This window comes from Oncorhynchus keta, chromosome 18, assembly GCF_023373465.1.
Source record: "Oncorhynchus keta strain PuntledgeMale-10-30-2019 chromosome 18, Oket_V2, whole genome shotgun sequence".
In the NCBI taxonomy this organism is placed as follows: domain Eukaryota; kingdom Metazoa; phylum Chordata; class Actinopteri; order Salmoniformes; family Salmonidae; genus Oncorhynchus; species Oncorhynchus keta.
This window is the reverse complement of record NC_068438.1, coordinates 21823672-21895760: the sequence shown is the minus strand read 5'-3', so window position 1 is coordinate 21895760 and position 72089 is coordinate 21823672. Positions and strand designations below refer to the sequence as shown.

The following is a 72089-nucleotide window of genomic DNA, read 5'->3' as shown; positions in this document are numbered from 1 at the left end:
TCTTGTGGCTGAATGGACGCAAGTCCCCAACATCTAGTGGAAAGCCTTCCGAGAAGACTGGAGGCTGTTATTGCAGCACAGGGGGGACCAACTCCATGTTAATGGACATGATTTTGGGATGAGATTTTCAACGAGCATCGTCATGTTTCTCACTTCCCACATACTTGAAAACTTCACAAGAAAAAAGAAGCAAGAAAACATGAATTGTGTGTCTGAATGCTGACAGATAACCACCCTTTCTTTATCCGTTCTTCCCTCCAGGTATGTAACTGATGCCACAGTGGCAGTGTTCATCGCTGTCCTTCTCTTCGTCCTGCCTTCCAAGCCCCCACGCTTCTGCTGCAGGAGGTCCCGAAGCTTTGACACTGGTAAACCATGTTTTTAAACCACACATAAAATTTAACAAGCACGGTACCTGATATTCAGTATGTTACTTTAATATCTAAGGATATGAAGACTTGAAGACCATTACAATGGCATGTCTGTAACAGGGATTTGGTAACCCCTCTACAGAGCTTCAGTACCCGGCTGGCCCCACACCAGCTCTGCTGACCTGGAAGGTGGCCCAGAAGAAGTTACCCTGGAGCATCGTTTTCCTCTTGGGGGGAGGGTTCGCCCTGGCCAAGGGCAGCGAGGTGAGAGACAAGGGCCAGTATGTACATACAAATGTAGGATCTCCCTCTCGCAGGAGAACTTTCCTGACATGCAGGACATTTCAAACTTTGAGGTTAAAAAAGGTTTCTGAAGTTTGTACGAAAAATGTAGCAACCCCTTCTAAAATGACCATTAATTATAATCCACATAATAATTCATTTCCTTTTGCTGCAGGATTATTTCTATGCTGTAGCAAACTGGCTCAAATTAAGATTCTAGATCTGTACGGTGTAATCCTTGTTTGCTTTCCAGAGAAACATTTTAACCAAAAAAGTCAGATCCCCAATGAGAACTGAATCATTCTACATTTCATCAGGATCTTTGTAACAAAGGGCCATGTTTGATTAGCTAACACATCTCCACCCTGTACACTTCCCAAATACGATGACACATATGGCATATCATGTGGGATCACACAGGTGACATATCAGCTGCTTACTTAGTCACTTCAGTGGAAACGAGTACACTAAAATCCACCTTTCTGTCTTTGCATACTGTACACAGTATGTACAGGTAACTGCCAAAATAAAGGAAACACCAACATAAAGTGTCTTAATAGGGCGTTGGGTCACCATGAGCATATTGCATTGCTTGTTAACTCAGGAACCAAACCTGTGTGGAAGCACCTGCCTTCAATGTACTTTATATCCCTCATTTACTCAAATTTCCTTTGTTTTGGCAGTTACCTGTACATATGTAGATGTATGTGGGCCTGGTAATGTATCCGACAGCATAAGAAGAGTGCCATGGTTGTTTGACTCATTGTATGGTTATGTATGTGCCCCTGCAGGAGTCAGGTCTGTCTATGTGGTTGGGGGACCAGATGACTCCCCTCCACACCATCCCACCCTGGGCCATCGCTGTCACCCTGTGTCTGCTGATCGCCATCTTCACCGAGTGCACCAGTAATGTGGCCACTGCCACTCTCTTCCTACCTGTCCTCGCCTCAATGGTAAGACTCAACACAAAACTCTGTATTAATAACATAATACTAAGCCCTACTACACAATATTACACAATACTACACTACTACACAATACTACACTACTGCACAATACTAATATACAATACTACACAATACTACACCACCACACAATACTCCACTACTACACAATACTACACTACAATAATACTACACAATACTACAATACTGCACTGCTACATTACTACACAATACTACAATACTACAAAGTGCTACACTACTACACAATACTACCGCATTACACAACTGTAAGCAGGAATACAATAGCTGTCCAGTCTGGTAAACTGCTCTGACACTCAGACATGTAGAGTACATGCAGAAGCAGTAGTAGTAGACTACTTGCAATGGGCTGCAATACTGTACAGCTCCTTGATGTGAAGTACAGTAGTTACCAGTCTCCCCTATAGGAGTGCAGCATTGAAACTACTCCCAGTGGAAGCTGGCCTACATGTCCTTGTTTGGCTGCCCTGGCCGGTATTTGTTTGGGTTTAATACATTTGGTCCCCTTCCCTGGGCCCCTTCCTTCTATAGCCACCCTACCAAACACACCAATTAAACTCTGTGGCTTGTACTGGTGCCCACCCCCATCCACACTGACGAATGCTATCACTGTGCCCAGTGACCAAGCACTAAGAGAGGACCCAAGCTGGGCCATGCCGGAATGCTCCAAGCTGGGGTATAGAGAGAGGGATTTATTGAGGTCAAAGCCAACAGGAGAGCATGAAGATGACATAAGTGTGGAAAAGGGTGAGTGAAAGAGGGAGAAGAATACTGTAGGAAGACAAATGGGGTTAGTGAACCAACTACTACTTACAGAGAAGTCTGGGAAAGAGAGGTTACTAGGACGTGTGCTTTTGGGTCCAGCTGCTTGTTTTATGTGTCTGTAACAGACTAATACAAAAATGAATCCAACTATATAATATAACATCCATTATATCCATTGAGGAAGAGCATGACAGAGGGATGAGAATTATGACATGAAAAATGATCTCAGCCAGTATTCATTTTCAAAAGAATTACTGTCGTGTTAATTTTTTGGGGGAGACTAAACAACTCTTTAGAGGCTCACATTCTGATCTATGTTCTACTATGACATTGTGATTCTATACCGTTCTGGAGAAATCTGTGGTGCGTTTCCATTCTGCCTGCCATGACTCAGATCCCAAACAACATAGCATGCATCTTAATTGCATCTTTATTGCACACGCCTAATGGACGATTTTGAACCCTAGAATTACAAACACTAAAATCAGATACTTATGAGCCAGTGATTACGGTGCAGAAAAGCAGCACAGAAGACTAGAGTGTTGTCATTAGGTATGCACTCCAAATGGAACCCTATTCCCTATATAGTGCACTACTTTTGACTAGGGCGCATGGCCTCTGATCAAAAATAGTGTTCTATGTAGGGAAACGAGTGCCATTTGGGACTCACACTTAGCCCAGGCTCAGACAGCTGAAAATGTGTGTCTGTGTCTATGTGTTTATTTCAGTCCCAGTCCATTGGAATGAATCCTCTGTACGTCATGGTTCCTTGTACTCTCAGTGCCTCCTTTGCCTTCATGCTACCTGTGGCCACACCGCCCAATGCTATCGTCTTCTCATTTGGCTACCTCAAGGTTTCTGACATGGTGAGTTAGAGTACACCATTTTACAAAGATAATATTATCTACTGCATTGTCAATCTTTTTTTATTAATTAACAAAAATAATAATAGCAAACAAATCCTAATCAATTTAGGAAACTTCTTATATTGCCATTTACTAATAAGTTGGGGACAGTTGTCCAGTCCTATAGTTCATTTGATTTCAGTATGAATGATGAATGATTGCTAACAGACCCTGAAATCACACCCAGTTGTGCCTCCCCTCTCTAGCTCCCAGGCTAGGACAGGTATAGTGATGAACATCATCGGCATCCTGTGCATCACTCTGGCCATCAATAGCTGGGGCAGGGCCATGTTCCACCTAGACACCTTCCCTACCTGGGCCAACACTACTGGGGTGTGAGGGCCCCGAGGGTCCCCGGGCCAGGCCATGAGGAACACATGGAGGGCCCCTTATGTGCTAGAGACCTCTACCGAGAAAGGAATTAACGTGACTGGTCGTGTTAGTGTGTTGGGTGTTGGGAGAAAAGCCACTTAGCTTCCATTACGAAGGACACTAGAATCACCCTGTGGAAAGAACGATGGATGGATGGGTTTAACTGGAGAGAAGAATGATGAAGGGTGGAGAGTATCACTACTGTACTTTTAATGCTGTAATGTGTGATACAGAATGTCCAGTCCTATTCAAAATGCCCAAGCATGATCTCTATCAAATCAATCAAATGTATTTATAAAGCCCTTTTTACATCAGCCAATGTCACAAAGTGCTATACAGAAACTCAGCCTAAAACCCCAAACAGCAAGCAATGCAGATGTAGAAGCACTGTGGCTAAGAAAAACTCCCTAGAAAGGCAGGAACCGAGGAAGAAACCTAGAGAGGAACCAGGCTCTGAGGGGTGGCCAGTCCTCTTCTGGCTCTGCCGGGTGGAGATTATAACAGTACATGGCCAAGATGTTGAAACATTCATAGATGACCAGCATGGTCAAGTAATAATAATAATCACAGTAGTTGTAGAGGGTGCAACAGGTCAGCACCTCAAGAGTAAATGTCAGTGAACATGTTCTCCCGCTCAGCCCAGTCAAAACTGTTCGCTGCTCTGGCCCCCCAATGGTGGAACAAACCCCCTCACGACGCCAGGACAGCGGAGTCAATCACCACCTTCCGGAGACACCTGAAACCCCACCTCTTTAAGGAATACCTAGGATAGGATAAGTAATCCTTCTCACTCCCCCCTAAAAGATTTAGATGCACTATTGTAAAGTGGCTGTTCCACTGGATGTCATAAGGTGAATGCACCAATTTGTAAGTCGCTCTGGATAAGAGCGTCTGCTAAATGACTTAAATGTAATGTAAATGTAATGTTCTCAACTTCTCACTCTCAGACATAGTTTCTGTTTCATATTAGTTGATCTGTTTATATCTCAAGACTCAGAGTTGCTTAAAATCCATTTGTGGTTTACTGTTTTTGATTAACTTTTCCTTTGCACAAAATAGCTTCTGAACTACACTACATGCCCAAAAGTATGTGAACACCTGAACACACCGCCTGGCTCGCAGTAGGCGTTCCAATTCATTCCAAAAGTGTTAGATGGGATTGAGGTCAGGGTTCTGTACGGACCAGTGAAGTTTTTCAACACCGATCTTGACAAACCATTTCTGGGGCATTGTCATGCTGAAACACGAAAGGTCCTTCCCCAAACTTTTGCCAAAGTTGGAAGCACAGAATCAACTAGAATATCATTGTATGCTGGTGCGTTAATAGTTCCCTTGACTGGAACTAAGGGGCCTATCCCAAACCATGAAAAACAGCCCCAGACCATTATTCCTCCTCCGCCAAACATTACAGTTGGCACTATGCATTTGGGCAGGTAGCGTTCTCCTGGCATCGGCCAAACCCAGATTTGTCCGTCAGTCTGCCAGATGGTGAAGAATGATTCATCACTCCAGAAATGTGTTTTCACTGCTCCAGAGTCCAATGGCGGTGAGCTTTTCAACACTCCAGCCTACGCTTGGTATAGCACATCTTAGGTTTGTGTGCGGCTGCTCGGCCATGGAAACTCATTTCGTTAAGTCTCCCGACGAACAGTTATTGTGCTGACATTGCTTCTAGAGGCAGTTTGGAACTCGGTAGTGAGTGTTGCAACCGAGGACAGACAATTTGTACTCACTACACTCTTCAGTACTCGGCGGTCCCGTTCTGTGAGCTTGTGTGGCCAACCACTTTGTGTCTGAGCTGTTGTTGCTCCTAGACGTTTCCATGGGGAGGCAGGTAGCCTAGTGGTTAGAGTTAGAGTGTTGGACTTGTAACCGAAAGGCCTGTCGTTCTGCCCCTGAACAAGGCAGTTAACCCACTGTTCCTAGGCTGTCATTGAAAATAAGAATTTGTTCTTATCTGACTTGGCTAGTTAAAAAAGGTAAAATACATTTTAAAAACTTCACAATAAAAGCACTTACAGTTGACTGGGGCAGCTCTAGCGGCGCAGACATTTGACTGACTTGCTGGAAAGGTGGCATCCGACGGTGTCACGTCGAAAGCCTCTGAGCTCTTCAGTACAGCCATTCTACTGCCAATGTTTGTCTATGGAGATTGCATGACTGTGTGCTCGAGGTTATACACCTGTCACCAACAGGTGTGACTGAAATAGCCAAATCCACTAATTTGAAGGGGTGTCCACATACCTTTGCATATATAGTGTATGTTTCCATGACCAAACAATGTATGTTATCTTCTCTTTTTGTTAATGTATAGTCTTAGATGAACTTGTTTTGATTTTGCTAGTACTCAATGGTGAAATGTGGTGCATTGTACTTGAACTTTGAATACTGTATGACTGTACAACTTGAGATGCCTCTGTACATACTTTATCTCAACTTTAACCGTTGGGGCTGGAAAATGCAAACATATTGAAAACTCAGATACATGAATACACTGTACAATGGTTATTTACTGTGTGTGACGCGTTGATGTTTATCCTTTGTTATAACAGTAATATAATGTGTATTTCAATACTTTATTTAATTGTTCTAGTATTATCTTGATCAAAAGTCGTATATTCATGAGATGTAATATAGTTTATAGTGTTTTGTATATGGAGTTTGCTACTGTACACTCTGAAATGGCCAAAATGGAAAGGAAATGTCTGGGCTGCTTGCATGTACGGTCAGAGATGGGCAACAATTACAAGATACAATTACAAAATATCATAAAGATCAAAATATCAAAAATAAACTACAAAATACTTGTATTTTGAAATGTTTTTAATTAAAATATATTTATTTTATATTTTAAAATACAGAAATACATTTGTAAGTAGCCAGCCCGAACAGCAACAACATTCTCAGCAATGGTTACAAAAACATTTTCCTTGCTATGACTGTGATGAGTTGTGGTTTATCTTAGTTGAATGCACTGACTGTATATGTGAAAATGCACATACCAAAATGAACTGCAAAGCACACTGGGTATTGTTATTGGCCTTGTTTCAGGGTTATGTCTAGATGGGATACAGCTTCACCTAATTCTCCTAACCTGCTATGTAAGTTCTCCTAAACCTGCTACCATAAGTCTGTTCATGTAGTTCATTTAGCAGACGCTTTTATCACACCATATTTCTATCAGACTTCTGATACCAATGCAAGGTGAAAGGGAGCCACAAAATGGTGAACCGCTATAAAAAAGGAAAACACAATACAGTTCTTGAAAGTATCTTGTTACAGAATACATTGGAGTGTAGTTCAGCCCATTGTAATACAAATGACAAAGTACATCTGTGTACAGTGCCTTATAGGTTCATGCAATCCTGTATACAGATTTCACTGGTTTGATACACTGTTGCAAACTGATCGTGTGAAATAAATACAACTAAGAGGAAGATAAAATATGTATTCATCTTAACGGACCAAATATGTATGTTTTCATTCATAATTGTTACGTGTATATCTCTTTCACTTAAAAGAACAGTACATTTAGTAAGTGTTGCCTGGGAAGCATAATGTTACTTAACCTCAGTTGCTACTAATAACTTAATTCAGCCGTGTGCCATTAGTTACATAATGAAATGTGAAATTGTTGGTTGTCTTGGAAAATGAATCACTAACCCAGGATAAATTCTTTCAAGATGAATGGCACATGAAATGCTGTCCTTCCTGGAACATTGTGAAAATATTTTGTACCTTGTCCACATTTCAGTCTGGACAGAAGCGTTGTTAAATGCAGTCAAGAACACTGTGTACCTTTCTTATATATAAAGGAATGACCTATTCTCATACAAATAGATGAAAGACATTGCTTATCCCTAAAGAGTGTGACTTACAGTACAGTTTGAAATACAGTATATAGATGGAAGGGAGCTGTGCCAGCATTAATGTCAGAGGTTGTTTTTGTATTCTTTTGTTGGCTTGAGTTATGTTCTTCCCAGCAGGTCCTGGAATGTAAAGAAACCCCTTGTAAACTTACATTCATTACAGTTGAAGTGGGAAGTTTACATACACCTTAGCCAAATACATTTAAACTTAGTTTTTCACAATTCCTGACATTTAATCCTAGTAAAAAATCCCTGTTTTAGGTCAGTTGGGATCACCACTTTATTTTAAGAATGTGAGTGGGTCAGAAGTGTACATACACTCAATTAGTATTTGGTAGCATTGCCTTTAAATTGTTTCACTTGGGTCAAACGTTTTGGGTAGCCTTCCACAAGCTTCCCACAATAAGTTGGGTGAATTTTGGCCCATTCCTCCTGACAGAGCTGGTGTAACTGAGTCAGGTTTGTAGGCCTCCTTGCTCGCACACGGTTTTTCAGTTCTGCCCACTCAATTTCTAGAGGTAATTTCTAGAGGTCAGGGCTTTGTGATGGCCACTCCAATACATTGACTTTGTTGTCCTTAAGCCATTTTGCCACAACTTTGGAAGTATGCTTGGGGTCATTGTCCATTTGGAAGACCCATTTGCAACCAAGCTTTAACTTCCTGACTGATGTCTTGAGATGTTGCTTCAATATATCCACATAATGCTGCTAAAGCCACTTTCTACCACTCTAAATTCCAAGCATCTGCCTCTAACCCTAGGAAGCTCTTTGCCACCTTCTCCTCCCTCCTGAATCCTCCTCCCCCTCCCCCCCCCTCCTCCCTCTCTGCAGATGACTTCGTCAACCATTTTGAAAAGAAGGTCGACGACATCCGATCCTCGTTTGCTAAGTCAAACAACACCGCTGGTTCTGCTCACACTGCCCTACCCTGTGCTCTGACCTCTTTCTCCCCTCTCTCTCCAGATGAAATCTTGCGTCTTGTGACGGCCGGCCGCCCAACAACCTGCCCGCTCGACCCTATCCCCTCCTCTCTTCTCCAGACCATTTCCGGAGACCTTCTCCCTTACCTCACCTCGCTCATCAACTCATCCCTGACCGCTGGCTACGTCCCTTCCGTCTTCAAGAGAGCGAGAGTTGCACCCCTTCTGAAAAAACCTACACTCGATCCCTCCGATGTCAACAACTACAGACCAGTATCCCTTCTTTCTTTTCTCTCCAAAACTCTTGGCCAGCTCTTGGCCAGCTCTCCCGCTATCTCTCTCAGAATGACCTTCTTGATCCAAATCAGTCAGGTTTCAAGACTAGTCATTCAACTGAGACTGCTCTTCTCTGTATCACGGAGGCGCTCCGCACTGCTAAAGCTAACTCTCTCTCCTCTGCTCTCATCCTTCTAGACCTATCGGCTGCCTTCGATACTGTGAACCATCAGATCCTCCTCTCCACCCTCTCCGAGTTGGGCATCTCCGGCGCGGCCCACGCTTGGATTGCGTCCTATCTGACAGGTCGCTCCTACCAGGTGGCGTGGCGAGAATCTGTCTCCTCACCACGCGCTCACCACTGGTGTCCCCCAGGGCTCTGTTCTAGGCCCTCTCCTATTCTCGCTATACACCAAGTCACTTGGCTCTGTCATAACCTCACATGGTCTCTCCTATCATTGCTATGCAGACGACACACAATTAATCTTCTCCTTTCCCCCTTCTGATGACCAGGTGGCGAATCGCATCTCTGCATGTCTGGCAGACATATCAGTGTGGATGACGGATCACCACCTCAAGCTGAACCTCGGCAAGACGGAGCTGCTCTTCCTCCCGGGGAAGGACTGCCCGTTCCATGATCTCGCCATCACGGTTGACAACTCCATTGTGTCCTCCTCCCAGAGCGCTAAGAACCTTGGCGTGATCCTGGACAACACCCTGTCGTTCTCAACTAACATCAAGGCGGTGGCCCGTTCCTGTAGGTTCATGCTCTACAACATCCGCAGAGTACGACCCTGCCTCACACAGGAAGCGGCGCAGGTCCTAATCCAGGCACTTGTCATCTCCCGTCTGGATTACTGCAACTCGCTGTTGGCTGGGCTCCCTGCCTGTGCCATTAAACCCCTACAACTCATCCAGAACGCCGCAGCCCGTCTGGTGTTCAACCTTCCCAAGTTCTCTCACGTCACCCCGCTCCTCCGCTCTCTCCACTGGCTTCCAGTTGAAGCTCGCATCCGCTACAAGACCATGGTGCTTGCCTACGGAGCTGTGAGGGGAACGGCACCTCAGTACCTCCAGGCTCTGATCAGGCCCTACACCCAAACAATGGCACTGCGTTCATCCACCTCTGGCCTGCTCGCCTCCCTACCACTGAGGAAGTACAGTTCCCGCTCAGCCCAGTCAAAACTGTTCGCTGCTCTGGCTCCCCAATGGTGGCACACACTCCCTCACGACGCCAGGACAGCGGAGTCAATCACCACCTTCCGGAGACACCTGAAACCCCACCTCTTTAAGGAATACCTAGGATAGGATAAAGTAATCCTTCTCACCCCCCTTAAAAGATTTAGATGCACTATTGTAAAGTGGCTGTTCCACTGGATGTCATAAGGTGAATGCACCAATTTGTAAGTCGCTCTGGATAAGAGCGTCTGCTAAATGACTTAAATGTAAATGTAAATGTAATTTCCCTCTCTCATGATGCCATCTATTTTGTGAAGCTCACCAGTCCCTCCTGCAGCAAAGCACCCCCACAACATGATGCTGCCAACCCCGTGCTTCACGGATGGGATGGTGTTCTTCGGCTTGCAAGCCTCCCCCTTTTTCCTCCAAACATAGCAATGGTCATTATGGCCAAACAGTTCCATTTTTGTTTCATCAGACTAGAGGACATTTCTCCATGATCTTTGTCCCCATGTGTAGTTGCAAACCGTAGTCTGGCTTTTCTATGGCGGTTTTGGAGCAGTGGCTTCTTCCTTGCTGAAGGTTATGTCGATATAGGACTCACTTTACTGTGGATATAGATACTTTTGTACCTGTTTTGTACCATCTTCACAAGGTCCTTTGCTGTTCTTCTGGTATTGATTTGCACTTTTCACACCAAAATATGTTCATCTCTAGGAGACAGAACGCGTCTCCTTCTTGAGCGGTTATTGATGGCTGCGTGGTCCCATGATGTTTAAACTTGCGTACTATTGTTTGTACAGATGGTACCTTCAGGCATTTGGAAATTGCTCCCAAGGATGAACCAGACTTGTGGAGGTCTGCAATTTATAGATTTTTTCTGAGGTCTCTGCTGATTTCTTTGGATTTTTCCATGATGTCAAGCAAATGGACACTGAGTTTGAAGGTACTCCAATTGACTCAAATTATGTCAATTAGCCTATCAGAAGCTTCTAAAGCCATGACATAATTTTCTGAAATTTTCCAAGCTGTTTGAAGGCACAGTCAACTTAGTGTATGTAACCTTCTGACCCACTGGAATTGTGATACAGTGAATTATAAGTGAAATAATCTGTCTGTAAACAATTGTTTGAAAAATGACTTGTGTCGTGCACAAATTTCCAAAACTACAGTTTGTTAACAAGAAATTTGTGGAGTGGTTGAAAAATGAGTTTTAATGACTCCAACCTAAGTGGATGTAAACTTCTGAATTCAACTGTATAGAATAAATCGTTTTATTTGTGACCTATAAACAACTATCATAGGAATGAATGTTGACAGTTATGGTCAAAGTAAGCCCTTTGTAAGAAATGCTGTACATTTAATCAAATTCCTGACTAAATGTGGGGGAGATTCCAGGTTTCTTGATTTCCTGGTGCCTCCCTGTATGCAGATTATTTGACAGATATTATTTCAAAATAATATGAATTTATTTATTTTAAGACAATTATTGATGACATAAGTCAATGGTGCCACCTGTCAATGATTTTACATAGCGGTATAATGATGATTTATATGGTTTGACCATTCATATCTGTTTACACTTGATTGATATCCAGATACAATGAGTGCCTGACTTCCTTCAGAGGTGTTCAGGAAGATCTGATTACAATCACAATGAGTCTTTTAATAGTCTACACCTGTATAAAGATGTGGACACAATCAGAATGTGGACAATATCAAGACAAGGATGCATGTTAGAAGCAGGTATCAACGGGGCTCTAGAGAACGTTTTTGAACAGCAAACAGGAGATGACAAAGTTTCAGTAGCAGTCCTCTTTGGCTACTCCTTAGCTATTTCTCAACTTAATGACTAAAACATGCAGACTTCAACAGCTGACTCTGACAGTACTATTGTTTTCGTATGCTCCTTTTCTAAGTAATTTGTGGTTTGGTGCATAGGCCCACATGATCCATAAACTTAGTACACAGTACACACACACACACAGCACAGGCTTTGGCTGAATGGCTCTGCCGGGGGAGAGAGAACAGAATGTGTCACTGTCCCATCACAGAGAGATTGCATGAACCTGGCGAGGTCAGGAGATTCACTAGAAACCCTATATTGTTGTACAGACAAAATAGTAAATTTCACAACTTCCTATTGATAGTCTCTAAGGCCATAGATCCAATTCATTACAACACACAGTAGAGACATAGTGAGAATATTCCAACAACATGGGAGAATCGTATAGAGATGGTTTGTTTCACAATCTAGACAAGAAGGCAGACAGTTCACAGACACTACAGGTGTTAAATGGTTGAATCCTACAAGACGATATGGCCTTTGACAGCTAAAAACATCCCAAAACTGCACTTTATTGTTGAATATGGAGGAGGATAGAAACCTCAAGAGGCCGAGAGGAGAAAAAAAAGAAAGGAAGGAAGTGTCACGCCCTGGTCTTAGTATTTTGTGTTTTCTTTATTATTTTGGTCAGGCCAGGGTGTGACATGGGTTATTTATGTGGTGTGTTTTGTCTAAGTTTTTTTTGTAGGTTATGAGATTGTGGTTAGTGGGGTTGTCTAGAAAGGTCTATGGTTACCTAGAGTGGTTCTCAATCAGAGGCAGGTGTTTATCGTTGTCTCTGATTGGGAACCATATTTAGGCAGCCATATTCTTTGAGTGTTTCATGGGGTGATTGTTCCTGTCTCTGTGTTTGTTTGCACCAGAATAGGCTGTTTAGGTTTTTCACGGTTATTGTTTTGTATTGTTTTGTATTGTTTGTGTTTCTTTTATTAAAGATGTATCGAAATAACTACGCTGCATTTTGGTCCTCTCATTCACCGGAAGAAAACCTTAACAGAAAGAAATATAATATCTTAGCTAAGCCCTGATCTTGACCACAGAGTCTCGGGCATTTAAAATGTTAAGGAGTATTTGGGTGTATTGTACAGCTCAGATCACTATGATCTAACGTCCTAAGGGGGGAAAAGCCTATGCAATTACAGTTCCGTTCTCCCTCTTTGCTGCCTCTACAACACCCACTCATTATCCAATTGAAACAAGTCATTGTGTACCATAGCCTCTATTATTACCTGTATATAAATTTCAGTAAGAAAGGGAGAATGGCATCTGTATTCTTTGCTGAAGTTGTTTGTAAAGCCCTTTGGTAAAGTTACCGGCACGGCAGAACTTGTTAGCCATGCGTGTGCTACACAGAGTTTTGAACACTATGAACTTCTAATTTTGTACTATTTTTTTCTACATTGTAGAACAATAGTGAAGACATCAAAACTATGAAATAACACATATTGAATCATATAGTAACCAAAAAAGTGTCAAACAAATATACATATTTTAAATGTCAGATTCTTCATAGTAGCCATCCTTTGCTTTGACAGCTTTGCACACTTGGCATTCTTTCAACCAGCTTCACCTGGAATGCTTTTCCAACGGTCTTGAAGGAGTTCCCACATACAGTGGGGCAAAAAAGTATTTAGTCAGCCACCAATTGTGCAAGTTCTCCCACTTAAAAAGATGAGAGGCCTGTAATTCTCATCATAGGTACACTTCAACTATGACAGACAAAATGTCTTCCATTTCCTAATAATTGCTCCCACAGTTGATTTCTTCAAACCAAGCTGCTTACCTATTGCAGATTCAGTCTTCCCAGCCTGGTGCAGGTCTACAATTTTGTTTCTGGTGTCCTTTGACGGCTCTTTGGTCTTGGCCATAGTGGAGTTTGGAGTGTGACTGTTTGAGGTTGTGGACAGGTGTCTTTTATACTGATTACAAGTTCAAACAGGTGCCATTAATACAGGTAACGAGTGGAGGACAGAGGAGCCTCTTAAAGAAGAAGTTACAGGTCTGTGAGAGCCAGAAATCTTGCATGTTTGTAGGTGACCAAATACTTATTTTCCACCATAATTTGCAAATAAATTAATTAAAAATCCTACAATGTGATTTTCTGGATTTTTTTCCCTCATTTTGTCTGTCATAGTTGAAGTGTACCTATGATGAAAATTACAGGCCTCTCTTATCTTTTTAAGTAGGAGAACTTGCACAATTGGTGGCTGACTAAATACTTTTTTGGGAAATACACATGCGAAGATCATCCATTCACCCACACCGCGTCTCACAAAGACAAGGCGGTTGGGACAAAAAATCTCTAATTTGGACTCATCAGACAGAATGACAAATTTGCACCGGTCTAATGTACATTGCTCGTGTTTCTTGGCCCAAGCAAGTCTCTTCTTCTTATTGGTGTCCTTTAGTAGTGGTTTCTTTGCAGCAATCTAACATGAAGGCCTGATTCACACAGTCTCCTCTGAACGGTTGATGTTGAGATATGTCTGTTACTTGAACTCTGTGAAGCATTTATTTGGGCTGCAATTTCTGAGGCTGGTACCTCTAACTTATCCTCTGCTTCAGAGGTAACTCTGGGTCTTCCATTCCTGTGGTGGTCTTCATGAGAGCCAGTTTCATCATAGCGCTTGTTGGATTTTGCGACTGCACTTGAAGAAAGTGTTTGAAATTGTCCGTATTAACTGACCTTCATGTCATAAAGTAATGGTCGACTGTCGCTTCTCTTTGCTTATTTGAGTTGATCTTGCCATAATATGTACTTGGTATTTTACCAAATAGGTCTATCTTCTGTATACCTCTCCTACCTTGTCACAACACAACTGATTGGCTCAAAAGCAACTTTTTCCAGGTGACTACCTCATGAAGCTGGTTGAGAGAATGCCAAGAGTGTGCAAAGCTGTCATCAAGGCAAAGGGTGGCTATTTGAAGAATCTTAAATATAAAATATATTTGGATTGTTTAACACTTTTTTGGTTACTACGTGATTCCATAGATGTAGAAAACAGTAAAAATAAAGAAAAACCCTTGAATGAGTAGGTGTGTCTAAACCTAAAAATTAGAGTAATTAAGGTGACAGACATTGACACATTCAATACTGCCTTGCACGCTTTAGCTTACATCTAGCTGATCTAGGGTGTAATCATTAGTCCAACAGTTGCAAATGAGAGTTTCTATTGGACAAATTCAGTTATGTTCATCCCTGTTTCGTTCCGTTTGCTTCTGTTTAAGAAACTTTCTTCAAAATAATTTGTGGAATGAATACACCCCTGATCACACGCAAACACAGTTCACTTTCATAGCAGCCACATAAAAAAAGCATTGTTGTATTCCTTCCCACATCTACACACTCTCCTCTCACCTTTTCCCTTCGCTTGTGGACTTCAGTGCACAACACATCAGCTTTCTGTTACCAGGCAAAAAACATTTCCAAGCCAAACCATATCATAACCGCTAACCGCTACACACAGCCAACATTGTTGTCACCATAATAACGTTATAGTCAACATAGCTACGACAACTAACATGTTAGTAAACCCGCTACAATCATGCAGTACAGTGTACAAATCAAATCAAATCAAATTTTATTTGTCACATACACATGGTTAGCAGATGTTAATGCGAGTGTAGCCAAATGCTTGTGCTTCTAGTTCCGACAATGCAGTAATAACCAACAAGTAATCTAACTAACAATTCCAAAACTACTGTCTTATACACAGTGTAAGGGGATAAAGAATATGTACATAAAGATATATGAATGAGTGATGGTACAGAGCAGCATAGGCAAGATACAGTAGATGGTATCGAGTACAGTATATACATATGAGATGAGTATGTAAACAAAGTGGCATAGTTAAAGTGGCTAGTGATACATGTATTACATAAGGATGCAGTAGATGATATAGAGTACAGTATATATGTATGCATATGAGATGAATAATGTAGGGTATGTAACATTATATTAGGTAGCATTGTTTAAAGTGGCTAGTGATATATTTTACATAATTTCCCATCAATTCCCATTATTAAAGTGGCTGGAGTTGAGTCAGTGTCAGTGTGTTGGCAGCAGCCACTCAATGTTAGTGGTGGCTGTTTAACAGTCTGATGGCCTTGATATAGAAGCTGTTTTTCAGTCTCTCGGTCCCTGCTTTAATGCACCTGTACTGACCTCGCCTTCTGGATGATAGCGGGGTGAACAGGCAGTGGCTCGGGTGGTTGTTGTCCTTGATGATCTTTATGGCCTTCCTGTAACATCGGGTGGTGTAGGTGTCTTGGAGGGCAGGTAGTTTGCCCCCGGTGATGCGTTGTGCAGACCTCACTACCCTCTGGAGAGCCTTACGGTTGTGGGCGGAGCAGTTGCCGTACCAGGCGGTGATACAGCCCGCCCGGATGCTCTCGATTGTGCATCTGTAGAAGTTTGTGAGTGCTTTTGGTGACAAGCCAAATTTCTTCAGCCTCCTGAGGTTGAAGAGGCGCTGCTGCACCTTCTTCACTAAGCTGTCTGTGTGAGTGGACCAATTCAGTCTGTCTGTGATGTGTATGCCGAGGAACTTAAAACTTACTACCCTCTCCACTACTGTTCCATCGATGTGGATAGGGGGGTGTTCCCTCTGCTGTTTCCTGAAGTCCACAATCATCTCCTTAGTTTTGTTGACGTTGAGTGTGAGGTTATTTTCCTGACACCACACTCTGAGGGCCCTCACCTCCTCCCTGTAGGCCGTCTCGTCGTTGTTGGTAATCAAGCCTACCACTGTTGTGTCGTCCGCAAACTTGATAATTGAGTTGGTGGCGTGCGTGGCCACACAGTCGTGGGTGAACAGGGAGTACAGGAGAGGGCTCAGAACGCACCCTTGTGGGGCCACAGTGTTGAGGATCAGCGGGGTGGAGATGTTGTTGCCTATCCTCACCACCTGGGGGCGGCCCGTCAGGAAGTCCAGTACCCAGTTGCACAGGGCGGGGTCGAGACCCAGGGTCTCAATCTTGATGACGAGCTTGGAGGGTACTATGGTGTTGAATGCCGAGCTGTAGTCGATGAACAGCATTCTCACATAGGTATTCCTCTTGTCCAGATGGGTTAGGGCAGTGTGCAGTGTGGTTGAGATTGCATCGTCTGTGGACCTATTTGGGCGGTAAGCAAATTGGAGTGGGTCTAGGGTGTCAGGTAGGGTGGAGGTGATATGGTCCTTGACTAGTCTCTCAAAGCACTTCATGATGACGGAAGTGAGTGCTACGGGGCGGTAGTCGTTTAGCTCAGTTACCTTAGCTTTCTTGGGAACAGGAACAATGGTGGCCCTCTTGAAGCATGTGGGAACAGCAGACTGGTATAGGGATTGATTGAATATGTCCGTAAACACACCGGCCAGCTGGTCTGCGCATGCTCTGAGGGCGCGGCTGAGGATGCCGTCTGGGCCTGCAGCCTTGCGAGGGTTAACACGTTTTAATGTCTTACTCACCTCGGCTGCAGTGAAGGAGAGTCCGCATGTTTTCGTTGCAGGCCGTGTCAGTGGCACTGTATTGTCCTCAAAGCGGGCAAAAAAGTTATTTAGTCTGCCTGGGAGCAAGACATCCTGGTCCGTGACTGGGCTGGTTTTCTTCTTGTAGTCCATGATTGACTGTAGACCCTGCCACATACCTCTTGTGTCTGAGCCGTTGAATTGAGATTCTACTTTGTCTCTATACTGACGCTTAGCTTGTTTGATAGCCTTGCGGAGGAATAGCTGCACTGTTTGTATTCGGTCATGTTACCAGTCACCTTGCCCTGATTAAAAGCAGTGGTTCGCGCTTTCAGTTTCACGCGAATGCTGCCATCAATCCACGGTTTCTGGTTAGGGAATGTTTTAATCGTTGCTATGGGAACGACATCTTCAACGCACGTTCTAATGAACTCGCACACCGAATCAGCGTATTCGTCAATGTTGTTATCTGACGCAATACGAAACATATCCCAGTCCACGTGATGGAAGCAGTCTTGGAGTGTGGAATCAGCTTGTTCGGACCAGCGTTGGACAGACCTCAGCGTGGGAGCTTCTTGTTTTAGTTTCTGTCTGTAGGCAGGGATCAACAAAATGGAGTCGTGGTCAGCTTTTCCGAAAAGAGGGCGGGACAGGGCCTTATATGCGTCGCGGAAGTTAGAGTAACAATGATCCAAGGTTTTTCCACCCCTGGTTGCGCAATCAATATGCTGATCAAATTTAGGGAGTCAGCAGCAAGCAGTTTAGCAGTTACACCTGCGGGTCCTGGTGACAATAAATTAATAAAACCAAAAGCTTACCTTGACTTGGAAGAGTTCCAGTTTTGGATAGCTATAGCCAGTTAGTTAAATTAGCATTCCTCTCTGTTTGAGCCGGGGTGTTGAATAAGCTAAACTAGCTTGCTGCATTCACTAGCTAAGTAAGTGAAAGTGAAAAAAGACACAACAAAATATATCAAAATCTCTCTCCCTCTCTTTTTCTCCTGCTTCTTCATTTTTGAAGAAATTACTTTGTTCAAAACTATTCAAATTTTGTCTTTCTCTCTCTTTTAGTCAACTACTCACCATTTGTTAGGCACGGCAGTGCTAGCTAGTTGTAACTTATGCTTTCAGTACTAGATTCATTCTCTGATCCTGTGATCAGAGAATATTGCAAGAGCTCTGATAGGTTGGAGGACGTCCTCCGGAAGTTGTCATAATTACTGTGTAAGTCTATGGAAGTGGGTGAGAACCACGAGCCTCCTAGATTTTGTATTGAAGTCAATGTATCCAGAGGACAGAAGCTAGCTGTCCACTGGCTACACCATGGTGCTACCCTACAGAGTGCAGTTGAGGCTACTGTAGACCTCCATTCCAGTGTTTTAATCAATTATTTGGTGATGTGAATATATTTAGTACAGTTTTATCTAAAAAGGATAACTTTTTAAATGTTTCACTATTTTTATTTGTATGAAATTCACTGAGGAGGATGGTCCTCCCCTTCCTCCTCTGAAGAGCCTCCACTGTGGTACGCATAGTTTCAAACAAAATGTAGGCCTACAGTATACACTCTTAGAAAAAAGGGTTCCATAAAGGTTCCGTAGCTGTCCCGTAGGAGAACCTTTTTGGTTCCAGGTAGAACCCATTTTGGTTTCAGGTAGAACTCTTTTGGGTTCCATGTATGGTCCTACAAGGAAATGGTCCTATAAGGAAACCAAAAGGTTTCTACCTCGAACCAAAGGGGTTCATCCTGGAACCAAAAGAGGCTCTTCAAAGGATTCTCCGATGGGGACAGTCGAAGAACCTGTGTTCATTGTAGATAGCACCTTTTTTTGTATGATAGATATTGTTCATAGTTTAAGTGTGTTTTAAGCATATTTGAAATTGTCTTAGAGGTCAATTAGGCTGCCAGGTCTTGTGTTACTTTTAGACAAACCCTATTATCTACACTACTGTGTTCACTGGGCCATACTCTGAGTCTACAGTAATGTAGCCAGAGGAAGTGTCATCCCTCTAGTGCCCCTCTGTTTGGTCTTTCAACTGATGGGACTGTCACCTACCATCGACTTTCAGAGGCTTTTACAGCTTTAGACCTTTGTAAATGTCATTGTTAAAAGTGCCTAGTCGTGTTTGAAATCGACTACATTGCAGTCGGTGACAAAATACTTACTGATCTACAAATCATCTTAAATGACTACTCATTATTAGTAGATGTGCCACTCTGCTCAGTCATTTATCAGCTACTAAGAAAACGGCCTCAGAGAGCACGGCCGCTGAGAAAGGAAAGAGCTCCATCATCTGGTGCAGTTGCAGAATTGACAAAACACTGTGAACTTTGTCCATCAGTGGTTTGGCAGTCATGTTTAACAATGCTAGTTGAGATTGCTTGTGTACAGCTAAATCAGAGATAGGAAGTGACATAGTCCGTCATCAGATCGGAAGTCTCACTCTGGCAGCTGGTAGCTAGAATACCACCTTGTTCTTACTTGACCATACAGACTTTTCTGAGTGACAGTCTTTAGAAATGGATACTAATGTAAATGTGGAGAGTAGGACGAATGGGAATGAAAGCTCTTCATATTCATTGACAATATTTGGGAACTGTTTGAGATGTATTCGCAGGTTGATTCCTGTTGACTTCAAAAAAGAAATGATTGAATTATCAACATTGGCTGGGCCTGTGGTAAGAAACATCTTCATTACATTTTACGTGTCCACAATTAATTCAGAGTTATATGAAACAGTACATTTCTAGATTCAATTATTATTGTTATTTAGCAGTGTTTCTTATATTATATTGAATTCACTTAAAGGCCACTGGCACACTGGCTAATTATAGATTACTGGCATCTGGCACACTATAGATGTTTTTTCATCGCTTCATCTATCACCTTGCCTGTTCAACCTGAATTACTTTGAATGACCTCAAACCATACATTTGATGCATGTACAACACTTCAGTGTTAGGCCTATTCACTACACAGATTCCTGATAGTATACACAACTACATCAACTGATTTATCAAATGTTGTGGTTGTATCGGCACCAGGTTATGGCTCAGCTCATGGTCTTTTTAGTGAGTTTCGTCAGTACAGTTTTCTGTGGTCATTTGGGGAAGACAGAACTGGCAGGGGTGGCTCTCGCCATAGCTGTAAGTATTCATTGACTTATGAGTTTAAATCACTTTTTTATTACAACAATTGTGGGTAATATTATACTGGGTACCAGTATGTTTGTGCCATAATGTGACTTCTGCCACTTCGTGTCATGCTAAACATGATGGCACAAACAGACTGGTACCTAGCTGTGGTAATATTGCATAACTGTTGAAATTACAGCACACTATGAAATGTACAGTTTCAACCAATTTCAACATTTCTCAAAATTTCTGTTCTGGTCTTCCAGGTGATTAATGTTACAGGTATCTCCATTGGGTCTGGTTTATCATCAGCGTGTGACACACTCATATCTCAGGTAGGTATGAAACCTAGTCTGTTTCCTCCTCCTAACACAGAACACTGTCCCAAAAATGTTACCAATAGCATCGTCGTCATAGCTCTGGTCCAGGGGGTCCTACACAGCTTGTTATTGCTCAATATCAGTAAGCTGCATGTAATCACCACTGGGATTATTATTTGACCCTGTTGGTCATCTATGAACGTTTGAACATCTTGGCCATGTACTGTTATAATCTCGACCCGGCACAGCCAGAAGAGGACTGGCCACCCCTCCGAGCCTGGTTCCTCTCTAGGTTTCTTCCTAGGTTCCTGCCTTTCTAGGGAGTTTTTCCTAGCCAACTTGCTTCTACATCTGCATTGATTCCTGTTTGGGGTTTTAGGTTGGGTTTCTGTACAGCACTTTGTGACATTGACTGATGTAAAAGGGCTTTATAAATACATTTGATTGATTGATGTAGCACCCTGGACCATAGCTACAGTATCCTGCCATTCCACTCAAAGATGAACATGATTATTTCTCCCTGCAGACCTTTGGGAGCCGCAACCTCCTGAAAGTTGGGGTCATTCTACAGAGAGCCATCCTCATTCAACTTCTGGCCTGTTTTCCATGCTGGGCTATTCTCATCAACACAGAACCCATCCTCCTGGCTGTCAAACAGAGCCCAGAGGTCGCCAGGTAGGTCAGACTCTTCCAGTCACTGCACACAGTTACCCCAGATCTAATAGACATCTAAAATGACACCCTATTCCTTACATAGTGCGGTACTTTTGACCAGGGCCCATAGGGAATAGAATGATATTTGGGACACAGGCTATGTCTGTGAATGTGTCTGTTTTCTGTGATTCACAAGTGACATGTAGAGATTGGTTTGTAGAATGTGATTACTGTTTTGGATCATTCTGATAGAGCTCTCTTATGTCACTTTAGGTTGTCTCAGATCTATGTGAAGATTTTTATGCCAGCACTCCCAGTGAGTACATCTATCTACCCAGACACACGTGAACACAGTCGATTAAGCAGTAGTGTAAAATAAATAAAAGTACTACTTAAGTAGTTTTTGGGGTATCTGTATGTTACTTTACTATTACTATTTTTGACAACTTTTACTTCTTTAAGTAAATAATGTACTTTCTACTCCATACATTTTCCCTGACACGAAAAAGTACTTGCTACACTAAGGCTTAGCAGGTCAGGAAAATGGTCAAATTCACGTACTTATCAAGAGAACATCCCTGGTCATCCCTACTGCCGCTGATCTGGCAGAATCACGAAACACAAATGTTTAATTTGTAAATCATTTCTTAGTGTTGCAGTGTGCCCCCGGTAATCTGGACCCTTTCTTTCTAAAACTATCTGCCGAAAATGTTGCAACCCCTATTACGAGCCTGTTCAACCTCTCTTTCGTGTCATCTGAGATCCCCAAAGATTCAAAGCAGCTGCGGTCATCCCCCTCTTCAAAGGGGGAGACACTCTAGACCCAAAGCGCTACAGACCTATATCTATCCTCCCTGCCTTTCTAAGGTCTTCGAAAGCCAACTCAACAAACAGATTACCGACCATTTCGAATCCCACCGCACCTTCTCCGCTATGCAATCTGGTTTCAGAGCTGGTCATGGGTGCACCTCAGCCACGCTCAAGGTCCTAAACGATATCTTAACCGCCATCGATAAGAAACAATACTGTGCAGCCGTATTCATTGACCTGGCCAAGGCTTTCGACTCTGTCAATCACCACATCCTCATCAGCAGACTCGATAGCCTTGGTTTCTCAAATGATTGCCTCGCCTGGTTCACCAGCTACTTCTCTGATAGAGTTCAGTGTGTCAAATCGGAGGGCCTGTTGTCCGGGCCTCTGGCAGTCTCTATGGGGGTGCCACAGTGTTCCATTCTTGGGCCGACTCTCTTCTCTGTATACATCAATGATGTCCTTCTTAGGCTTCCTATTTCGCAAGAAAGCATCCTTCATTCATGCTACCAAACATACCCTCGTAAAACTGACCATTCTACCAATCCTCGACTTCGGCGATGTTATTTACAAAATAGCCTCCAATACCCTACTCAATAAATTGGATGCAGTCTATCACAATGTCATCCGCTTTGTTGCCAAAGCCCCATATACTACCCACCATTGAGACCTGTACGCTCTCGTTGGCTGGCCCTCGCTTCATACTCGTCGCCAAACCCACTGGCTCCAGGTCATCTACAAGACCCTGCTAGGTAAAGTCCCCCCTTATCTCAGCTCGCTGGTCACCATAGCAGCACCCACCTGTAGCATGCGCTCCAGCAGGTACAGTATATCTCTCTGGTCACCCCCAAAACCAATTCCTACTTTGGCCGCCTCTCCTTCCAGTTCTCTGCTGCCAATAACTGGAACGAACTACAAAAATCTCTGAAACTGGAAACACTTATCTCCCTCACTAGCTGTAAGCACCAGCTGTCAGAGCAGCTCACAGATCACTGCACCTGTACATAGCCCATCTATAATTTAGCCCAAACAACTACCTCTTCCCCTACTGTATTTATTTATTTAGCTTCCTTGCACCCCATTATTTCCATTTCTACTTTGCACATTCTTCCACTACAAATCTACCATTAGATTTATACTGAAGTATATTTAAAACCAAATACTTCTAGACTTTTACTCAAGTAATATTTTACTGGGTGACTTTCACTTTTACTTGAGTAATTTTCTATTAAGGTATCTTTACTTTTACTCAAGTGTGACAATTTGATACTTTTTCCACCACTGCAATTAAGATAATAATGAATTTATCATGTCAATAACTTACTGAAACATGTTCATCATACATTTTTTAACAGGCCACTTTTATTTACCAGCTGGAGGCCAGATATCTACAGAATCAGGTTAGAGCTAACCTAGACCTCAGTCAGTTGCCCTGCAAAGAAAATAATCACCTGACCATTTGATCTGAATGAGACTTTATTGTCCTTCAGGGAATCATATGGCCGCAGGTCATCATAGGTGTGGTGGCTAACCTACTGAATGCCCTCATCAACTACATCTTCCTCTATGTTCTGGGCCTGGGTGTAGTGTGAGTGTCATCCCCAAACAGTGATTATTCTCTCACCACCATTACCATTGAGGGCTATAGGATGGGATGGTAATTGTTAGCATTGAGGGCTATAGGATGTAATGTATGTTGTGAATTGTTTTCGGGTGACAGTGGGTCTGCGTGGGCCAACACCATCTCTCAGCTCTCTCTTGCTGTTATGCTCTATAGCTACATCATATGGAAGGGACTACACAAGGCCACCTGGGCAGGTGAGACATGATTACACTAAAGTAGATATTATACCACCAAATCCACAAACTCTTTGAACTGTCTGTGACTTGAATGGACCCCATACAAAGGGATGCATAATATGCATTTATTACAGTTTTTTCCAACTGCTTACACACGTTTTCAAAACTGTCTCATTTTTTCAAAACTCTACACACAATTCCCAAAACAATCCAGGAATTTGGAGGGGGGGTGGGTGGGGTGCTAAGCTACGCTCCATCTCTTCTCCGGCCTGGGTCTGGCTACAATACTATACTATGTCCACATCACAAGATACGTTTTCTCTTGCCAAACATGGAGGGAAGTATCTCCTAGCGTGGCGTATCCAACCTTGGACAGAGGCAACCTCTATGTCCCCACATGGAGGGAAGTATCTCCTAGCATGGCGTATCCAACCTTGGACAGAGGCAACCTCTATGTCCCCACATGGAGGGAAGTATCTCCTAGCATGGCGTATCCAACCTTGGACAGAGGCAACCTCTATGTCCCCACATGGAGGGAAGTATCTCCTAGCATGGCGTATCCAACCTTGGACAGAGGCAACCTCTAAGTCCCCACATGGAGGGAAGTATCTCCTAGCATGGCGTATCCAACCTTGGACAGAGGCAACCTCTATGTCCCCACATGCGTCCTCCATTGCCTGGAGAAGCGGCATGCGGGCATAGGGTTGACGATCATACACTTTCCAGCGCCAGGCTGAGAAGAATTCCTCTATGGGCTTTAGAAAAGGTGAGTATGGGGGTAGGTACAAAACTACAAATTGTGGATGGGTGGCAAACCAGTTTTGGGCCAGAACAGCCCGGTGAAAACTATCATTGTCCCATAAAACCACAAATCTAGCAGGCTCCTGATCTGGATCAGGGACATGCATTGTGTAAATTGCATCCAGAAAAGTGAGCATATGGCCGGTGTTGTACGGACCCAGTGTGACATTGTGATGGAGGACCCCGTTTTGAGTGATGGCAGCACACATAGTTATATTACCCCCACGCTGTCCAGGGACACTGGTAATTGCCCTCTGTCCTATTACATTTCTTCTGCAGCGCCTGGTTTTGGTGAGGTTGAAGCCAACCTCATCCACATAAATATATTCATGGCGAATTACATGAGCATCCAGCTCCAATACTCTGTAACAGACAAAAGGATATACAGATTAGTAAATATGGTATGTCTGAAGTACTGGAAGTAGTGTTGCATACATACCTCTACAAAGTTATGTCGCATATTCTTGACTCTGTCAGAGTTTCTCTCAAATGGCACCTTGTAAAGTTGTTTCATCGTCACTCGGTGCCGTTGGAGGATGCGTTGTATGGTCGACAGGCTTACAGCATTGATGTTGTTAAATATGGTGTCATTATTCAAGATATGCTCTCTTATCTCTCGAATCCTAATTGCATTGTTGGCCAAAACCATATTTATAATTACAGTCTCTTGTACATCTGTAAACAAGCGTCCTCGTCCTCCATGATGCCTTTGCCTTTCCACTCTGTACAGAATTCAAACACAGTATGTGTTCAGCATAGGAACTGTAAACAATGTACAAAAAAATGTAGTACAGCCTGATAACCAACCTCATTCATTCAATGCAGTGCAGTAAATGGATGGCTTAGAGTTACAAATGTTTATGCAATACTATGCAGTCATACATATTTTACAGTACATTATTGTAATGCTAAAATAGTCATTAGATAGTTGCATACCTGTTTTCATTTCTGAAGGTTCGAATTATGGACGCCGCTGTAAATCGACTCAAGTTGGTCAAACCGTGGTTGATCACATGATCAACAAGTGTTGCCCTAATCTCATCAGAGATGGCTCTCCTTCCTTCTCTTCTTTGCCCTAATCCTCTTCTTCCCCTTCCTCTCCCTCCTACTCCTCTTGCTCTCTGTCCATTGTTGGCATCCATTGTTCGAAACAGGTAATCTGACCTTTGACCTATTTATAGGCCTATACTACAGTAAAGCAGTGATTGGTTAGTGATCAGTTAAGCTATTAGTGTTTGCACAAGTGTGTGTGTGTGACCTGGTGAGTAAGTGTAGCATTTTGATTGGTTGTGTTTGGAAAAGGAAAGCAAGTCACTTCCTGTTAGATTTTTGTGTTTTAGGTAGAGAATTGTGTGTAGTGTTTTGAAAAAAGTGTTTTATACAATTGACAACTGAGTCAAAGGCTGAGAAATAGCTTATGGTTTTAGATATTTGGTGTGTAGTTTTGCACTTTGAGTGAGAGATTTCAAATATCGTGTGACATGAAAATATTTTGTGTGTAAGCAGTTGGAAAAAACTGTAATATGCATTTATTGAGGGACAGCAGTGCAATGTCAAACCAAGTGTGCTGTTTTTGGCTTCCTAATGCATTAACACAGCATGGTTTTGGTTCAGACCCAAACACCTTCTGTGAGAACATGAGCATTAACCTTTCAGTGAGGTTCCCAGTGTCTGAGCCTTGTGTTCCTTGTAGGCTGGTCTTGGGAGTGCCTGGAAGACTGGGACACATACGTCCACCTGGCTATTCCTAGCATGATCATGCTGTGTGTGGAGTGGTGGACCTATGAGATTGGAGGTTTTCTAGCAGGTACGGCAACAGATGGAAGCAGGTCTATTTGGTGTCTGGTTATTTAGTTATTTAGCTATCTGGTTGTTTTGCATTGAAGTCTATGAATATCATTGAATGTCTCTCTATTGTTATTTGTTTTATGTGAAATGGTGTTCTAGATTTGACTGTTTGCTTGTGGGTATTTCTACACATTACACACTGTTTAGATGTTACAGTGTTTCTGCTTTGGTTTGATATCCTGTCTCACTACCTCTCAATGGCAGGTCTGATAAGTGAGGTGGAGCTTGGAGCACAATCAGTCGTATATGAACTGGCAAACATTTGCTACATGGTAAATATATAGTTAAGATAAAAAAAAAAACGTTTTGGCAAATGTTCATCCATCATACCATATTTTACACTAGTCACATAGAGAGTAAGCCGTGTGTGTGTGTGTGTGTGTGTGTGTGTGTGTGTGTGTGTGTGTGTGTGTGTGTGTGTGTGTGTGTGTGTGTGTGTGTGTGTGTGTGTGTGTGTGTGTGTGTGTGTGTGTGTGTGTGTGTGTGTGTGTGTGTGCGTGTGTGTGTGTGTGCGTGTGTGTGTGTGCGTGCATGTCTGTGTTGTTAGTTCCCTCTAGGGTTCAGTGTGGCAGGCAGTGTGAGGGTGGGCAATGCTCTGGGGGCTGGAGATACAGAGCAGGCCAAGCTGTCTGCCAAGCTGGCCATGTTCTGTGCTGGTACGTGTGGAGACCTCAAATAATATTTCAAAGATTGACAAGAGAAAATAAAGCATTAATACGATAACTAAATGATGATCAGTCTATGGATGACCTTTTGTCTCTGTCCAGGGTCAGTTTCTGTGTGCTTGTCGGTTCTTGTTGGGATACTGAAGGACAAAATCTCCTATGTCTTTACATATGATGAGTGAGTAAAGTAGTCTGTGGTAATTTACCACTACAGATTTGCTTCTGTGGCTTTTGGAACTGTTGTTCATCGCCATGACTTTGCAGTTTGTTGTGTTTTAATCCAACCCTGGTGTGTTGTAATGTATCTGTGTATGAGCGTGAACATCGATGACCTTTTTTTATGACATAGCTAAGTCACTCACTGTAACACAGAAGTACACAGTCATGAACTTTGCTTACATATTCCTTCACACTTTAACTAGGGTGAGATGCCTCTGTCATTGATTTACATAACTGAATGTATTTCTTCCCCCTGAATTTCTACCAACAGGCAGATCAGAGAGAGGGTTGCTCAAGTTATGGCTTTCTACGCCCCTTTTCTTCTGTTAGATGCAATATCGGTAAGGAGTCAATGCTGCTACTGTATCACAACTTATAGCTCCCTTTACTCATCACATCACAGATCCACTCTGTATAATATCAAAGGTACTATTATAACAGGTACAGTGCATTAAGGAAAGACTTCTTCCACATATGTTACATTACAGCCTTATTCTAAAATGTATTACATTATTTCCCCCCTCATCAAACTATACACAATACCCCATAATGACAGAGCAAAACCAGGATTACATATATATATATATATATATATATATATATATATACATTTACATAAGTATTCAGACCCTTTACTCAGTACTTTGTTGAAGCACCTTTTGGCAGCGATTACAGGCTTGAGTCTTCTTGGGTATGATGCTACAAGCTTGGCACAACTGTATTTGGGGAGTTTCTCCCATTCTTCTCTGCAGATCCTCTCAAGCTCTGTCAGGTTGGATGAGGAGCGTCACTGCACAGCTATTTTCAGGTCTCTCAAGAGATGTTCGATTGTGTTCAAGTCTGGGCTCTCGCTGGGCCACTCAAGGACATTCAGAGACTTGCATAATCTTGGCTGTGTGCTTAAGGTCATTGTCCTGTTGAAGATGAACCTCACCCCAGTTTGAGGTCCTGAGCACTCTGGAGGAGGTTTTCATTAAGGATCTCTCTGTAATTTGCTCTGTTCATCTTTCCCTCAATCCTGACTAGTCTCCCAGTCCCTGCCACTAAAAACCATCCCCACAGCATGATTCTGCCACCACCATGCTTCATCTTAGAGATGGTGCCAGGTTTTGTCAAAGGTTATGGTGCCAGGTTATGTCAAAAATTCAGTTTTTCGCTTTGTGATTATGGGGTATTATATGTAGCTTGATGTGGATTTTATTTGATACATTTTAAAATAAGGCTGTAACATCAAGAGGTCTGAATACTTTCCGAAGGCACTGTATGTTTGTAGTACAACAGTAACTGGGTCTCTGTTTCTCCTGGTTCCCCAGGCTGCCTCAGGTAGTATTATAAGGGGTGCAGGTAAGCAGAAGGTTGGGGCGATATGCAACATCCTGGGTTACTATGGGGTTGGCTTTCCTATTGGAGTGTCCCTGATGTTTGCTGCCAAACTAGGAATCATGGGTAAGAACATCTATAAATGTGTTTCACATTTTGTCCTTTGAATTTATGGAGTAATATTTCATTCCTTTTTCAGTCTTTTGATTGCTCCCGTATTGCACCTGGGCGCCTGACTGTTTCGTAATTTAACAACATTACATTGTTGGTTTGTGTGGAAAGGTGACAAGTTGGCTAAAGCAAAGACAAACTGGTGCCAATCTCCCTACTGCTTCCTTCAGGTGTCTTCACTTCTTTGACTGTTACCGTTATGCTTTGTCTCCACCCCCAGGCCTGTGGACCGGTCTGTTTACCTGTGTGTTCCTACAGTCCTCCTTCCTCATCGTCTATCTATCCAGAATGAACTGGAAGAAAGCCACTGTAGAGGTGAGGGAACAAAGGCACAACACTCAAGTCTTTATTTCATTTCATGCAAATGCCTTGGAGAGGATATTCATGGTCATGTGTTGGGTTGTTTATAGGCCCAGATCAGAGCTGAGGTACAGGGGAACTCTACAGACATGGGTACGAAAGTCTCAGTTTAATCATTGACCCTTCACTTTACTCATTCATCATCATATTTACATGGCATTACAAATGTATAATTTTATTATTGTTTATGGAAGAATCAATGCTCTGTCTAATAGGTGTGTTTCTGTGTGACAGACATGGCCCCAGAGGCCCAATCAAATGATATAGCTCCCTGTGAGGGCCACACAGACAGAAATGCCCTGGCTGAGGATGGGGCTGAGGCTAACGGTGAGGTTGGGGACAGGGTGGCCCTTAGCAAGGTGGAGGCCCTTCTGGCCCACAGGGCCCTGGTTATGCGGAGGGGCCTGGCTCTGTGTGTCATGCTCTTCATCCTGGCCCTGGGAATCATCATCAACCTACTGCTCACCAACCTCACTTGAAGAACACAGAGTGAGTTCCAGAGATAGCTCCACTCAACCAGAGTGGTCAGAGGACCACCTAAGCAATGATACAGAGAAGATAGGACTGGATAGGAGCTGGCCAAACTATGGTGCCAAATTGTTCCAGTACTGTTGGTCTGTGAGGAGCCAACGGATTATATATTCTGGATCTTTTCATTTCTCATCTGAATGAAATTGTATCACATTGTCTGAGCTGATTACACAAACCAATCGAACCTAATGTTTTCTCATGGTAATAATATAGTGCAAACCAAAAAGTAAGACAGACTCACACTGTACCATCCAAAATGTTTGTATTCCATTCTATTAATTAATTCCAAAAACAGTGGTGTCATACCCATAGGGGGCCCAAAGGCACATACCCCCTTATAATAAAACATGTAAATGAACTACTTAACTTTTCTAAGCCAACGTTTTATCCTAATTATTTATAACAAGATCTGTCAGCGGTATTTTGCGGTGGGGGCACACCGACTGAACCAATACCCCCCTCATTCTTCCTCATAAGTGTTTCCTTCCAAGGTGCACAGAGGAAAGATATACTTAGGCAGGAAGCTAGAAACTCTAGTGTGTGCAATATCATCAGTGTAGGATGAGAGAGAGAGTGTAGAGTGACACACACAGCATTTGATTTGATTATAGCTGCCAGTGATGGGCAGAATGGTATGTTTGTAAATTAATTTAATCAAACTGTGTAGCCTATTTATTCCTTCTTCAAGTTGGCTTTAGCTAGCCAGCTAGATAGAGTTTAGTTATGAGGTTGGGAACCTAAGAAAAATGCGTTCCAAAGGGGTTCTGCGGCTGTCCGCCTAGGATAAGGTAGAACCCTTTTTGGTTCCAGGTAGAACCCTGGGTTATCCTAGGGGGACAGCCGCAGAACCCTTTTGGAACCCATTTTTTTAGAAAAGCAAGCAATTAGTAAATGTGCATCATTAATTAAAATTACAATTGAACAGGTATGCTTAGATAACCTATGCAGAAAAATATACTTTAAAAAATGTTTTGTTTTACACAGAATTAGGCAAAATGACTATGGCTCTAGATTGAAGAAAAGGGCTGTTTCAGGTGTAATAATTGGTGATATAACAGATTCACTGACACAGCATGTCTATGACAGCACCTCTATTGTCTTGTTCCAGGGTCTGTTTGTCCCCCAGGTATGTCTCCTAGATGAGAACTGTTGACGGGGTGAGTTCAGGGGGGGAGGTAGTGGTAAAGGTAGTGTTGCTCCAGTCTACACTCAGATTGCTCCATGAGCTGATTGGTAGAGGCAGGAGAAGGTGTACACTGGTCCCCACAGCCAGGATGACAATGGCAGCCAGTACAGTGAGACCTCTCCTCAGGACCAGCTGGGTGGTGGAGAGCAGTCCACGGGGGCTCCTATCCTCCCTCTTCACCTCTGGGGTCCCATTGCTTCCCCTGAGGTCTTCCTGGCCCTCAGTACTCACTGAAATGTATCCATTCACTGTCTGGGTGTGGAAGCAGGCACAATCTGGGTTAGAACAATGTTATTCGCGAGAGTATAGTATAAATAATATAGAACATAGGACTGAGCAACATGTTTCTACTCACACTTCCACTGTTCTCTGTGTGGTCAGGTGCAACTATATTCCTCACTATATGTCCAGCCTTTCCAGCTCGTTTCACAGCCTGTCACAAACAGATCAACTCCATGATGCTCTCAACTGACAGCAAACCATTTCCTTCACCCGCCCCAAGCCACTACTATGCTTCACAGAAACCATAAAGATAGAGGTATGGGCTGTCAGTCTTTCAATCACCTAAGCCATTATATGTTCCAGATACGGAAGTGAAAAGCCACTGGTGACGTACCTTCTCTGTCATTCTCTTCCAGTTGAGCCTGAAGATGACAGTGATGAAGAAAGTGGACTGTAGAATTACACAGATGAACAGGCCTAACCAGAACCCTGTGTAGAGGAAAGGGGAAAGGGAGAGGAGAGGAGAGGAGAGGAGAGGAGATGAGAGGAGATGAGATGAGAGGAGAGGAGAGGAGAGGAGAGGAGAGGAGAGGAGAGGAGAGGAGAGGAGAGGAGAGGAGAGGAGAGAGAGGAGAGGAGAGGAGAGGAGAGGAGAGGAGAGGAGAGGAGAGGAGAGGAGGTTATACCGGCTTTGACCAAAGACACAGAACATTGTGTCATCTTCAATAAAGAATACTCCCGCAATTCATGATTCTTGATTACTAGTGAAAGCAAAATATTTTCCTGAATTTGATCATGACCATACTTCTGTTGCAAGTATGTGGCAAGGCAGTAAGCATGAGCAAAGAACTCTGGTCTTGAAAAGGAATTGTGTTCGGTTTTCATCAAATTCAGAAATGAGTAAATACCTAGGACCTTGAGGCCAGCTGTGAACATCAAAGAGATGCCCAGTGGAAGACCCACACAGTAGTAGGTGATAAGATTAGCCATCGCTGCTATCTTCTGTTTGCCCGTGCCCAGGATGATGCCCATGCACACACACTGGAACAGACAGACAAATCTGAGATTAGTGGGTGTTCACAGAGAGAGACACACACTGTTAGCTGGCGGTCAACAGGTTTCATGTCTCATCACTCATTCAACAAGTATTCCAGGATCCTGGAAAATTACATAGACGATCCCTCTTATTCCAACATACAGTACCAGTCAAAAGATTGGACACAGCTACTCATTAAAGGGTTTTTCTTTATTTTTGTACTATTTTCTACATTGTAGAATAATAGTGAAGACATTCATACTATGAAATAACACATATGGAATCATGTAGTAACCAAAATAGTGTTAAACAAATCAAAATATATTTTATATTTGAGATTCTTCAAAGTAGCCACCCTTTGCCTTGATGACAGCTTTGCACACTCTTGACATTCTCTCAACCAGCTTCACCTGAAATGTTTTTCCAACAGTCTTGGAGGAGCTTCATGAGGTGGAATGGAATGCATTTCAATTAACAGGTTTGCCTGTTACTTAAAAGTTCATTTGTGGAATGTCTTTCCTTCTTAATGCATTTGAGCCAATCAGTTGTGTTGTGACAAGGTAGGGGTGGTATACAGAAGTTAGTCCTGTTTGGTAAAAGACCAAGTCCATATTATGGCAAGAACAGCTCAAATAAGCAAAGAGAAACGACAGTCCATCATTACTTTAAGATGTGAAGGTCAGTTAATCCGGGAACATTTCAAGAACTTTGATAGTTTCTTCACGTGACAGTGTCGCCATCAAAGCACCCCCACACCATCATACCTCCTCCTCCGCTTCACCGTAGGAACCACACATCCGTTCACCTACTCTGCGTCTCACAAAGACACGGCGGTTGGAACCAAAAATCTCAAATTTTGACTCATCAGACCAAAGGACAGATTTCCACCGGTCTAATGTCTAGTGGTTTCTTTGCAGCAATTTGACCATGAAGGTCTGATTCACGCAGTCTCCTCTGAACAGTTGATGTTGAGATATGTCTGTTACTTGAACTCTGTGAAGCATTTATTTGGGCTGCAATCTGAGGTGCAGTTAATTGCCGATTTCTGAGGCTGGTAACTCTAATGAACTTATCCTCTGCAGCAGAGGTAACTCTGGGTCTTCCTTTCCTGTGGCGGTCCTCATGAGAGCCAAATTGTCAAAGACCCCAGCCACCCCAGTCAAAGACGGTTCTCTCTACTACCGCATGGCAAGCGGTACCGGAGTGCTAAGTCGAGGACAAAAAGGCTTCTCAACAGTTTTTACCCCCAAGCCATAAGACTCCTGAACAGGTAATCAAATGGCTACCCGGACTATTTGTATAATATTTTTTCTGCTGCTGCTGCTACTCTCTGTTTATCATATATGCATAGTCACTTTAACTATACATTCATGTACATACTACCTCAATTGGGCCGAGAAACCAGTGCTCCCGCACATTGGCTAACCGGGCTATCTGCATTGTGAACAGGCAGTGGCTCGGGTGGTTGTTGTCCTTGATGATCTTTATGGCCTTCCTGTAACATCGGGTGGTGTAGGTGTCCTGGGGGGCAGGTAGTTTGCCCCCGGTGATGCGTTGTGCAGACCTCACTACCCTCTGGAGAGCCTTACGGTTGTGGGCGGAGCAGTTGCCGTACCAGGCGGTGATACAGCCCACCAGGATGCTCTTGATTGTGCATCTGTAGAAGTTTGTGAGTGCTTTTGGTGACAAGCCAAATTTCTTCAGCCTCCTGAGGCTGAAGAGGCGCTGCTGCGCCTTCTTCACAATGCTGTCTGTGTGAGTGGACCAATTCAGTTTGTCTGTGATGTGTATGCCGAGGAACTTAAAACTTGCTACCCTCTCCACTACTGTTCCATCGATGTGGATAGGGGGGTGTTCCCTCTACTGTTTCCTGAAGTCCACAATCATCTCCTTAGTTTTGTTGACGTTGAGTGTGAGGTTATTTTCCTGACACCACACTCCGAGGGCCCTCACCTCCTCCCTGTAGGCCGTCTTGTCGTTGTTGGTAATCAAGCCTACCACTGTTGTGTCATCCGCAAACTTGATGATTGAGTTGGTGGCGTGCGTGGCCACGCAGTCGTGGGTGAACAGGGAGTACAGGAGAGGGCTCAGAACGCACCCTTGTGGGGCCCCAGTGTTGAGGATCAGCGGGGTGGAGATGTTGTTGCCTACCCTCACCACCTGGGGGCGGCCCGTCAGGAAGTCCAGTACCCAGTTGCACAGGGCGGGGTCGAGACCCAGGGGCTTGGAGGGTACTATGGTGTTGAATGCCGAGCTGTAGTCGATGAACAGTAGCCTCGCTACTGTATATAGCCTGTCTTTTTACTGTTGTTTTATTTCTTTACTTACCTATTGTTCACCTAACACCTTTTTTGCACTATTGGTTAGAGCCAGTAAGTAAGCATTTCACGGTAAGGTCTACACCTGTTGTATTCGGCGCATGTGACAGATAAACTTAGATTTGATTTGATTTCATCATAGCGCTTGATGGTTTTTACGACTGCTCTTGAAGAAACTTTCAAAGTTCTTGAAATTTTCCCGGATTAACTGACCTTCACATCTTAAAGTAATGATGGACTGTCGTTTCTCTTTGCTTATTTGAGCTGTTCTTGCCATAATATGGACTTGGTCTTTTACCAAACAGGGCTATCTTGTGTATACCATACCTACCTTGTCACAACACAACCGATTGGCTCAAACGGATTAAGAAGGAAAGAAATTCCACAAAATAACTTTTAACAAGGCACACCTGTTAATTGAAATGGATTCCAGGTGACTACCTCATGAAGCTTCATGACTGTTGGAAAAGCATTTCAGGTGAAGCTGGTTGAGAGAATGCCAAGAATGTGCAAAGCTGTCATCAGGGTGGCTACTTTGAAGAATCTGAAATATAAAAAATATTTTCATTTGATTAACACTTTTTTGGTTACTACATGATTCCATATGTGTTATTTAATTGTTTTGATGTCTTCACTACTATTTGTCATGATGTTGACCTGGGGGTAGGTTTATGACAGTCATAAATACCTCTTACCCCCCTTTTCCCTCTCTCTACCCTACTGATGTTACATTTGCAAAATCCTTGGTTAACAGAGATTCTGGGAACATCAGAAGGTGGAGGGAAATGAACTATATTCTGGTAATCTGACCATTGGAACATATGCGGTGGTACTTAATGAATATGATGTCAGTTCGGTTGTCATCTGAGACATTCTTATCAATGATAAGAGTGGAAAGTCTCCACATCAGAGTTATCGGATACACATGCAATTGTTGTTCTATTTAAATGTTTGAATATTAAATTATTCGTGATGGGATGAAATGTGATTTTAGCTTCTAAAATGTGAGATTTGGGTTTTCATAAGATAGGGCTCTGCTCAATCAGTGGCCTGCCCCTGTGAAGGGACAAACCTTTTCAAACACGCCCTCCTCTCCCTTCCTATATAAGCCCTTGACGACAATGTAACCTCCTGTTCCGAGGACGTGAGGACGACGGTCCGATGTCAGAATGGTTCAGATAATAACTACAGAACGAAGCCAACATCAGCGTGAGCTTTGGTTGCAAATGGTATGAACTTTGAAATCTTATTCACTACAGAAGTGATACCTCCTAGCCGTTGAGTTAGCACCAGCCGCTGCAAACGAGGGTTAGGAAGGAACAGATAGAGTATCCCGTCTACCACACAACAACGTTACTACAACGTATTCAATTTACCAGCAGACATTCTTCAAAGGACAAAGGACTCGGTTGGGCAACACGGCTTTCCATCTACCACCAACCTACCGAAGCACAGCTCAGAGTAAATATTTATTGCATTTTCCTTTTCCAAATGGGCGGTAATTTAGAATGCATGAGATACTGTATTTACGATAGCACAGCTTTGCCCTTTGTTCCTCAGTCTTCCCGCTCTTTCACTCAAACCCAGCCCCCTTTCTTTCGTGTAACAAGCTGTCATATCTGTTACGCCTGCTAGGGACGTTTTCCTATATGACGTAATTTGTAATCAAGTTATGATTTAATTATGTGTATGTGTAACCGATGTGAAATGGCTAGCTAGTTAGCGGTGGTGCGCACTAATAGCATTTCAATCGGTGACATCACTCGCTTTGAGACCTGAAAGTAGTGGTTCCCCTTGCTCTGCAAGGACCGCGGTTTTTGTGGAGCGATGGGTAACGACGCTTTGTGGGTGTCAGTTGTTGATGTGTGCAGATGGTCCCTGGTTCGAGCCCGGGTATGGGCGAGGGGACGGAATAAAGTTATACTGTTACATTGATGCTGTTGACCCGGATCACTGGTTGCTGCGGAAAAGGAGGAGGTCAAAAGGGGGGTGAGTGTAACCGATGTAAAAAGGCTAGCTAGTTAGCGGTGGTGCTCGCTAATAGCGTTTCAATCGGTGACGTCACTTGCTTTGAGACCTTGAGGTAGTGGTTCCCCTTGCTCTGCAAGGACCGCGGCTTTTGTGGAGCGATGGGTAACGATGCTTCATGGGTGTCAGTTGTTGATGTGTGCAGAGGAGCCCGGGTATGGGCGAGGGGACGGACTAAAGTTATACTGTTACATATGTGTAATTCTGTGTGATTAGTTAGGTATTTAGTAAATAAATAATTAAACCCAATTTTGTATTACTGGTTCAACTTGTTAGCCAGGGTTCGTGCAGATAACCAAGAATGTACAACTTTCAGATGAAACTGAATTAAGATTACGATTAATATTGACTGCTATTGATGTAAAATATTACTAGGTCTTTAAGAGTTTATTCGGAAGATAACAGCTCTATAGATATTATTTTGTGGTGCCCGACTCGCTAGTTAATTCCATTTACATGATTAGCTCAATCAGGTAATCAGAAATAATTTTATAGAATAGCATGTCATATCACTTAATCCGGCATAGCCAAAGACACGACATATTCTACAATGTTGAAAATAGTACAAAAATAAAGGAAAACCCTGGAATGAGTAGGTGTGTCCAAACTTATGACTGGTACTGTATATTCATGATTTCTAATTATAGCAGTACTATTGTATAAAATGTTATTAATTTATTCAATGGTTACAAACCACTTGAGTGCACTTACCACTAGCCCATCAAAGAACTGAAGGACACAGTACACGTTGAGAAGTTGAGAGACCAGATCTATGATCTGTCTGAAAAGGAATTAAATAATCGTTATTGGGATGGTCAGGTTACAATTTGGGATGGTCTTGATTTGAATCATTATGTTGACTATATGTACACCCTACTTACTCATCAGAAGTAAACATGAAGGCTATCACTGTTTTAGTAGAGATCAGCACAATTCCCTGAATTACTGCCATTGAACCTAGGACGTGGAATGGAGGAAAAAGACATGCACTACTGCAAAAAAACAACTAGTTTGTCAAAGTAATTATTATCATTTTAGTTCACCATAGTTCATCGTAGTTGTGATGGTTGAAATAAGGGCCATATGAGCTAGAGTAAGTGTGTGACTGACCTGAGAGGGCGAGGGACACCTTGCTGGTGAGGATGGCCCCAGCTGTGTCTCCGGCCCCAAGAGCATTCCCCACACGAACACATGCTGCAGCCTGGATCCCCATGGGGAACTTTACCCGCACAACACAAGACAACACATTATCTAGACGCCTCATAAACAGCTTGCTGTCTTAGTCTAACCATGCCTCAAACAAAGATAATGTTTGCTTTTAACTCAGATTTGATCTTGATCTGTAGCACACATGTACAGTACATTTTGGATTATTCTTCAGTTTATTTGGACTGGATGGCCAGTGCATTGGGCTTCATTTGGTTTCCATGATAGGTTTTCGAGTAGGTGTGTAAAGAGTTCTGTACACATTACCATGTAGTTGATGAAAGCCAGCATTATGACCACATGTTGAGCAGCCAGGTCCACTTCACTCAGCATGCCTGAGAACGAGAGGGAAGAATGCAGAGGTGGATGTTACATTGATATGGGTGTTTTGGCCTTTTTTAATGTGACTGTTCATTGGTTCATTGGTGTTAATCTTAAGAGCTGAAATGTACCTGCAAGGAATCCCCCAAGCTCATAGATCCACCATTCAAAACATAGCATCAGTGTACTGGGGATGGCGAGTTTCATATAAGAGCCCCACTCCTGTAGCGCTTCTGTGGTCCAACCTGTAGGGGGAGACAAAGGCCTGTTTATCCCAACACAAACTGGTCTATTTCAATAGGTCACATTCATTTGGCACAGTCAGAGAGATGGACTTTCTCTTACCTCCCCATGTTTTCACATGTAGCTTCTTCCAACAAATGTAAGCAAACAAGAAGGAACATATGTAGAGCTGGGAGAGTGTATTAGCTGCTGCCGACCCTCTAGAAAACAAACACACAAACAAAAACACACACTCCATGAAATGATAATGAACATTGCATAATTACAGTAGTTGGTACATAATTGATACTCTGGCTATGTTACTGACTGTTAAGAATATGTTAAGAATATGGCACTGTTATCAATGTGTGAGCACACCTACATAACTCCCAGGTCCATCCAGTAGAGCAGGATATAGTTTGTCACCACGTTGGCGATGTTGGCCGCTGCTGCTGTGTACATCTGAGGCAGAAATATCCCCTGAGCACAGAAACACACTAATTGATATGATCATCCGATTCACACCTAACCTGGGTTACTGAACTCCTAGATGACTGTTTTCCTCTGAAACAGTCAGAGGTCACCAAGTGCAACACAGCTTCAGTGTGTATATCAGCGAGAAAGATGTGTCGGCATCAAGTAATTGTCTCTGGCCCCCTCCCAGTTAGGGGGAGTGATGAGCTCTACAGTCTCACAACTCAATCGCTAGTTGAAAACTGTTTTCTGCCCTTCCCAAGAGATAGAATTTGTAGATAATTGGCCCTCTTTCTGGGACTCACCCACAAACAGGACCGTGCCTGGCCTGCTGAGGAGTGACGGAATCCATCCTAGCTGGAGGGGTGCTCTCATCTTATCTATGAACATAGACAGGGCTCTAACTCCTCTAGCTCCACTCACTTCTAGATTAGACTACTGCAATGCTACTTTCTGGCTATAAAGCACTAAATTAACTTCAGCTAGTGCTAAACACAGCTGCTAGAATTTTCACTAGAACTCAAAAATGTGATCATATTACTCCAGTAATAGCCTCTCTACACTGGTTTCCTGTTAAGGCTAGTGGTGATTTCAAGGTTTTACTGCTAACCTACAAATCATTACATGGGCTTGCTCCTACCTATCTTTCCGATTCGGTCCTGCCATACATACCTACACGTACGCTACGGTCACAAGACGCAGGCCTCCTAATTGTCCCTAGAATTTCTAAGCAAACAGCTGGAGGCAGGGCTTTCTCTGGTGGTCTGCCTACCCATGTGAGAGACGCAGACCCGGTCTCGACCTTTAAGTCTTTATTGAAGACTCATCTCTTCAGTAGGTCCTATGATTGAGTGTAGACTGGCTCAGGGGTGTGAAGGTGAACGGGCCACAGTATCTCCCGACCCCACCTGTCTCAGCCTCCAGTATTTATGCTGCAATAGTTTATGTGTTGGGGTTCTAGGATCAGTCTGTTATATCTGGAGTATTTCTTGTGCTCCTATGCTGAACATAATACATGGCACTCTATCCACCGGATGTGTACCAAACACACTAAAAGTGGCAGTAACAAAGCCTCTCTTGAAAAAGTCAAACCTTGACCCAGAAAATATAAAAAACTATCGGGCTATATCGAATCTTCCATTCCTCTCTCTTTTAGAAAAGGCTGTTGCGCAGCAACTCACTGCCTTCCTGAAGACAAACAATGTATACGAAATGCTTCAGTCTGGTTTTAGACCCCATCATAGCACTGAGACTGCACTTGTGAAGGTGGTAAATTACATTTTAATGGCATCGGACCGAGGCTCTGCATCTGTCCTCGTGCTCCTAGACCTTAGTGCTGCTTTTGATACCATCGATCACCACATTCTTTTGGAGAGATTGCAAACCCAAATTGGTCTACACGGACAAGTTCTGGCCTGGTTTAGATCTTATCTGTCAGAAAGATATCAGTTTGTCTCTGTGAATGGTTTGTCCTCTGACAAATCAACTGTAAATTTCAGTGTTCCTCAAGGTTCCATTTTAGGACCACTATTGTTTTCACTATATATTTTACCTCTTGGGGATGTTATTCGAAAACATAATGTTAACTTTCACTGCTATGCGGATGACACACAGCTGTACATTTCAATGAAACATGGTGAAGCCCCAAAATTGCCCTTGCTAGAAGCATGTATTTCAGACATAAGGAAGTGGATGGCTGCAAACTTTCTACTTTTAAACTCGGACAAAACAGAGATGCTTGTTCTAGGTCCCAAGAAACAAAGAGATCTTCTGTTGAATCTGACAATTAATCTTAATGGTTGTACAGTCGTCTCAAATAAAACTGTGAAGGACCTTGGCGTTACTCTGGACCCTGATCTCTCTTTTGAAGAACATATCAAGACCATTTCAAGGACAACTTTTTTCCATCTACGTAACATTGCAAAAATCAGAAACTTTCTGTCCAAAAATGATGCAGAAAAATTAATCCATGCTTTTGTCACTTCTAGGTTAGACTACTGCAATGCTCTACTTTCCGGCTACCTGGATAAAGCACTAAATACACTTCAGTTAGAAAAATTTAACTTCAGTTAAAAATTTGATCATATTACTCCAGTGCTAGCCTCCCTACACTGGCTTCCTGTCAAAGCAAGGGCTGATTTCAAGGTTTTACTGCTAACCTACAAAGCATTACATGGGCTTGCTCCTACCTATCTCTCTGATTTGGTCCTGCCGTACATACCTACACGTACGCTACGGTCACAAGATGCAGGCCTTCTAATTGTCCCTAGAATTTCTAAGCAAACAGCTGGAGGCAGGGCTTTCTCCTATAGAGCTCAATTTTTATGGAACAGTCTGCCTACCCATGTCAGAGACGCAAACTCGGTCTCAACCTTTAAGTCTTTACTGAAGACTCATCTCTTCAGTGGGTCATATGATTGAGTGTAGTCTGGCCCAGGAGTGTGAAGGTGAACGGAAAGGCTCTGAAGCAACGAACCGCCCTTGCTGTCTCTGCCTGGCCGGTTACCCTCTTTCCACTGGGATTCTCTGCCTCTAACCCTATTACAGGGGCTGAGTCACTGGCTTACTGGGGCTCTCTCATGCCTTCCCTGGAAGGGGTGCGTTACCTGAGTGGGTTGATTCACTGATGTGGTCATCCTGTCTGGGTTGGCGCCCCCCCCCCCCCCCTTGGGTTGTGCCATGGCGGAGATCTTTGTGGGCTATACTCAGCCTTGTCTCAGGATGGTAAGTTGGTGGTTGAAGATATCCCTCTAGTGGTGTGGGGGCTGTGCTTTGGCAAAGTGGGTGGGGTTATATCCTTCCTGTTTGGCCCTGTCCGGGGGTGTCCTCGGATGGGGCCACAGTGTCTCCTGACCCCTCCTGTCTCAGCCTCCAGTATTTATGCTGCAGTAGTTTATGTGTTGGGGGGGCTAGGGTCAGTTTGTTATATCTGGAGTACTTCTCCTGTCCTATTTGGTGTCCTGTGTGAATCTAAGTGTGCGTTCTCTAATTCTCTCCTTCTCTCTTTCTTTCTCTCTCTCGGAGGACCTGAGCCCTAGGACCATGCCCCAGGACTACCTGACATGATGACTCCTTGCTGTCCCCAGTCCACCTGGCCGTGCTGCTGCTCCAGTTTCAACTGTTCTGCCTTATTATTATTCGACCATGCTGGTCATTTATGAACATTTGAACATAACATCTTGGCCATGTTCTGTTATAATCTCCACCCGGCACAGCCAGAAGAGGACTGGCCACCCCACATAGCCTGGTTCCTCTCTAGGTTTCTTCCTAGGTTTTGGCCTTTCTAGGGAGTTTTTCCTAGCCACCGTGCTTCTACACCTGCATTGCTTGCTGTTTGGGGTTTTAGGCTGGGTTTCTGTACGGCAATTTGAGATATCAGATGATGTACGAAGTGCTGTATAAATAAATGTGATTTGATTTGATTTGTGTCTTATCCAGCGTCCTGTGTTAACTTAAGTATGCTCTCTCTCTCTCTCTCTCTCTCTCTCTCTCTCTCTCTCTCTCTCTCTCTCTCTCTCTCTCTCTCTCTCTCTCTCTCTCTTTCTTTCTTTCTTTCTTTCTTTCTTTCTTTCTTTTCTCGGGGGACCTGAGCCCTAGGACCATGCCTCAAGACTACCTGGCCTGATGACTCCTTGCTGTCCCCAGTCCACCTGGTCGTGCTGCTGGCACCTACATGCTACCTTGTCCCGGACCTGTTGTTTTCGACTCTCTCTCTCTACTGCACCTGCTGTCTCTAACTCTGAATGATCGGCTATGAAAAGCCAACATTTACTCTTGAGGTGCTGACCTGTTGCACCCTCTACAGCCACTGTGATTATTTTTATTATTTGATCCTGCTTGTCATCTATGAACGTTTGAACATCTTGGCCATGTACTGTTATAATCTCCACCCGGCAGAGCCAGAAGAGGACTGGCCACCCCTCAGAGCCTAGTTCCTCTCTAGGTTTCTTCCTCGGTTCCTGCCTTTCTAGGGAGTTTTTCCTAGCCAACCTGCTTCTACATCTGCATTGCTTGCTGTTTGGGGTTTTAGGCTGAGTTTCTGTATAGCACTTTGTGACATTGGCTGTTGTAAAAAGGGCTTTATAAATACATTTGATTGATTTGATAGAGATCATGCTTGGGCATTTTGAATAGGACTGGACATTCTGTATAACACATTACAGCATTAAAAGTACAGTAGTGATACTCTCCACCCTTCATCATTCTTCTCTCCAGTTAAACCCATCCATCCATCCATCGTTCTTTCCACAGGGTGATTCAAGTGTCCTTCGTAATGGAAGCTACGTGGCTTTTCTCCCAACACCCAACACACTAAAATCACAAAGTGTACCCTTCAATCTATGCTGGGATTTGTTGAGTCAACTCAACTGACCTTACAAAAAATACATTCCATTGCATGAGCCACATCAGTTGGCATCATTTGAATGAATATTCTTCATTACCATGGTAATCCAGCATCACTTGGTAGAACATTCCCAAATACCATGAAAATGATTGCATCACAATACCAGGCAGCCATTGCGAGTGTACCTAGGAGTTTACCAGTCAATTGTAAGGGATAAAGCATCCAAAGCCCCTCTATTCATTCTTATATCTATAGACGTGATGAGGTGTGAGGAACAAAACAAGTCATTTGTAGCCCAGCAGCATGGTCAGTGTACCTGGTTCTGGAGATAAGAAGCCTGAAGTTGATGCAGGAAAATAGCCTGAAAGAAAGAGATGCAGAGTACATTATAAACACAGGGAGGAGAGGATGTTTAATGCAATTAAATGAAAAGACACAAAATGTACTATTCATCTGATAAGAATAGGTTAATGGAGCCATCTAGTTGAAAACTCAGACACAATTGAGGCCACTCTAAAGAAGTGGGTGTTTGATAAAACAGATGACTCACTGGTACTGCAGGTAGGTAGGCGATGACATACAGCTGTGCTATTCTGAAAGACAGAGCATGTATTACCTGTTAAATCACACACCATTACTACACCTGTTTCCATGTATTTACCCTATACACACCACGTACTGCTAAACTCTATCAATTTACCATTATGTTGTCCGTGAAAATCACCTATTCAGGCAGCAGTGACAGAATGTTTATTGCATCTAGAAACTAACAGCAATCTGTACATCTCATTGAGTAGGTCAATTGGCTGTGAAAACATTGCTGTCATTTCCACTGAATGGAGTGTTTGGGGAATTGCCAGGGGCCACATTTGATGGCGAGAGCAGTCAGAGATGGTGTTATTGCAGCTAAGAAAATGAGGAGTTCTGTTCTCCCTCAATTAGCATACAAACAAGCACATTATCTTTATCCAGCATCAGAGGCACAATACCATTCATTGGCTGTATCTGTGATGTGCTCAGGTCTGAGTCATACAGTGTGAGTAGGGCCTCATATTTTTCCCGACCATGTGACCGTGGAGTTAGTCATAGGGTATAACCAGGGTCAGGAACAACTCTGAAGCTAGTCATAGGGTATGACCAGGGTCAGGAACAACTCTGAAGCTAGTCATAGGGTATAACCAGGGTCAGGAACAACTCTGAAGCTAGTTATAGGGTATAACCAGGGTCAGGAACAACTCTGAAGCTAGTTATAGGGTATAACCAGGGTCAGGAACAACTCTGAAGCTAGTCATAGGGTATAACCAGGGTCAGGAACAACTCTGAAGCTAGTCATAGGGTATAACCAGGGTCAGGAACAACTCTGAAGCTAGTCATAGGGTATAACCAGGGTCAGGAACAACTCTGAAGCTAGTCATAGGGTATAACCAGGGTCAATAACAACTCTGGAGCTAGTCATAGGGTATAACCAGGGTCAATAACAACTCTGAAGCTAGTCATAGGGTATAACCAGGGTCAGGAACAACTCTGAAGCTAGTCATAGGGTATAACCAGGGTCAATAACAACTCTGAAGCTAGTCATAGGGTATAACCAGGGTCAGGAAAAACTCTGAAGCTAGTCATAGGGTATAACCAGGGTCAATAATCAACTCTGAAGCTAGTCATAGAGTATTACCAGGGTCAATAATCAACTCTGAAGCTAGTCATAGGGTATGACCAGGGTCAATAACAACTCTGAAGCTAGTCATAGGGTATAACCAGGGTCAATAACAACTCTGAAGCTAGTCATAGGGTATGACCAGGGTCAATAATCAACTCTGGAGCTAGTCATAGGGTATAACCAGGGTCAATAATCAACTCTGGAGCTAGTCATAGGGTATAACCAGGGTCAATAACAACTCTGAAGCTAGTCATAGGGTATAACCAGGGTCAATAACAACTCTGAAGTTAGTCATAGGGTATGACCAGGGTCAATAATCAACTCTGGAGCTAGTCGTAGGGTATGACCAGGGTCAATAACAACTCTGAAGCTAGTCATAGGGTATGACCAGGGTCAATAATCAACTCTGGAGCTAGTCATAGGGAATAACCAGGGTCAATAATCAACTCTGGAACTAGTCATAGGGTATAACCAGGGTCAATAATACATTCTGGAGCTAGTCATAGGGTATAACCAGGGTCAATAATCAACTCTGGAGCTTGTCATAGGGTATTAACAGGGTCAATAATCAACTCTGGAGCTAGTCATAGGGTATAACCAGGGTCAATAATCAATTCTGGAGCTAGTCATAGGGTATAACCAGGGTCAATAATCAACTCTGGAGCTAGTCATAGGGTATAACCAGGGTCAATAATCAACTCTGGAGCTTGTCATAGGGTATAACCAGGGTCAATAATCAACTCTGGAGCTAGTCATAGGGTATAACCAGGGTCAATAATCAACTCTGGAGCTAGTCATAGGGTATAACCAGGGTCAATAATCAACTCTGAAGCTAGTCGTAGGGGATGACCAGGGTCAGGAACAACTCTGGAGCTAGTCATAGGGTATAACCAGGGTCAATAATCAACTCTGGAGCTAGTCATAGGGTATAACCAGGGTCAATAATCAAATCTGGAGCTAGTCATAGGGTATAACCAGGGTCAATAATCAACTCTGGAGCTTGTCATAGGGTATTAACAGGGTCAATAATCAACTCTGGAGCTAGTCATAGGGTATAACCAGGGTCAATAATCAATTCTGGAGCTAGTCATAGGGTATAACCAGGGTCAATAATCAACTCTGGAGCTAGTCATAGGGTATAACCAGGGTCAATAATCAACTCTGGAGCTAGTCATAGAGTATAACCAGGGTCAATAATCAACTCTGGAGCTAGTCATAGGGTATAACCAGGGTCAATAATCAACTCTGGAGCTAGTCATAGGATATAACCAGGGTCAATAATCAACTCTGAAGCTAGTCGTAGGGTATGATCAGGGTCAGGAACAACTCTGGAGCTAGTCATAGGGTATAACCAGGGTCAATAATCAACTCTGGAGCTAGTCATAGGGTATAACCAGGGTCAATAATCAACTCTGGAGCTAGTCATAGGGTATAACCAGGGTCAATAATCAACTCTGGAGCTAGTCATAGGGTATAACCAGGGTCAATAATCAACTCTGGAGCTAGTCATAGGGTATAACCAGGGTCAATAATCAACTCTGGAGTTAGTCATAGGGTATAACCAGGGTCAATAATCAACTCTGGAGCTAGTCATAGGGTATAACCAGGGTCAGGAACAACTCGGGAGCTAGTAATATTGTATAACTAGGGTCAATAACAATAACAGCTTGTCACATGGTATAACCAGGACCCAGAGTTTTCGCTGGTCACGAAAAACTCCTGGCCCTAATATAAGTGGTTGTGTACTATAGTGTGAGTCAGACTCCAGGCCATCTGACTGTAATAGTCACCACTAACCAGCCTCCACCCAATACCCTGCGCTGATCTTAGTCACTGTTACTAGCCGGCTACCACCCAGTACCCTGCCCTGAACTTAGTCACTGTTACTAGCCAGCTTCCACCCAGTACCCTGCCCTGAACTTAGTCACTGTTACTAGCCGGCTACCACCCAGTACCCTGCCCTGAACTTAGTCCCTGTTACTAGCCGGCTACCACCCAGTACCCTACCCTGAATTTAGTCACTGTTACTAGCCGGCTACCACCCAATACCCTGCCCTGAACTTAGTCACTGTTACTGGCCGGCTACCACCCAGTACCCTGCCCTGAACTTAGTCACTGTTACTAGCCGGCTACCACCCAGTACCCTACCCTGAATTTAGTCAGTTACTAGCCGGCTACCACCCAGTACCCTGCCCTGAACTTAGTCACTGTTACTAGCCGGCTACCACCCAGTACCCTGCCCTGAACTTAGTCACTGTTACTAGCCGGCTACCACCCAGTACCCTGCCCTGAACTTAGTCACTGTTACTAGCCGGCTACCACCCAATACCCTGCCCTGAACTTAGTCACTGTTACTAGCCGGCTACCACCCAATACCCTGCCCTGAACTTAGTCACTGTTACTAGCCGGCTTCCACCCAGTACCCTGCCCTGAACTTAGTCACTGTTACTAGCCGGCTACCACCCAATACCCTGCCCTGAACTTAGTCACTGTTACTAGCCGGCTTCCACCCAGTACCCTGCCCTGAACTTAGTCACTGTTACTAGCCGGCTTCCACCCAGTACCTTGCCCTGAACTTAGTCACTGTTACTAGCCGGCTACCACCCGGTACTCTACCCTTGACATTACAGACTGCTGCCCTATGTAGCCTACATAGTCATTGAACACTGGTCAATAATGATTGCATACAGTACTGTTTTACCCACTTCATATGTATATAGTGTATTCTAGTCAAGGCTCATCCTATATAACTACTGCTCTGCAGATGTTTTCTTTTCATATACTGTCCATACAGTCTATACACACCATCATATTCTTACAGTACCAGTCAATGTCAGAGTCCGGAATATAAATATATACAGTACCAGTCAATGTCAGAGTCCGGAATATAAATATATACAGTACCAGTCAATGTCAGAGTCCGGAATATAAATATATACAGTACCAGTCAATGTCAGAGTCCGGAATATAAATATATACAGTACCAGTCAATGTCAGAGTCCGGAATATAAATATATACAGTACCAGTCAATGTCAGAGTCCGGAATATAAATATATACAGAACCAGTCAAAAGTTGGGACACACCTACTCATTAAAGGGTTTTTCTTTATTTTTAGTATTTTCTACATTGTAGAATAAAAGTGAAGACATCAAAATATGAAATAACACAGCAAAAAAGTGTTAAACAAATCTAAATATATTTTATATTTCAGATTCTTCAAAGTAGCCACCCTTTGCCTTGATGACAGCTTTGCACACTCTTGGCATTCACTCAACCAGCTTCACCTGAAATGCTTTTCCAACAGTCTTGATGGAGTTCCCACATATGCTGAGCACTTGTTGTCTGCTCTTCCTTTACAATGCGGTCCAACTCATCCCAAACCATCTCAATTGGGTTGAGGTCGGGTGATTCTCTCCTTCTTGGTCAAATAGCCCTTACACAGCCTGGAGGTGTGTTGAGTCATTTTCCGATTGAAAAACAAATGATAGCTAGACTAAGCCCAAACGAGATGGGATGGCGAATCGCTGCAGAATTCTGTGGTAGCCATGCTGGTTAAGTGTGCCTTGATTTTAAATAAATCACAGACAGTGTCACCTGCAAAGCACCCCCACACCATCACACCTCCACGCTTCACGGTAGAAACCACACAGAGATCATCCGTTCACCTGCTCTGCGTCTCACAAAAACATGGCGGTTGGAACCAAAATCTCCAATTTGGACTCATCAGACCAAAGGACAGATTTCCACCGGTCTAATGTCTATTGCTTATATTTATTGGCACAAGCAAGCCTCTTCTTTTTATTGGTGTCCTTTAGTAGTGGTTTCTTTGCAGAAATTCGACCATGAAAGTCTGATTCACGCAGTCTCCTCTAAACAGTTGATGGTAAGATGTGTCTGTTACCAGTGGTGTAAAGTACTTAAGAAAAAATACCTTCAAGTACTCCTTAATTAGTTTTTTGGGGTATTTGTAGTTTACTATTTATATTTTTGACTACTCTTACTTTTACTTCACTACATTCCTTAAGAAAATATTGTACTTTTTACTGCATACATTTTCCTTGACACCCAAAGGTACTTGTTACATTTTGAATGCTTAGCAGGACAAGAAAATAGTGAAATTCACGCACCTATCAACTGAACATCCCGGGTCATCCCTACTACCTCTGATTTGGCGGACTCACTAAACACAAATGCTTCATTTGTAAATGATGTCTGAATGTTGGAGTGTGCCCGTGGCTTTCCATAAATAAAGAAAACAAGAAAATGGTGCCTTCTGGTTTGCTTAATATAAGGAATTTGAAATGATTTATACTTTTACTTTTGATACTTAAGTATATTTTAAACCAAACACCTTTATACACTGGATGACTTTCACTTTTACTTGAGTCATTTTCTATTAAGGTATCTTTATTTTGACTCAAGTATGGTTGTTGGGTACTTTTCCCACCACTGTCTGTTACTTGAACTCTGTGAAGCATTTATTTGTACTAGAATTTCTGAGGCTGGTAACTCTAATGAACTTATCCTCTGCAGCAGAGGTAACTCTGGGTCTTCCTTTTCTGTGGCTGTCCTCATGAGAGCCAGTTTCATCATAGCACTTGATGTTTTTTTCAACTGCACTTTTTTCCGGATAGACTGACCTTTATTTCTTAAAGTAATGATGGACTGTCGTTTCTCTTTGCTCAGTTGAGCTGATCTTGCCATAATATGGACTTGGTATTTTACCAAATAGGGCTATGTTCTGTATACCACCCCTATCTTGTCACAACACAACTGATATGCTCAAACGCATTAAGGAAATAAATTCCACAAATTAACTTTTAACAAGGGGTGGCTACTTTGAAGAATCTCAAATATCAAATATATTTGGATTTGTTTAACACTTTTTTGGTTACTACTTGATTCCAAATGTGTTATGTCATAGTTTTGATGTCTTAACCCATTTAATCCCACATTTTCCCCAGACATGAAAATATCCAAATCAAGTCTCATTAGTAACCCTTTGAAGTAATCAATCATTATTTTTTGAAATTTTAATGGAAAAGTAGGTGAAAAAGCGTGTTTTATGGTCGGTCACAATTGTGACCGGTGGGATAATGTTACGTATACTGAAATAACATTTTTCTCCTATGCAGTTATCAAAGTTCTTATATATCCCAACCCAGTTATTAACACATTTAAAACTATGTAGTCCCCAGCATTGCCACTAGAATGCCCCGTCACATTCTAGTGTGACTATTTTACACATCAAAAACCCTTATACAACACGATATGAATACTGAGAGCAAAGACAAAAAGACAAAAACCATCAATGTATTTCAACATTGTTACTTCAGTGCAACATGTTCTGAAACATTAATATTGTAACTTTATCGTAACATTTGAACTTGTACTTTAGTGCAATATTCATTGTAACATTGTCATTGTGACAATTTAGTGCAACAACCACGAACAACTGTATAGCAGTCATGTGATTCATTCCCACTGAACATAAAGGTAACATTTAGGATAGAGGTAGCAGGATGTCTTGAATCAATTGACCTTCTTTTCCAAAAACATTTCAGTCATTTTGATTGTCTTTTTCGTCTACATTTCTTTTCTTCCTAGAGTCTGTTGTTCTGCTTCTCCTAACCCTTTATCCACTTTTCTATTTTGATTTTATTGTCTTTTTCAGCTCCTTTCATTCGATCTCCTTTTCTACTATCCATGGTATGTCTTGAAGCCCTCAATAGGCAGTGGCGCTTTGCATTTCTCACATGCATAGGTAGTACGTTTGTCCCAATGACGACTTCTCTGGAACCGGTGCATCGTGTTGATTGGCCAGTGAGAAGCTTTGTCATATCTTGCCTGATCTTCAACAGTAGCAGCCAGTAAAGATCTCCTTCCGTGGCTCAGTGGTTTCGTGCCAAACGTTTGCATATTTGGGCTGTATACTATGTGTTTTGGAATCACATCAGTGACAGGCCTTTTCGATCGTTTGAACGCTCAATCTTTATCTTTGACCACCTGCAGCTTTTCCCTTGGCTCTTCTGGCTGACCCCTATGGCTTGTAGAGGCCCTTGGCTCTTCTGGCTGACCCCTATGGCTTGTAGAGGCCCTTGGCTCTTCTGACTGGACCCTCTGGCGGGTAGAGGCCCTTGGCTCTTCATTATCAGCAATGGAGGAGGGTGGGGGAGGTTGTGGATGGGGGGTGGTGAGGGGTAGGTCATCATCACTGATAACGTTGCTCCTGTCATGATCTGTTTGCATAGGTTCAGCATATGAATTCAACAGCCTGGCTGGCAAATGGCCTGTCCATAGTCCATATCTGACCCATCACTACCACAATCACTCAGGACAGCATCTTGCTCATTTTGAGGGATAACTGCAATGTTGCATGCCTTGTCTGGGCAGTCACCTAGACCCAACATATCCAGAACTTGACTCAAAGTGAAACTAAAAGAAAGAACAGAGTAGAAGGTTAGGTAAAACAAGAACTATGTATGTGTATAAGTGTGTGTATACCTAGATGCAGTGTGTTATCCTGCCGGTCACTATTGTTACCGTCAACATGTTTACTCATTCTATGACCACACTGAACAAAGTTGAGTAATTGCAAATGCATATATCAAAACTAGACACCTTAAAGATGATGTGTACCAAAAAGCTTTGTCCTAACTTTATTTTAACAAACTTTACTAACCTTTTGTTTGGGAGCTTTGATGCAGCCATCCTCTTCTCATGGTGCAACCAGGAAGTAAACAGCTCTGGTCATGTGACAATTAACACTAAACATGTGACACTGCATATCATTCATTGAGACCCTTTATTATTTAAATATTTGCTGGAAATGCATTGATAGATCATTCAGTAACATTTTTAGAGCCTTATAACTGAAAACATGTATTTTTACGGTCACTATTGTGACCGATGGGATTATATAGGGTAACTATTATTCTACAATGTAGAAAATAGTAAAAAATAAAGATAAACTGTTGAATAAGTAGGTGTGTCCCAACTTTTTACTGGTACTATATTCCCGACTCTGACATTGCTTGTTCTGAAATTTCTTAATTTGTTTCTTTAAATTTTGTGGATTGATGTGTATTGTTTGTATAGTTAGGTATTACTAAACTGTTGGAGCTAGAAGCATAAGCATTTCGCTGCACCTGCAATAACATTAGCGAAATATGTGTATGCGACCAGTAACATTTGATTTGGACAGTGTAGTTGTTACCTGGCCACTTCAGGCTCCTGGCCCAGAGCCAGCAGGATAGACTGGGTGTTGAGGAGCATGGCCCAGCAGGGGAGACAGAAGAGCAGCAGGATCAACACACTCCTCTGGAGAATCACCCCCACACGCTGCAGGTTCTTACCACCAAATGTCTGCTCAGACACACACACACACACACACACACACACACACACACACACACACACACACACACACACACACACACACACACACACACACACACACACACACACACACACACACACACACACACACACACACACAGCAGCATGAATGACATGAGACATTATCGTTGGGGTCACAGTCTGTGACTGTTGCATATATTTGAACTGGAACGTATACTTCAACTACTGCATTCAAATATATTTACATACCTGAGATACCAAAGTGTCACATGCTAAGGCAAGTCCACCTCCTGTTGCTGCAGTCGTAACATTAATAGTCTGAAGAAGATGATCATCAAACACATTTACAGCACACAGTTACACACAGATTTACATTCTTACGTAACATTTAAAAGAAAAAGATAATTGATTATATCATTGCTATCCCCTCCCTTGTGGTTCTTCAAATGAACACCAGAATCTGTGAAGACCTTAGGTGATGTTGTAATCCTTCTTACCATTTTCCCGCTCTTCTCTAATCACATGCAGAGGAGCCATTTTCTTATCTAAGCTGATAGACCCCAGCAGTTTACACAACATAGCTAGAGGATTGACTCACTGCGCAGGCCAGGCCATAGCCAGCTAACACCGCATTCCCCAGGCGACCACAGAACATAGTGATGACAAACGGAAGCAGGTAGTTTAGGATTCGAGACAGCAGCTAGGGGAAAAAGACATGCATAAACAATAACAAACACCCCATTGGGAAAAACTGGTTGAATCAACGCTGTTTCCACATCATTTCAACCCAAACAATCTATGTGATGATGTTGAATCAACGTTGAAAACTTATTGGATTTGTAAAAAGTAATCAATGTAAGGACATTTCACCTCACTTTGAACCTAAGCCCAATGACATAGTGACATTTTTTGTTGATTTCACACTGAATTCACAATAGTTGACAACTCAACCAAATGTAAATCCAAACTAGATGCTGAACTGACGTCTCTGCCCAGTGGGACAGACATTACTTCTAAGTTAATCAAGAGAAATCTACTTGAAATACTAGTTCTGATGGGCTTCAGTGTCCCTCGGAGTGTACTTTTAATAAATCATAGAGCCATTAGTATGCACGGCACAGTTTATCCTGTAGCCTAGTATTTCATTCTCACAGAGTAGTCTACCTATAACCCTAGCAACAGAGCTATCCACTTCCAAATAGGGCCACACAATAGTTGTGTCCCAAATGGTAACCTATATTCCCTATATAAGGCACTACCTGTTAAAAAAGTAGTGTTCTATATAGGGAGTATATGGTGCCATTTGGGAAATCCCCAATTACACACAACAGGCTAGGTGGGCAGTGCCAGTCCTTACCAAGGGTCCAGTCATCCGGAGAATGTGGTATAGCTCCTCTCTATGTGCCAGGGGGATTCTGTGCCTTACCCAGCGGCAGCAGAACAGTTTGGCACTAGACTCCTCCATTATAGGTAAATTAGAATTAGAAGTGGGCCCAGATGCCAGTGTAGGCCCAAAGTCTTCCATCCCTGCCTCTGTGTCTGTGTGTGTCCCCTCTCAGTCCTATGTAGTGTTACTGTTGGTACTGTGCTGTAACTCCCCTGTCACTGTCAGACAGACTGCTCCTCTGCAGCTGTGTAAGCACTGCTCTGGTCAGCAGGTCACCAATGCAAAGTTTCAACATCCCAAAAGGCTTACTCATTGAATAAAAGTGTGAGACATCTCAAGTGCCTTGGCATTGCATAATAGAAGGAATCAGATAATTAGATAGGTAGAACAAAAATTCTGCCCAAAAGACATCAACAAGGACCAAGAGATACAGACCAATAAATACCACTATTTATTTTATATTAACAGGTATTTTACCTGAATGGCTAATACTTATTGGGTATTTATGCTTTGTTTGCATCTCAGGGATGGGGGTGGAGTTGAGTGAATCATTATGCGTGTGACAACAGAGAGAAACTTAATGAGTTACAATGTGGCATAGATGTAATTAACCTTATCCTCTTCCTCTGTACTCAATGTGAATAGAAATTAGATAGGTGATTAAGAGCATACAATGGTTGTGGATAGTATTTTTATGACAACAAACTTAGCTTATGACCAAGCAATCAACCTCAAACCCAAAGTCAATTTCAGACTATTCAACTAGATGTGTGTTGATCATTAGGAAGGATGTAGCATCAAACATAAATGTGGCTGACAATCTCCCTCGTCAGAGCAGCAAAGATGGCCTATTGCAACAGAAGATGCAGCCTGTGGTATTGGCAGGGGAAAGCTTAATTTACCTGGCCATCTGTAACACTGCGACAGCAGATGGTATGCAAATGGGAAAAATATACTGTATCTTATGGATGGAATACATCCTTATTATATTTTTACCTTTATTTAACTAGCCAAGTCAGTTAAGAACAAATTCTTATTTACAATGACGGCCTACTTGTAAAGCCCCCCTTCTCCCAGCCGGTTGAGATACAGCCCGGGATCAAACCCGGGTCTGTAGAGACGCCTCTAGCACTGCGATGCAGTGCCTTAAACAGCTGTGCCACACTATGTATTCTCATAAAAACCTTATGGAAAGGTGCTGTTGTCTGAAGTACGTTTATGGAGGAGAATTACAAACCAAAACCAGTCGACACACTCAAAAACTACAAAGACACCTATCAGGTAGAGAGAACTGATGACAGTGACAGGGAGATGTGGTATCTATCTGCACACCCACTCTCTCAGCACAGGAGGGGGCAACAGGGCTGTAAATACTTGGAGGGATGAAAGCTGTCTTAGATCTCAATAGCTATCAAAATGTTCCAAAAGGGTTCTTTGGCTGTCCCCATAGGTGAACCCTTTTTGGTTGCAGGTAGAACCATTTTGGGTTCCATTTAAAAGTGTTCTACATGGAACCCAAAAGGGATTCTTCAAAGGGTTCTTCTATGGGGACAGCCAAAGAACCCTTTGGTTCTAGAAAGCACCTTTTTTTTCTAAGAATGCACTGTGTCAGTCACTGGACTGTCCCAGGCTCTAGCCTGACTGAAATCAGGCCACATCAGACATCATGTGCCATGTCACTTGAATTCTTGTCATCTTGTTGCTTCCCCTCTGATGCCCGTCTGTTATCGTGTTATTCACATTCTCCTGGACTGATGATGGCACTTCATATCCCTGCTCGCCTTGCCTCTCTCGCTCTGCCTCTCTTGTTTTTACAGCTTAGAAACACAGGGACATGTGAAGAGGAGACACAGTGGGAAAATTGGATACAGAGTAGGGATTGAACCCTCTGGTCTCAGTGGTTGTTATATAAATGATGTGCTAAGAGCTGGCAGTGTTACCACTTGACCACAGGCACTGCAGAGGGAAGCTTTTTCTGTGAGCTATAACATATTATTGTCCCTTGGCTTCCTCCTCTAGGTCTCCAGCCTTTAGGATGAAAATGAACCTCCTGATAAAAGCCTTACCCCGCTTCTCTTCCTGCGCTGCTTGTAATCAGCTCGCAGCAGGTCAATAAAAATAACCCTTCTTTATTCCAGAAATACTCTACCGATATCTACATCTCTGCCATGACAACTATCCCCTTTCATCACTAAGATAATGTTTATCCAGCACAGTGAGTACCAGTGCTTGGTGTATAATTAATTGACCCTATTATAGATGGGTATGTGTCATGTCTGAGGTGTGTGTATATAGAGTGTGAAACAGGAAACATTTCAATAAAAGAGACCAGAAGAAGAAAAGCCATGGAGGAAATCCAAAACGAGTCACACAACCTAATTTCACACGCGGTATCAGTCAGTCAGATTACATAAATTACATACATACAGAAATAGCTACTGTAAGTACATTACAAAGATGTATTGTAATCATGTCTGGTGTTTTTATAATGGTACCATAACTAATCCTATTGTTCACATCTTGGATGTGCTGTAGGGGCCCGATTCCAACTTAAAAAATGTTGTTGGTATTCAGACTTACCTTATAGAGGTGCATAGTGGCATAGCCATGGGAAGATGTTTGGGGGTGGGGGTGCTGCGATTTCTTCTAAGAGGGGATGCAGAATAGTGTTAATTTTTTCAGCTACATCGGTCTGCTATTACCTGTATTAACTGCACCTGTTTGAACTCGTTACCTGTATAAAAGACACCTGTCCACACACTCAATCAAACAGACTCCAACCTCTCCACAATGGCCAAGACCAGAGAGCTGTGTAAGGACATCAGGGATAAATTTGTAGACCTGCACAAGGCTGGGATGGGCTACAGGACAATAGGCAAGCAGCTTGGTGAGAAGGCAACAACTGTTGGCACAATGGTCAATCACCCTTGGTCTGGGGCTCCATGCAAGATCTCACCTTGTGGGGCATCAATGATCATGAGGAAGGTGAGGGATCAGACCAGAACTACACGGCAGGACCTGGTCAATGACCTGAAGAGAGCTGGGACCACAGTCTCAAAGAAAACCATTAGTAACACACTACGCCGTCATGGATTAAAATCCTGCAGCGCACGCAAGGTCCCCCTGCTCAAGCCAGCGCATGTCCAGGCCCGTCTGAAGTTTGCCAATGACCATCTGGATGATCCAGAGGAGGAATGGGAGAAGGTCATGTGGTCTGATGAGACAAAAATAGAGCTTTTTGGTCTAAACTCCACTCGCCGTGTTTGGAGGAAGAAGATGGATGAGTACAACCCCAAGAACACCATCCCAGCCGTGAAGCATGGAGGTGGAAACGTCATTCTTTGGGGATGCTTTTCAGCAAAGGGGACAGGACGATTGCACCATATTGAGGGGAGGATGGATGGGGCCATGTATCGCGAGATCTTGGCCAACAACCTCCTTCCCTCAGTAAGAGCATTGAAGATGGGTCGTGGCTGGGTCTTCCAGCATGACAATGAACTGAAACTCACAGCCAGGGCAACTAAGGAGTGGCTCCCTAAGAAGCATCTCAAGGTCCTGGAGTGGCCTAGCCAGTCTCCAGACCTGAACCCAGTAGAACATCTTTGGAGGGAGCTGAAAGTCTGTATTGCCCAGTGACAGCCCCGAAACCTGAAGGATCTGGAGAAGGTCTGTATGGTGGAGTGGGCCAAAATCCCTGCTGCAGTGTGTGCAAACCTGGTCAAGAACTACAGGAAACATATGATCTCTGTAATTGCAAACAAAGGTTTCTGTACCAAATATTATGTTATGCTTTTCTGAAGTATCAAATACTTATGTCATGCAATAAAATGCAAATGAATTACTAAAAGATCATACAATGTGATTTTCTGGATTTTTGTTTTAGATTCCGTCTCTCACAGTTGAAGTGAACCTATGATAAAACAATTACAGAACTCTACATGCTTTATAAATAGGAAAACCTGCAAAATCGTCAGTGTATCAAATGCTTGTTCTCCCCACTGTATATAATTACTATTTGTATTAATATTTGTGTTTAATTCAGATTTTCTCATGGCCATGGTAATGAGCTTTGCAGGCGTGGTTCCCTTGCAGACGCTGAATACATTTAATTTAACTGCTGAAAACCCTCTGAAAACCCTCCCACTATGAAAGAAAGCCATGTAAATGCATGCATGTTCATCTCAGTTTCAGCACCAACTGGTGGCCTTACCTCATTCTAAAACTCTCAGCTACCATGATACATGCTCCTTCTCCTAGTCACTCCTATAGGCTAAAATAACTACATCAAAGAGCAAATAGACCAGTATTTTGTCTAGAACATAGACACCTTGTTTTGTCTGGGAACAGCACCATGTGTATTTCCCTATTTGTTTTATTACAGTTTATCCTAAACACACTTAAATGTGCATCAGATTAGACAACAGCTGCACAGCAACTGCACCTTGGAAAGATGGTTATTTGCTGGGTTATCTACAACCTAATTTTGGACAAAATTACCTTGAGGGATTCCTGGAATGGAATGATGCAAAATAGAAGCTATAAATGGAAAACAAACACTAAAGTGACAGTTGTAAATAAATGTATGTGTGTATTACTGATGTTAGTTCCCGGTAGTGGCTAATATTTAACATGATACAAATTGTAAAATAAAATAGAAAAAGCCCTGGTATTGAAAGAAAACATTCTAAAGCATATACATGAACTCTGCAGGTCCAGCCCTGCAGAAGCCTATAGTTTGGCTCTCCACATTTCATCTATGCAAATTATGAGGGCACACAATTACAATTCAGAATAACGGCACAGCTTTTTCTAGCCTACATCACTGTGGAAAAGGGGCAACAATACATTTAATGTTGATATGATTTTCAGTTTGCTTTCATATGACTGGTTTCCCATTCGTCTCCAGGGTTCAGTGCCGGCCCTCCCATTAGGCAAGATTAGGCCGCCGCCTATGGCGCCACTTGAATTTGGAGAGACATTTTGACAATTGGCTGCCGTACTTCGGCGCCCCAGATAGGCTACAACACCGCCCGCGGCACCCCATCCAGCAGCTCATAGCGTTGCTGCAGTTCCTGTCTCGACCCCATTCCCAGTTCTCCAGAAAATCACTCCCACTATCCTTGGTCGCTATGGTGATGTGTGTGTTTGTATGGGAGTATCTAATTGTGAGACATTAATAAAAATGAATCTGCCAATTAAATTATTATGTTTGTGTGTGTGACGAAGATGATTAGTGATTAAGGCAGTAGCCTAACCTAGCCTGTTAACGTTCGCTAGCTACTAACGTTACTAGTGGATAACATTTTAGATAAAAGTAATCTATAGAGATTTGAAACAAAGCGAGTAAAAAACAACGAGAAAAGAGGCACAAAGAAATTCGCTGGTGAAATTTATCAGCGTGCAGCAATGTCCATCAACCGGTGTGGAGAATGACAAGCCAACGAAGACAGGCCATTCATTCGCCGAGAACGACAAGCACCCGTTCGCTGATTCCAGCACCAGGCCTAGCGAACACCTCCAAACAATGCCAACGAAGACCCAACTATCTTGGACCCAGACTCAAATCGTCGCTCCCCGTCCCGGATAACAGTGGTGGTACTGCTAAATCCGACTCCCAGACAAAACACATAAAATATCCCATTGAGTGACCAAAATATGGGAATGGATCTTTACGGGATATGTTAGTGCAGGCTGGGCCACATCAGGATAAGGAGGGGAATTTCCCAAGAGATGAGGGGCAACGAAAGTTTTCGGTGGCCCGATTGCGAACGGGGAGAAAGTGGAGAGACAAAGGCTTGTCTATTCCAAGCAAAACGATGCAGCCTTCTGTTTTTTCACACGAATGCAAATCTGCGCTGGTCAAGGATGGAACCAGGGACTGGAAGAATCTGTGCCACCTCAGCTCGAATGAGAAGTCGCATGACCACCTAGATAGTTTCCAGAGGTGGAAGAAGCTGGAGATCAGGCTGATGTTCAAGCAAACTCAGATGATTTGATTTGTGGAACATGGACAGCTACCGAGAGAAAACATCGCTGAGTGCAATACACCACCGCAGCAGAGGAAAGAGGCCACTCTAGGTGGAGACTAAATAAATACATTGTTGAAAGTGATGTTGCACAATCAAATCTGATTTGAAAAATAAATAAAATTTGTTAAGGCTGGGGCAATGACATAAACCTTATTTTACACTGCTCCAGTGAAACGAGGCCCGCCATGCATTTATGAAATCAGTTGTTTCCAAAGATCAAATGATCTTACTCGGGTTTTACAGTTCTACAGAAATATTAAAATGTATGTTAAATATGTTATATAAAAGTGTTATTTTTATTGTAATTGTAACAAAAATGGGCTCGTGCCATGTGTGATAACAGGTGGGATATTATTAATAAGAAACCTGTTTTCCTACTATAGGTAGTAGGTTGCATAGTGATAGCAACATGGTAACTCTACGATGCAGGGGTTAAATATAATTGGAGTTTATTTCTACATCTTCCAATAAATAAGTGGTAAGCCTACCTGTTTGACAGGCACAATTATCCTATCCATAGATGTCGGTATAGCCAAACACACCAATACTGTCGCATGCACTGATTAAATATCTCTGTGTCTGGGAAGGGCTTGGTGTGTTTGACTAAAACCAGGGCTCTAATTTGAGTGAGGGTATCACATACCCTGTGTTAAATAAAAGGGAATAAACGATATATATTGTTGGCTTTATATTTTGAAATAAATACATAAAACGTATCCAGATTATAGCAAGCGCTCTATAACAATGCTTAACTCTGTGATGCCTTAAGGTAGAAACAAGCTCTAAAATGCCCGCGAAAGATGTGACCGATGCATATGGGGATATATTGATTCCTCACTATGACAATCAGAAGCTCAACTGCAGCCTGTAATATTCGAGGAGATAAAAAAAAAATTACTTTGCTACTCTGGCCCTATTAATTGGGCTTTTCTCTTCCTGAAAAGAGAAGATGTTTGTTTAAACCCAGGCAGTTTTTAGGGAAGCACAACTGTTGTTGGGTTATACAACGGACGAGTAGCCAGCAGTTTATTGCAGATTATTGTCTCTTCTAGAGCGACTGAATGTCCAGGACCGGCCCTGCCAGGGATCATAAGGAAAAATTCTCTAAAACAATTGCTATGTGTATTTACAGTCCCCTTCTCCAAAGGGATTACTCATTTACCTAGCTGTTATCAATAGCTCCTATCAATTTATAAATGGAATTGCATGGAGAATGCTGTTATTTCTATCTGGGGAAAAAAATCATTTTCCACTTAGAGCCGGCAGGTTCACTCAACCTTATTCATGGTTTCCTTGTGTGAGAATGTGGTGGAATTATGAGGGAATTAATTCAAGGTCAAGGTCAATACAGCGTATCTGTAGACTCCTCCACCACACATCAATTAATTACTTAGATCTCCACACTAAGGAATAGCGGTTGAATATGATTATACTGGCATGCTTAAATTCAAGGTCAGAGTAGGATAGAGAGAAAAGTGCATAAAAGGGAATTATGTTCCATTTACACGTGCGGTCAGAATCGGGGCAGGTGATGTGGGGCACGGAGACGTGGGCGTGGGGTGGATATACACCAATCTGGAGGGTACAGAATGGGGGGGTCAGGGGGAGGAGGAACTGCAGTGGTACCAGGCAGGGCTGCAGTTTAGTCTCAGTAAAGGAAGGGAACATGCTCAACTCTAAATCTAATTATGTTAATGTGTATAAGGGTACTTGGAACCAGAAATCTGCTGTGGGATTATTTAAGTTACTTTTGGAAGGGGTAGGGTTTCAGATGTTTTTGGAAGATGGGCAGGGACTCTGCTGTCCTAGCTTCAGGTGGAAGCTGGTTCCACCATTGGGGTGCCAAGACAGAGAAGATCTTGGACTGGGCTGAGCGAGAATTGCCCTCCTGTAGGGGTGGGAGGGCCAAGAGACCAGGGGTGGCTGAAGGGAGTACTCGAGTTGGAGTGTAGGGTTTGAGCATAGCCTGAAAGTAGTGAGGGACAGTTCATTTTGCTAATCCATAGACAAGCACCATGGTCTTGTATTGGATGCAAGCTTTGTCTGGAAGCCAGTGAATTGTGTGGAGGAGCGGTTTGACATGGGAGAACTTGGGAAGGTTGAACATCAGGCGGGCTGCAGCGTTCTGGATAAGTGCAGGGGTTTGATGGCACAAGCGGGGAGCCCAGCCGACAGTGATTTGCAGTAGTCCAGATGGGAGATGACAAGTGCCTGGATTAAGACCTGCGCCACTTCCTGTGTGAGGTAGGATCGTACTCTACGGATGCTGTAGAGCATGAATCTGCAGGAGTGAGTCACTGCTTTGACGTTTGCAGAGAATGAAAGGCTGTTGTCCAGGGTCACACCAAGGTTCTTTGCACTCTGGGAGGGGGACACCGTGGAGTTGTCAACCGTGATGAAGAGGTCATGGAATGGGCAGGCTTTCCCCGGGAGGAAGAGCAACTCCTTCTTGTTGAGGTTGAGCTTGAGGTGGTGGGCCGACTTATCTGCCAGGCACGCAGAGATGCATGTGTCCACCTGGGTGTCAGAAGAGGGGAAGGAGAAAAGTAGTTTAGTGTCATCAGCATAGCAATCATAGGAGGGAGAGACCATGTGAGGACATGACGGAGTCAAGTGACTTGTTGTGTAAAGAGAAGAGGGGAGGGCCTAGAACCGAGCCCCAAGGGACACCAGTAGTGCGATTACGTGGTGTGTGAATTTGATGGTTCACGGTGTCGAAGGTAGCGGATAGATCGAGGAGACACCACCAAGTTCTTTCAGTTCACTGTGGAAAGTTAGAGCTGTTATGGAGAGATCAGAGAGAACTGAATGGTGCTATTATACTGTGGCAAACATACAGTGCAAGTCTGGGTTAAAACTGATATTGTTATGCTTTTATATCACCTGAACAGTAGGATATTGCATGAGAGAGGTAGCTTGTGAAATTACTGTCTGTCTGGTTGTTGTAGAATCTAACAATTACAGTGTATAAATTTACAGTCTGAAAGAAGATAAAAAGTCTGGGATACTATGACATTATTGTCATAATTTCTACCAGAACAAACAGACAGAACAAATGTGCTTTTATGAGAGAGCTAGCTTGTGAAATTACTATGTCTGCTTGTTTTATTGTAAGGCGACAACTGTTGGAATCAGAGTCATATGTATATACTTGGGGATAAAAGCCGATGTACTGTATATTACTTTGGAAATAGAGGATGACGCAGCGGGACAAGGCGGACCCAAAGTTAAAAGTTAATCGAGTGTTTTGATGTGATGAACACATTCAAATACCATACATTTTTAGCCAGCAGCATACCACCCTGCAACCCACTGCTGGCTTGCCTCTGAAGCTAAGCACGGTTGGTCCTGGATGGGAGACCAGATTCTGCTGGAAGTGGTGTTGGTGAGGATGTGGAATTGGAATTGGAAACTAATGGGAGTGGAGTTGCTGTGCAGGAGATGATGGACAAACATACAAATAAAAAATAAAGTCAAAATAAAAAGTATGTTTGAATGACACTGAGGGGCAGGGTTTTTACAGCTAATGCCGGTTTGCCTGAGGCTGATGTTCCCGTGCAGGTGTTTGTATACGTGCATATACACATGGGGGTGGTGAATGGAATTAATTGTATTTTTTATTTTTATTTTTCTTCTTGGGGGGACTGTGGGAGGGGTCTCGAATGGTTGAGGGACAGCTATTGGGGAACTGTGGGGGGATCTTGGAGGGTTCGGGTTCAATCTTTTTTGCCTGATGGGAGATCTGTGAACGTGCCCTTGAGCCGGACATTGACCCTGGATGCTTCAGTGTGCCGCTCTGAATGGGAATCTGTTGGATGACTGGTGTGGTGTAGTTGTTGAGCGGCTTCACTGCAAGTATATTGTATGTTTCGGATATTCAATAATATATATATATATATATATATATATATATATATATATATATATATTTTTTTTTTTTTAATAAATAAATAGTGGTGTTGTTGGACCAGTAGGTCTCAATCTTTCCTCTGTACTTATTTTTTTATATCCCAGGGCAGGGATTGGGGACATTTCAACTATGTAGGTTGCTGCCTTTTTGATGGAACATTAAACGGGTGTCCTGACTCTCTCTGGTCACTAAAGATCCCATGGCACTTATCATAAGAGTAGAGGTGTTAACCCCGGTGTCCGGGCTAAATTCCCCATCTGTCCACCTAATAATCCCCAGCTTTGGCTCTTTCATCCCTCTCCTCTCCCCTGTAACTATTCCCCAGGTTGTTGCTGTGAATGAGAATGTGTTCTCAGTCAATTTACCTGGTAAAAAAAAAAACTTTCACAGTGCTGAAAGTAAGAGATATGTTCTACAACGGTACCTACACAGTTATGTTGCAACTAATTGTTTTATTTTGTATAACACCCTGCCGATAAGAAAAATCATGTATTTCAGCTGAGTAATAAAGAACTGAAGACATAAAGTACTTTGATTTCTGGTCGATTATAAAATGAATAAGTGACTGAAGGAACTTATTTTCTATTATATTCCTTGCTTATTGAAAGCTTGTGGCGCAGCGGTCTAAGGCACTACATCTCAGTGCATGAGGTGTCACTACAGTCCCTGTTCCAAATACAGGCAATATCAAATCAAATCAAATTTATTTGTCACATACACACGGTTAGCAGATGTTAATGTGAGTGTAGCGAAATACTTGTGCTTCTAGTTCCAACAATGCAGTAATAACCACCAAGTAATCTAGCTAACAATTCCAAAACTACCACCTTATACACACACGTGTAAAGGGATAAATAATATGTACATAAAGATATGAATGAGTGATGGTACAGAACGGCATAGGCAGGATGCAGTAGATGGTATCGAGTACAGTATATACATATGAGATGAGTAATGTAGGGTATGTAAACAAAGTGGCATAGTTAAAGTGGCTAGTGATACATGTATCACATAAAGATGCAGTAGATGATATAGAGTACAGTATATACATATACATATGAGATGAGTAATGTAGGGTATGTAAATATTATATTAAGTAGCATTGTTTAAAGTGGCTAGTGATATATTTTAAATCAATTTCCATCAATTTCCATTATTAAAGTGGCTGTTGTTGAGCAGCAGCCAACACAATATCACTTCCAGCCATGACTGGGAGTCCCATAGGGCGGTGCACAATTGACCCAGCGTTGTCTGGGTTTGGCTGGGGTAGGCTGTCAATGTAAATAAGAATTTGTTCTTAACTGACTTGCCTAGTTAAATAAAATCTTATCATGCCTGGACCCAGACAAAGATAATGATTCAGCTACATTCTTATGAATTTGATTCTATGAAGTTACATATTCATAGCCTGCATGTGAAGTGAAAATACATTTTTGTCATGAGCTCAAATCGGATCAGAGGAGACCATTCAAACTGGCTGTCAAATCCAAAGACGTAACCAGTGTGGGAATGGTCTGATAAATGACAGTGCCAGTGTTGTGGCTCGGGTGCGTGACCTTTTTCTTCTAAAGGGCATTTATTCAAATCCATTTGAAGGCAACTTCTTAAATGTCCTCTAAGCTTAAATAGAAAGCAGAGACCAAATGAATTATATTTCAAAATAGAACATTTCCATTTAGAAAGTCATGTGATGGAAAACACTTATATAAGAGTAGGTAAAGAATACATAAAGTCAGCTAAAGAATGAATTGCCAATGTAATGCCCTTCTAAGGTGTTGGAAACTAATATTAGCCTCTGTAAAGAAAGCACAGCAGCATATGTTTCCCACGCTGGATTGTCAGGGGAAACTTTATCTGTATGGCCTTGCTGGGTTGTCCTTTTTAATTGGGGAATGTGCTTCATCGGAGTGTGCGGTGTGTGTGAGAGAGAGAGAGAGAGAGTCTGGCTGGCCCTCAGATTTCTTAATTTTTCTCTCTCTCGACTGCACTGGGCTGTTAATCTGAGCAGAGTTTAAAGCATGTAATCCCTGCTGTGTCATCACAGGACAAATTAAGCCTTGGATTGATGTCCAGGAATAACACTCCCACTGATTCTGCACTGACATGTGGTGGCATGCTCTGTAACTACCTGCCATAGAGAGGTTAAGTAGAGAGTTGTGCTGGTGCTAAATCATTCTGCCAAAGTATGAGATGGAATGTTACTGCTGTGCAAGTAGACCTACAGTACGTCTACTGTGAATAACAATTCTGATATAATAGTCAATAATATTTTGCATGACAATGAACAAAACATGATCTGTTGCTGCACGCCTTCTGAGTTCTTCAATTCCCAGTTTGGCTGCTTTAATCTTCTGTTTCACAACCAAGACATGCAGACACATATTTCCTCAGTCATTATGAGTACTGAAGTGCTGTGCCGCTAGGGGCTATTTCAGTTCAGATTCTACAAATCATAACAACCGCTTTCAGTGGGAATCCATTGCGGTCTTGAGACCACTTTCAATCACATACATGGATTACCTAACGTGTTGCCAAGGTCACCTATTGTATCATACAGTATATATTTTTGTATCATTTTTTTATTTAACCTTTATTTAACTAGGCAAGTCAGTTAAGAACAAATTCTTATTTGCAATGATGGCCTAGGAACAGTGCCTTGTTCAGGGGCAGAACAACAGATTTTTACCTGGTCAGCTCAGGGATTCGATCTAGCAACCTTTCGGTTACAGGCCCAACGCTCTAACCACTAGGCTACATGACCAAAAGTATGTGGACACCTGCTCGTCGAACATCTCATTCCAAAGTCATGGGCATTAATATGGAGTTGGTCCCCCTTTGCTGCTATAACAGCCTCCACTCTTCTCAGAAGGCTTTCCACTAGATGTTGGAACAGTGCTACGGGGACTTGCTTCCATTCAGCCATAAGAGCAATAGTGAGGTCGGGCACTGATGTTGGCCGATTAGGCCTAGCTCACAATCGGCGTTCCAATTCATCCCAAAGGTTTTCGATAAGGGTTGATCAGGGCTCTGTGTAGCACAATCAAGTTCTTCTACACCTATTTTAAATTTTTCTCTGTGGACCTCGCTTTGTGCACAGGGGAATTGTCATGTTGAAACAGGAAATAGCCTTCCCCAAACTGTTGCCACTAAGTTAGAAGCACAGAATTGTCTAGAATGTCATTGTATGCTGTAGCGTTAAGATTTCCCTTCACTGGAACTAAGGGGTCTAGCCCGAACCATGAAAATCACCCCCAGACCATTATTACTCCACCACCAAACTTTACAGTTGGCACATGCATTGGGGCAGTTAGCATTCTCCTGGCATCTGCCAAACCCAGATTTGTCATCGTATTGCCATGGTGAAGCGTGATTTATCACTCTAGAGAACCCATTTCCTCTGCTCCAAAGTCCAATGGCGGCGAGCTTTACACCACTCCAGCCGACGCTTGGCATTGCGCATGGTGATCTTAGGTTTGTGTGCGGCTGCTCGGCCATCGAAACCCATTTCTTGAAGCTCTCATCTAACAGTTCTTGTGCTGACGTAAGGCCATTCTACTGCAAAGTTTGTCTATGGAGATTGAATGGCTGTGTGCTCGATTTTATACATCTGTCAGCAACAGGTGCGGCTGAAATAGCCAAATCTACTAATTTGAAGGGGTGTCCCCATACTTTTGTATATATAGTGTATGTGCTGTGATGAGTGTGTATGTTGAGTATGTTGTTGTCTTTTCAGTCCCCTCTCTCCCGCTGTGTGAGCCATATTTCAAAGTGATTGCATGATGGCCCTCTGCTGTGCTGTTGACCATTTAAGTGAATAGTTTTGCAGCCAAAGAATTCAAGAGCAGTTAATCAAACTGAATGAGATGGAAGTCACGACTCCTATCATAGGCCAAAGGAACAACCCTGTCAGGTTTTAAAAGGCCTTTACAACTAAGGGATGTTTTATGTGGCTAGAAGAGAGGTAATGGTGGAACTCTAATAAACTATTCAAAATAACAATAGTTACTACATACTGTAGGCCTGGTAACTGTGAATGAGGATAACTAGAGTTGCAGTGATCATAATCCCTATACTATAAAGTCTAAAAAGCTTTTATATTTGATGGATAGGTCAATGTTTGTTTGACTTTGTCATTACCAGTGACAATGAGTACATGCGTCTTATAGGGAAACTGGCTTGTTTCCAGATATTGGCCGGCTAGAGGGGCTTGGCAGTATGACAAAATGTGTCAAAAAGTAGGTACTACTTTCTACAGACTTCCTGAGAACTAACTTTTCTCCCTATTTACATATCAAGGACAAATTATATTCATAACACCACGGATAAGGACACAGGAAGTCAAAATAAAAGTGTGAGGAGGAATTGGTTGCTTAGTTTTAAAAAATGAATTAAGCATTTAGGGTAAGATTTTACAATGTGGGCTATCTGGTGAAGCTTTCCAAATAGCTGTGGATTAGCATAAATATTAAGAAGAGGTCTGCACAAAGATGTGTGATAATAGGCTTCATGGAGTCTTTAGAAAGATGGGATGAAGTTCACAGGACTGATTATTAGAGCTGGAGAATAACCTGGAGGAGACAGCTCAGTTTATCACAGACATCTCAGGTCACAGTACCAAACCTATTTAGCTCAAAGGTATAGTGTATTTAGCGGCTAGCTTTTCAGTACAGGAATCAAGTACTGAGGGTCTATAAGAGTAGCTTTGAAGATAACTAAGAAACAAAAGCCTTCGTCTGTGCTCTATCAGATCAGAGTAGCAAAGGAATATACTTGTAGTTCATAGGTATTAGCATCTAGTACTTCACTACAGGAATTAGGTGGCTCTGAATGGCTCTGAATGATACCTTACTAGCTTTGAAGGTTATTAATAAAGACCAGTGGCAGTCGGTGCCGTTTAAGGACCATTTTCTTTTTTATGAGCATGGCCTTATTTCTATTACAGCATATTGGAGGACTGTCATTCATATTTCATTCACCCAGTTAAATGTAACATCGATAGGTTTAGGCTACCACATGATACTCTAATTTTCCATATACCCCTCATGAGGTTGCTACAACCTAGCCTATGAAGGAAAGTTTACAACATAGGTGCACACAGGTCGAGAGACAAGGTGACAGACAGTTACACATTCAATACTGCCTAGCACATTCTTGCCTGCATCTAGCTGATCTAGGGTGTAATCATTGGTCCAACAGTTGCAAACAAGAGTTTCTATTGGACAAAATCAGGTATGTTTATCCCCATTTCATTCTGTTTGCTTTCGTTTAAGAAACATTTTTCAACAGAATCCGCGGAATTATACACCCCTGATCACACGCAGTTAACATCCATAGCTACATACAAACAGTTTGTTGTGTTCCTTCTCGCATCTAAGAGCTCTCCTCCTCTCACCTTTTCCCTTTGCTTGTGGACTTCAATACACAACACATCAGCTGTCTGTGACCAGACTAAAAAAACCTTTCCAAGCCAAACCTTCATATCATAACTGCTACACACAGCCTACATCGTTGTCACCATATTAGCTAAAGTAACATCATAGTCAACAAAGCTAATAGAACGTTAGTAAAACCGCTACAATCATGCAGGACAGTGTTCCGTCAGTAAGTTGTTAACAGTTACACAGGCGGGCCCCAGTGGCAATAAATTAGTAAAGCTTACCTTGACTTGGATGAGTTCCAGTGTTGGAGTCATTGCCAGCTACAGTAGCTAACATAGCTTCCCTCTGTTTGAGCCGGGTGTTTGAATAGGCAAAACTAGCTAGTTCCATTTGCTAGCGAAGTGAAATAAAAATGGACAAAATATATCTAGCTTTCTCTTCTCCTTCCTTTTTGAAGTAATGAATTTGTTCAAAACAGTTCAACTATTGTGTCCAGGTGACAGATCAGATGAGACACATGTGTGCGTAAAGATGGATTGCCAGGACTGGTGGCTAGTGGACCGGCGACGTTGAGCGCCGGAGAGGGGGTAGACGTGACAGTTTTAATGTATTATTTGGTGACGTGAATATATTTTGTATAGTTTTATCTAAAATGTATAACTTTTTATTTTTTAGGAAATTCACTGAGGATGATCCACCCCTTCCGGCTCTGAGGAGCCTCCACTGACACAGACACAGGAGCATTGGAGTTTTAAAACCAAGTTTAGCCTCTGTCTGTGCTCTTTATACGTGTATTGATCCTGTGTTTATGCGTAGACGCTTCTGTTATGTTGTCACGTTCCATGTTAGTGGTTTTATTCAACTTTTCACCTGCTTCTCGACTCTCCATTACAATACAGGAGCGTCTATAGCGACAGCTGTGAAGGCAATTAATATAGACACAGGATCATTGGACCACATTGAGCCTCTGTCTGTGCACTTTTTCTTTTTATTACTGACAAGATAGTGAGAGATGGTTGAAGTCCAAGAACACAATTACAGGAAACCATATCACATAAACACATGTTTCCACTACATTAAATCTGAACAAAATGTTCTATTGGTTTTCTGCAGAAGTGCAACTCTGACCATATAGTTTACCTCAAGATAGAATAGCATGACAATCAATAAACAAATATAACTTAATTTACAGAAATTATGTAAAATATTGGCAATTTATTTTTTCCTTTCACACCACATTTTATAGGAAACAGGCCAGCTGAAATCAGAATCATTGTAAATGTCTTAGTGTACAACGCCTATGGTAGTGTCGTCGAAAATACATTATCATACCGTGTACAACACATTATATTGATGGGAATGATCAGATGACATTGTCGTGATCAAGATACAAATCACAAGTCAAACTGTATATCATCCTATCAACAGTATTCACCCAGACCAGGACATTGTTGCTGGTATGTTATTGACATTATTATAGGGATGGAGTTACTGGGACTTTTTTACATTCATATTTTAAATATAGCTAATGTTCTGTCATTAGTTTAGTAAGCTTAGATACTGTCCCAAAGCTGTTTTACTCAATGTGGTTAAACAAAAGAGGAAAGCAAACAACTCTCTCTATCTCTCTCTCACACTCTCTTTCAAAGCTTCTGATTTCAACCAACAGAGATTCTTCTCCAGTCAATGGGTTTGAAACTAAACCCCGAGGCATTGCTAAAGCTCTCGCCCTTTCTTGACAGTTATAAAAACCCTGCCAGTGTAATCCTTGGTGAAACACTCATCTTAAATCTGAACCATACTCCTGCTTTTAACAGGCAACACTGAACAACCTTCGACTTCTCCTTCCAGAATACATGGTCTTTACTTTCATGTTCAGGGGCACATTGGAGCTCCAGGTATTTACACCATAAATACTTGATTATACAGAAACGTACACGCACGCACGCACGCACGCACGCACGCACGCACGCACGCACACGCACACACACACACACACACACACACACACACACACACACACACACACACACACACACACACACAGTGCATACATGAAGCATGACTCCATTCCAGCATATACTTCAAATGTATACAAGACAAAATATCAAGTAGATACAATGTACTTTCTTATGAATGTCAAACTCATACTTTGGTCAAGCAATTAGGTTAGTAATATCATTTTCATTATTCTACACAACAACAAAATAGATATTAAGGCAAAAGTAACTATCAGTCACATTAAACAACAAAGTTTAAAAAACACACTTTTAAAATATTTCTGCACACAGTTTTTCATCATAGAAAAATATGTGTTGCACAGAGAGGTGAGATCTTTTCCAAACCCACCATAGTACAATGTATGATAAGGTGACATGGTATCTCATATCAATAGACATGCCCCTTCATTAGTCCCAATGACCCTCACAGTTCAAGATGTAGCTTTCCTAAAATGGATGCTAACTATCGCATTCTGAATGATGTTATTTCACCTGACTAGAAAGCTAGGATCTATTGCAAGATATAATGTTAACAGGACGTATTCTCTTCCAACTGTCAGGTCCATGTCGTAGACTTTTGACCATAACAAAATCAAATCATTGATTTCATCATTCCTCATGAGAGGTCGTCATGACTACTCTGATGGCTGTGTCTATCTCATCACCAACCTGTAAACAATTTCAGTCAATTCAGTACAAGCCTTCCCTCAAACAGCTTTAGAAAGCATATCATACGAGCCCAGAACCTCGACAGGGAAGGAGTAAAACATGTAGTTCAACATCTGCGGACCGATATAAGATCACAACAGCAAGAAAATCCCGCTATCGTATCTGAGCCAGCAGGAGTAACAGCATTCCACAGAACTATAGCCCACCAAGCACCACGGTATACTGTAGTACTTGTACAGTGCAAGTCAGAGCAACCAGTGGCCATGGACCCCTTACCAGGCTGCTGTCTGAAGCCATGTTCTGACTCAATGACTGACTGAATGAGAGAGGGAGAGATGGATGGATGGCTATAGGGTGGAGGCTGGAGTGGGGTTAGGTCAGGTCAGCTGGGCTGAGGAACATAAGGTTAATGTCCCCAGCGTGAAGCAGCCAGAGGCCCCACAGCAATCCTGGGGACACAGACCATAGAGAGGGACAAGATGTCTGTC

At 42.7% G+C, this 72089-nt stretch overlaps 3 protein-coding genes and 1 pseudogene across 5 annotated transcripts in view; 2 read left to right on the top strand and 2 right to left on the bottom strand.

The window, feature by feature from the left end:
• The window catches only part of LOC118396972 (Na(+)/citrate cotransporter-like), a 9854-nt pseudogene extending 5248 nt beyond the window's left edge, over positions 1–4606 (top strand).
• Positions 4607–19655: 15049 nt separating this feature from the next.
• Positions 19656–30227, top strand: LOC118397460 (multidrug and toxin extrusion protein 1-like). The gene is made up of 17 exons (XM_035792221.2): positions 19656–19897; positions 20264–20365; positions 20620–20688; positions 21200–21348; positions 21601–21643; positions 23493–23537; positions 23628–23725; positions 23858–23955; positions 26432–26545; positions 26791–26858; positions 27134–27242; positions 27354–27429; positions 27742–27811; positions 28784–28916; positions 29182–29276; positions 29372–29414; positions 29556–30227. The coding sequence occupies exons 1-17, from the start codon at positions 19739–19741 to the stop codon at positions 29798–29800; spliced, it is 1716 nt and encodes a 571-aa protein (XP_035648114.1). The 5' UTR covers positions 19656–19738; the 3' UTR covers positions 29801–30227.
• Positions 30228–30354: 127 nt separating this feature from the next.
• LOC118397459 (multidrug and toxin extrusion protein 1-like) lies at positions 30355–53776 on the bottom strand. The gene is made up of 17 exons (XM_035792220.2): positions 53586–53776; positions 52827–52928; positions 52478–52546; positions 52086–52234; positions 43761–43803; positions 43527–43571; positions 38774–38871; positions 38515–38612; positions 38301–38414; positions 38116–38183; positions 37753–37861; positions 37524–37599; positions 37354–37423; positions 32169–32301; positions 31655–31749; positions 31394–31471; positions 30355–31290 (listed from the first exon to the last, which is right to left on the bottom strand). The coding sequence occupies exons 1-17, from the start codon at positions 53751–53753 to the stop codon at positions 30988–30990; spliced, it is 1818 nt and encodes a 605-aa protein (XP_035648113.1). The 5' UTR covers positions 53754–53776; the 3' UTR covers positions 30355–30987.
• A 16126-nt stretch (positions 53777–69902) lies between these two features.
• Positions 69903–72089, bottom strand: part of LOC118396866 (membrane-associated phosphatidylinositol transfer protein 3-like) — a 121271-nt gene continuing 119084 nt past the window's right edge. For all 3 annotated transcript variants that reach the window (XM_052467626.1, XM_052467627.1, XM_052467625.1), the window contains one exon: positions 69903–72089. This exon is cut by the window's right edge and continues 542 nt beyond it. The gene's annotated coding sequence lies outside the window, so the exon portion shown is untranslated.

What these genes read in the sequence shown, in the direction of transcription:
- LOC118397460 (XM_035792221.2), top strand. Translation starts at nt 19,739, where the DNA reads ATGGATACTAATGTAAATGTGGAGAGTAGGACGAATGGGAATGAAAGC. An exon ending in CAGAGCCCAGAGGTCGCCAG is followed by an intron (nt 21,349 to 21,600) that starts GTAGGTCAGACT and finishes ATGTCACTTTAG; the next exon opens with GTTGTCTCAGATCTATGTGA. An exon ending in GTTCTGGGCCTGGGTGTAGT is followed by an intron (nt 23,726 to 23,857) that starts GTGAGTGTCATC and finishes TTCGGGTGACAG; the next exon opens with TGGGTCTGCGTGGGCCAACA.
- LOC118397459 (XM_035792220.2), bottom strand. Translation starts at nt 53,753, where the DNA reads ATGGAAGACTTTGGGCCTACACTGGCATCTGGGCCCACTTCTAATTCT. An exon ending in AGTTCTTTGATGGGCTAGTG is followed by an intron (nt 32,302 to 37,353) that starts GTAAGTGCACTC and finishes TGTCTGTTCCAG; the next exon opens with TGTGTGTGCATGGGCATCAT. An exon ending in AGCTGGCCTCAAGGTCCTAG is followed by an intron (nt 31,750 to 32,168) that starts GTATTTACTCAT and finishes TCCTCTACACAG; the next exon opens with GGTTCTGGTTAGGCCTGTTC.